The sequence below is a fragment of the Dasypus novemcinctus genome, chromosome 22 (assembly GCF_030445035.2).
Source record: "Dasypus novemcinctus isolate mDasNov1 chromosome 22, mDasNov1.1.hap2, whole genome shotgun sequence".
Lineage (NCBI taxonomy): Eukaryota > Metazoa > Chordata > Mammalia > Cingulata > Dasypodidae > Dasypus > Dasypus novemcinctus.
Window position 1 is genome coordinate 9,852,921 of NC_080694.1, and position 72,089 is coordinate 9,925,009.

General features: G+C 37.5%; 1 pseudogene; it reads right to left on the bottom strand.

Annotated features, from left to right (window-relative positions):
• Nucleotides 1-19,694: 19,694 nt before the first annotated feature.
• Nucleotides 19,695-48,235, bottom strand: LOC131275184 (homer protein homolog 2 pseudogene; annotated as a pseudogene).
• Nucleotides 48,236-72,089: the final 23,854 nt, after the last annotated feature.

Below are 72,089 nucleotides of genomic sequence, written 5' to 3' on the forward strand. Positions count from 1 at the left end.
TAAGTTTGTTAAGTATTGGCATCACTATTTTCAGAGTTATAAGGTGGGTGGCTGTTTTTACTGCATTATTTATTAAAGCACATACCTTAGCTGTTATTAAGAGGAGGAAGTAGGGAAGTATGAGAGTATGGGAAGAGATTTAGCTGCTCATCACTCTGACTGCCCTTTTCATTTTTTCACCAATTTTTTTCAGGAGGATTTAATAATAAAGTCCTTGGGAAATATTCAGGGTCCCTCTTGGCTTCAGGAGGAAGTTCCCTTCCAAGGGGCAGAATCTTGGGGAGGGTCTTCCAGGAGCCTTCCTGGGGGTCATTGATGCCTGTGTGGACCTCTTGCCAGGTTTCACATCCATCTATTGATTTTCTATTTTACTAGCCTGCTTTATTTATTTTTTTCTCAGAAATTTCACATCTTTAATCTTGAAGGGGTGATGAAGGGAGATGATTTTTTTTCTTTTGTAGCTACTTCCTGCTAGTTAGGGGCAGTAGATTCTACTTGATAAGGTGTAAAAATTCTCTTGCTATTTTAGCTTCATAGGGAAAGATGGATCTGGTATCCTGGGCAAAGCTAAATGCAGTTTTTATACAGCTATCAAGACATTGATTCTGGAAGAAATAAAACTTAATTAGAATTTTGAGAATATGTAGTTTCATTAAGAGGACATTGGACTAGAGAAGTAGAAAAGGCTGCTTGCAAAGGCTGCATTTTTTTTTAAAGTTGATGGGAAACAGTATTTTCCCCTGAGTTATTTTATGCTGTTGGTTAACATTGGAAATTTTAAAAGATAATGGAGTTAGGAATAATTTGCCAAGCATTTCTCTTTTCAGTTAAGCTACTGATGAAAACAAATAAGGCTTTTTTTTTTTTTTTTTTTTTTTTTGGAGGGAATGTTGTTTGGTTTTCGCTTTAGCAATAGGCATTTGGGCTAGAGCTAGAGGGAACAACTGACTTTGACACAGACAATATTTAGCCTAATTTTTAAAGAGGTATTTCAGGCCTTCCAGTGATTGGCATTTGTACATTTCATCAGGTGCTTCTGGTGAACTGGCACTTTCTTGGGCAGCTGGTTTTACTCAAGATTTAGTGCATGAAGTTGGACATTCTTTTAACTTCAATAGCTATGGGAGTGATCAGAACTACAGAGTAAAGTTTTTTACATTTTTGGTGTTAATTGAGTAATTCCAGGAAATTTTTTTTACTGTCTTTACTGGGCTCTGTTTTTTTGAAAACCCATTTAGCTAAGTTGGTTAAGAGTTTTAAGGGAGGAGTTGAGGAGGGGCCCTTCAGGATTTGACTTCTGGCCCTTTACTGGTAGTAGGGTAGTTTGGTGGAGAGTCTGACACACCCTTATCTGCACTTCAGGGGTTTTTAGTAGTTGAGCCTGGTATTAATTAACCAGCTACCTGTAAGCTACTGATGGCCCCTGGTTTCAAGCACATCTTTCACCTGGTGTGGGGTGAAGACTGTGAGAGATTGCACATAAGCTAATTTGGTGGCTTTTTAAATTAAAAGGGCTATTGGCTCCACTGATCTCAAGCAAGGTGGCCCTTCCTTTACTTCATAGACATGTCCATTAACTACTTAGAGAATGAAGTTTACCAGGACTGTTAACATGTTCAATGTCTTTCTGCATATGATCTAACAGAAATATCACTGTAATCATCAGACATATATTTAGAATAGGATATAGGTACAATACTTAATACTAATTAATGTACTACTTAGTGCATAAGTTTTTCTTTGATCTATAATTAATAGATTTAAGTTCCAGGTATGTAATATTCTACATGCTATCTCTCCATGGGAGGAGGCTATAATGCCAAATGTGTTTAAGTTTTACTCACAGTACTCTGGTGATCATTGCTCCACTTAGTATGTTCTTCACAGAAGCTGCAGCACTGTTGACCCTAGACAGAAGCTAGGAAAGTAGGTTCCAGTATTCCACTGGCCTAGTGCAAAGCACTCTTTGCACTATGAAATAGTGCCAGTCTGGAGATGATATCCATTGTACATTTGGCTATACTGAGTCCTCATTGGCTGCTGCAGGAGTTTGAAACTGCAAAGTAGTTTCCATCCACTTCAGGAGCACAACCAGATATATAATAGATATTTTTATTTTTTTAGGGGTCAGTGAACAACTTAGCCAATAACTCATGTGGAGAAGTACCCTGCAGTGTATTGAAGGTCTGGTTTGAATACACAAGAGAATTAGGCAATGCTGAAGTTTATCTTTTGATTTTTATACACCTTTTAAACACTTCCAATGCAATGTGCTACATATTAAATGAACTTTTTAGTACTTTGCTTTTCACTTTTACACTTTTACCATGAAGATATTAATTAGCAGGTGTTTTACTTTAGCAGTAGAGGAAAAACTACTTTCACTAGTTTTAAAATGAAAAGTGAAGATTCCCAATGGAATTTATGTAATTTTTTTTATTACTATCACTATAATATGCACATTGACTTCCAGACAGGTTTTATTGCTATGAAGGTACTTTCTGCTATTAATATCAATTTAGGCTTTTAGTTAATAATGGCTTCTTAGAACTAGCCATTTAAATGCTTCAGTTTAGAAGCTGCTTTTACAAACTCTTTATAATTAACCTCAGTCACATAGACTGGTTAATTTACCTTACATTACAATTAGCAACTGATGGATTTTACTTTACGCATTTAAGAGAGGGCAGATCTACATTTCTTTAACTTAATTTCATTAGATATGAACTTAGAATTTTTATCATATTAAGGATTTAATACATATAATGTTAATTTATTTACTTGGTATTTCATAAACCAAAGAGATAATATCCACACTAAATAAATTAAAACTGTTATAGTTTATACGAAGAATTTTTTTGTATTTCTTTACAGGCATCTACACCCCTTTTGGATATAAACTAATTCTTAATTCTTTCTGCTTACAAGAGTTTTAATCTGTTATACCTAACCCCTCCCTCAGAACACTTGAAGGAGAAGGTCCTGGGGCCTGGGCAGGTTAAAGAGCTCATGAGAATCCTTTTTCACTTTTCAATAGTTGCTATATTTAAATTTCTATATGACTCTTTTTTTTAAAGCCTAATTTGGGTTCTAGGAATACTTAACACATATGTAACTGTATATTTAATTTTAAAAATTTGAATAGAGCTCTTTTAAGAATTATTTTTTAATTTGATATTATTATTCCAATGTATGCAGATGTACACTGAGCAAACAGGCAGTCATGAGTAGTTTGACATAGAAACACAACTTTTATTTACTTAAAACTTTCATTTATTCAAAACAAGTTCAAATGTAAAACAACATTTGAAAGATTTCCCAGAAGACTTTTTCTAATTTGCACTATGTCCATGCAGTTTTACACAAGAATTTTGTTTTTTTAATTAAAGTCTCATAACCAGAATATCCCCAATGCTCTAATACAATTTTACTTTGCTTTAGAACCTTGTATTTTACTCTGACTTTAGCAGACTTTAGATGAGCAAGACTAATCATGTGTATATTCACTGAGGCTATCAAAGCCTCAGGGAAACTGGTTTCTCTCATGAATTGCTACTTTTAGGAACCCTGACAGTCAAGGCAGGTTTCTTTTACTTTTCAGTCCTCAAAGATAACAAGACTCTTGCAATTGCTGGAATGGAAGATTGGATGCCCAACCTTGAGGGTCACGAATTTTACCAGGCAGTAATTTAGTTCACACTTGGAGCCATGAGAGAAAGTAGGGTTACTAATACTAATAGAACAGGAGACAGGGATGTTTCAAATTTGTTTTTTTTTCTGAGCCATAGAGGCAGAAGTTGTCAAGAAATATAAGCAGAGGCAAGAGATGGGGCCAGAATTGTAGTAACCATAAACAAAGGCAAACTCAGTTTATAATTGCTGAAGTTTAAGGGATAGGTGGGGCTAGTTATAAAATAACCATAATTAAAGGTAAATTTAAGTTATAATTACCATTATTATAGCAAGCCCAAGATAGACTTGAAGTAGCCATAAACAAAGGTAAATTAGTTTAAGATTACCATTAAAATAGCTGAAGTTTAAGGGCTAGGTGAGGCTAGTAATAAAATGACCGTAATTAAAGGTAAGTTTAAGTTATAGTTGCCATTATTTTGGCAAGCACAAGATAGACTTGAAGTAGCCATAAACAAAGGTAAATTAGTTTAAGATAAGTGGGGTAGAGGGTAGGATTATACAGGAACCTCTTATGTTTTTTAATGTAACATTTTTTGTGAGGTATATATCTTCCAAAAAATACAATATACAAGAATGATGTGGTGGGGGGTGGGGAGTGGGTTATATGGGAACCTCTTATGTTTTTTTTTTTTTTAATGTAACATTCCTTGTGATCTATTAACTTTAACTTAAAAAGATTACTGTTACAATGGCTGAAATTTAGGTTACATTTACCCCATTGTAAAAATTTCAGTTATTATTTTTCTGCTGTTTTATATATAAAGGCATTTATACAATCATCTTAACTCTTAGTTTCTAGAAAGTTTTCACTTAAAATCAACTTGGGCACATTTATTTATTAACCAAGCAATTAAAACAATTTATTAGTAATAACTTTGTGAAGTTTCTGGATTTTATTTTTTCTTTCAGCAAATAAATAAATTTATGCATTAAATTTACTAGCAAGACAATATTGACACTTAAAGATTTATTTTTAGTTTACCTTTCACTGTTATTCAGTTTTTAACAGGTGAACTCCAAATATGATTTCTAGGCATAAGTAAACTGACAAAGTTAAATGCAGATTTTAAAGTTGAACAGAGTTAAGCACAGATAAAAACAGAAAAGAAAATTTTATACCTTTAGTATTTTTATGAACTCTTTGATCTTAATTGATGGCATATGAGCTCTTTTGTATCTTGAGCACTATTTAAACCTTTTATAAGCACAACTGAGTTTACAGTAGTGGAAATTCAAGGTTTATTTTCTCTCTCTTTTTTTTTAAAGGAGACATGATGTGAGATTTCTGGGAATTAGATCTATTTTTTATGCTGGTTTAACTGGAATTTGGGGTTTTATACAGAGGCTGATTTGTGGCCATGTGGATCAGCAGTAGGTTAAGTCCACAGTTCAATTTCCTCAGAAATTGATTCTTAGGAATTAATTTCCTGATTCCTGAGAAAGACTTTTATGGGGAGTTTGCTGGTATGCAAGAAGCCATGCTTATTATTTTAGGAATAATGAAGAAGCACCTTTTTTCTTTTTGCTTTTGACTGACCTGGCATCCCAGAGTTCCAGCCTGACCAAGGTTTACCATTTTACATAATTTAACATTACCATCCAGAGGTATGAAAATATATACTGGCACTGAACAAACAGACAAATGCAAAAAGAGTTAATGCACACAGAGAGAACCATAATGTTCAGTAAATTGACTCACAATTCTTATTCTTTTCATATGGTTGTTTCTAAGCTTTCCATCATTTCACATTTTTCATTTTTATTGCTTTTAAGCTTTTTGACTTGAGCTAAAGGGACTCATACAGTGTTATTTCACAGCCTTTGGGTAAGTGTCATGTTTTCAGCCATGTAAGCTATGGGAGGGACATATTTTTCTTTAATGCATATCAGGGGGAACTGAGATACAGCTTGTTAATTATTGCAGACTTAGTGAGAGAAAACCTCTAACAGGACTCATTGTCTACCTTTGCTGTCTACAAAACAAGCTTAATAGCAATCCAGCATTAAAATTTAAAGGCCAAACTTCTCCAACACTCAATTCATATTCAGACTAAGCTTTATCACAAAAACCAATCTACTTTTCTGTAACTAAGGTTTTTCAAATTTAGACCAATTCTCCAGGATATATCCAAGTGGGAAGCACTGGGATACCAATGAGGAAGTGGGATATTAACCCACGAAACATCTCTCACTACCACCAAACTTTTAACCTGAAATTAGCCAAAACCAAACAGCAGGTTCGTCTAAACCCGACATGGATGAAGAGCCCCAAGAGTGCCTTCACTGCCCTTGACCAGATGAGGTCACCACAGAACCATGGATTAGGATTCCGCTCTTGCCCTGCAGAAGTATGTCTCTGCATTTTACTTGGCATCCACAGCCACCTGCTTTTCTTTTCCTTTCAGACCTGGAGAAGATAGCTTCCCCCCAAAATTCCTGGAAGTACTAGGGTCTTCTTGATAGTTGATCAGGCTCCCCTTCTAACATTTACAGTTAAGTGCTTCCTACACTATGCCCCTGGGGAGTTTACCAATCTGGTGTGGGGAGTTCTTCTGTTTCATTCTCAGGGTCTCTCTTAAACACTTCAGTGCCTTCTGCTTCTTCCAGGAGGGCTCAAGCAGAGTCCACAACCGTTTTTTGGACTAAAGGGGTTCAGGGGTGCCCTGGGCTGGGGTTTGCCTAGGCCCTCCCTGCTTCCTTGGAAGCATTCAAGAGGGGCACCCAAAAGATACCATCTCTGATCTTTGCAGCAATCCTGGATGGGCCCCCAGAAATGTTTTGGTAGCAGAGAGAAGTTGGTGTTTGCAGTATTGAAGGCCAGGACATAAGAATTCTCTAAGAAGGAAGATTTATTATGATTGGCTGGGCCTGGCAGACTTCTGTCCAAAATACTGAGGCCTGAGTAAGATTTCCACATCTTTTTTATGCAGATGATTTAAGAGTGGGGGTTGAGCAGTGCTTTTGGTGCAAAAGAACTTCTTTTGTTAGATCAGGTTTCAGTTTCTTAGGGTCTGGGGATTTGTTTGGACACCAGATAAGCTTGAATTAACATACCACCCACATTCCATCTGGCTTTTCAGAAACTAGGCAAACTTGAACACAGAATTAGATAAGTTTGAATACACACACAGGCCATATTAGTAAGAGCATTAATTTCTTAACTAATGTAGAAACCACTTGCCTGGTCTTGACCTGCCACCCCAAACCTCTCTCATCTTGGTTGTGCTTGATAAGGGGAGCGAATAGGGATTCTAAATCTAGGTCCTTTGTGCTGTTGCCTCAGGGAAGAAACTGTTAAATATCCCCCACATTGGTTTAACCCTTGTGAGAGGTAGCTAATGAAAATGCAACCCCAATCATTTCTTCTCAGGATGAAGTCTTTCCTGGACCCTCCAGCCCTTTCCCTAGTAACTGCCCAGGGATTTTCCTGGAGGAACAGAGCTGAGCTTTCAGGATGAGGTCTCTTCCTGAGGCAAACACTGAGAGCTTTGTATGAAGGTGATCTAAGGTAGGGTCTTTCCCCATGCTAAGTAATTGTGTAAAATGCTTTCTCCTGTTCTAAAGTGTGCTGACATTAACTTAGTCAGTCTGCTTGCCTAAAAGCTCATAATTAGATTTGGGGTTTGCCTGTTAAAAATTAAATAACAGCAAAAGTTAACCTAAAAATGAGTCTATAAATTTCAATTTTATCTTGCCATTAGATTTAACGTATAAAAGAAACCATATGGAATTATTTCAAGTGTTGGAAAAGTAGGAATCTTAGTATCATTACTCTTACCAATAAAATAAATTTGGTTACTTAATTAGTAAACAAAAGTGCCCAGTTTCTTTTCAAGGGAAAATTTACTAAAAACTGTAATTAGGATTTGAAAAAATGATCATTGTGTAGATAACTTTCTATTAGGAAACAGCAAAGGATAATATCTAAAATTGCTGTAACTGGGTGGATTTAACCTAGACTTGCTATTGTGATGTTAATTCTGGACTGAGTTTGCCTTTGCTTGTGGTATATCAGAACTACCTTCATCTTTGTGATGGTAACTACCCCTGTCTCCCATCTTTCCACTGGTGTAAATAGCCCTAATTCCTCTCATGACTATCTAGGGGTAAATTCCTATTTACCTACTCTGGGCAAAGGCACAGAGTGACCTTTGAGGAAAATGCTGCCTAGTGAAATCCTTGGCACTCAGGGTTGGATATCTACTCTTCCAGTCCAGCAGCTGCTGGAATCCTCTTATTTCTGAGGACTGGAAGGTATGGGAACTGCCTCCTTAAGCACAGAGAATCCTAAAAGAAGCAGTTCATGGGAGAAACCATTACTCTCTAAGATTTCAATAACTTCAGTGAATTATAAGCAATTTGTGTTGCTTAGCCAATGTCTGTCAAAGTCAAAGAGGGAGATAAGCAAAGCTCTAAAAGTAAAAGAAAATGTTTTACATTGTATTTTTAAGATTGGGAATAATTTAGTTATAAGGCAAATACTAAAAAAAAAAATTTGTGGAAAGCTGCATGCTAATAGTACAGGTTAAAATAATCAAAAAAAGCCTTCAAAAGATCTTTTAAATATAATGTTAATTTTTAATTAAACTTACTTTGAAAGAGAATAAGAACTAAGGGTAACATAAGTGAGTTTTGTCTTTCTGTGTCTAACTATTTGTGTCTGCTTATTTGCTTAGTGTATATTTTCAACACCTCAGGATGAAATATCAAACTAGTACTTAAAAGTCCTTAAAAGAGCTCTAATCAAATTGCTGAATTAAATAAGTCCTTATATTAAATGAATATTCCTGGAGCCCAAATTAGAAAAGCTAAGCAGGGTAAAAAGGTCATATAGAAATCTGAAGATAAGAATTGAGGAAGGAAAAACTGTTTTTCCTAAGCTCCTTAATTTGCTCAGACTCCCTAGAGCCTGTTTCTCTATGTAGGAAGTAGGGAAGAGCTGGTTGTGACAAGATAAGGAAATATAAGTTTAGCTTAAAACATTTATCAAGCAGGCCAGAAATTTAAGTCATAGTCATTCCCAATTTAAACTTTGAACTGCCCTAAAATGAAAGTAATTAATAACCCAATTATCAAATTTCACTTTAAAAAGTCCTTGAAAGCCATAAAACTATTTAAAAAAATTATTATTGAAACAAATTAAACAATTATAATGTGTTCCAGAACCTGACAATCAGTATGCTTTATAGGTTATTCACAATTTTGGAATTTTCATAATATAGCTCACTAAGGTACTGATAAAATAGTAAACTGAGGAAAGCAGATGTTCCCTATGAACTTAACAGTGTTTCAGTATTTGATGTTACTAAGTTTTCAAAATGGAGTTAGATGAGCTTGCACATAATTAAATTAAGTCCTCACTCTGAAAAGTTTAATTTTAATAGTAATTGAATGTTGTAAGAGGTTTGTTTGGAGGCAGTTTCCAAAACCATTTTGTTAACTTAAGTATGCAAGGTATAAGAGATGAATGTTTTTCTTTTTATTAAAAAAAAAAAAAAAGGAATTTTGTCCAAAAATAAAATGACTATTAGGAAAAAGAAAAATATAATACAAATCCTAAATGAATACAAAAAGTACAGAAAGTTCACAGAAGAGGAATCTTTCTGGTAAAATTTGGGTAAAATTTAATAGGTCTATCTATAAAGTTTTCAAAGCCTTAGTATGAAATAGTATAAATATATACATGCAAATGTAGTTTGGCTTTTTCTCTGTTAAAGTGAGAAAATTTCTTCAAGAATTCATCTGTTTCAATAGAAAGTCATACACAATATTCTCCTGAATAATCAGTATACAAAGCAGAGACCCTGTTTTATCAAAATGGCTTCAAGTACTTTATGATACATGTCATGCCCTTAGTTGAGTAGAAAAACAAGTTTTTCTTCTTTAAAAAAAAAAGTATTTAAACCTTACAACTTTTAACATTTTATTTATCAAAGCCAACCCTAAAATACATCTTGCTTCAAACTTTTGTAAAAGATTTATTTCCCTTGTAAAAAGTAAAGTAAAAAAATAATGAAGTTTATTTCATATGTTATGAGTTAACTGAAAAGAGTTTAGAAAGTGTTACAAAAATTAAAAGGTATTGTCTAAACTTTTGTTAATCAGAGATGTATAAATAAGGTGTTCATATAAATATTTAAAAATTGTATAGAGTTCCTGGAAATTTGGCAATATTTTCTACATGACGTTGGATGGCAATAGAGTGCTTATAATCATGGTTTCAATTATTTTAAAATTGTTATATATCACAGCAACAACCTCTCCACCTGGGAATTAAGAAGCAAAAGCTCTAACACATGTTTAAATAATCCACCCACCCCATAAAAGAAGCAGGCTTGTGGCCACATGGAACAAGTAGCCATCAAGAGGCTGCCATGCTGGGAACACCCTAAGCCCTTGCAAATCAGCCCTTAAAACAAGGGACCTAGGGCAGAACTTTGAATTTCCTGTCTTGAAAATGCCCACCTTCATCTCTCTGAAAATGTATTTCTGTTCTCTTGTCTTATTCCTCAATAAATTACCTGCTTGTTTAATTAATTTATGGCTCATCCTTGAATTCTTTCCCATGATGAAGCCAAGAATCTAGATACCTAGATACCATCTCTAATAACAATAGTATCATTTTAGTCAAATTGCTCAGCAATAAAATTAATGCACACAGCATATAGTTTGCAAAGTCTGTTATTTCACCATTAAGGATAACATCAAAACACTGGGATAATAACAATCATAGAACTAAATGTAATGGTAGTACTGTTTTCACTTTGTGCTATAGTGTTGCCAATGTATAGATCAAGAAACTGCACACTGCATTATGAAATATTGCATAAGTTTTAGATATATTTGTCCAATATGGCTAATTATTTCCCACACACTAGAAACCATTGGCATTTATCAAGCATTACTGGAGGAATTATGGACCATCAAATGTGAAAAACCTATATGAAGTTCTACTTAAATTTGTATTTCCACCATATTATTTCTTAGTATATTAAAATAATTAATTGGAAGCTTTATAATTGAAATAGAGATAAATTTACATAATTTTATATTTTGTAAAGAGTATTTGAATATGTACTAACAAATAATCTGAAATGTTCTGAATTTACCACTGAAAAATAGTTTGTAAATTAAATTTTTTGCTTCAAGTAAAATGTTTTCATTGAAAATCTATCCCTCCATATTATGAAAACCAGGTGAAATATTATTGATCTATCTTAAAAACCACACCTTTGTCAGACATTTCTTTTTTAATTAACATAAAAGTTATAATTATTTACGCATTTGGGATATCATAAATTTATGAATGAATAAATGATTGTTTTATAATGGCATAAATAGTACAGGAAATTTTAATATAAAGCTCTTCTAATCTAACAGCCTCTATATTTAAAGGAAAACAATTGGAAAGAAACCCATTTGGCAGCTTTAGCAAATAGTGTTAAGCAGCCAGATTTCGTCTATCAGCATATGTGTAATTTTATAAGATAAAAATCAAAATGAAATATTTGTGTTGTTTCTATGCTGACACATAATATGACTATCCCTTAGTACTCATGTTAGGACCTCTAAAATTGTAAATAGGCAATAAAATTAATTTTGAATCATTTTACATCTCAACTCATCAACATGGGAAATTAAGTCACATTATGGAAAGGAATGTTCACAAGGAATTTGAGTGTCTCAACATGCATTAATTACTCAGATTTTACCAATATTGCATAGGTTTCCTTATGAACAGAAAACGCTTTCTTTCTGTCTCCATTGATTCAAATTCTGGAATATATTCAGGATTTGTGGGAAGACAGAATATTTTATACAACATGAAGGATACTACATTTCAAATTAAACTACTTCATAATTATTAAAAAATAATTTCCACAAATAATATCTACTTATAAGTTGCAAGGAAATATAGTAGTAGTCATTATTCTTATTTTCTAGAACAGGGAAGATTAATTGTGGAGAAAATAATAATGCCTGAATCAACAAATCAGTCAATCCCTCCTGAACCTAATGAGCTTAACTGTTTACCACCACACCAATCCTAGCCCCTCCTACCAATTGACCATTTATTTTATGATCCCATCACAGCTTGTCAAGTATTGCAGGAGCCATTTTTTGAACTTTAAATCATGGTCATCCAGATATGAAACATCACTCCACCTATTTCCTACATATTGAGTGCAAAATGCTAAGTAAGAATATTCAAACCAATTTCTACATTATGCCAGATTTCCTACCCTTTCCCTACATTATGTGAGGATAATTTATTATAATTTTATTATAATTTTTTTAACCCATAGAGTATAGTAAAATATCTGTTATCCGGACTCTTCCAACTATCAACATAGTTTTACCTATACCCATTTAACATTCCTAAGATATCTTAGCTAAAACTTATTTCAATAAAAATTATTGCTATGTATTTTCACTCACTTTTATCCCTTATTTGCTATTTTAAAATGAAAAGAACTCTCCATGTCTATGGCTAATTAACTCCTCTAGCCTTTATTCTCTCTCATCTAGCATTGATGCCAATGTTTCACATTAAATACCATCTTCTTTCTTATTCTTTACTATATGTTCTTGAACTTGCATAAATGTTTAGGTTTCCTTGTTGAAATATTGATTGTGAAATGCTGATCTATTAATTACACATTTTATTTTTCTCCTACTTTTTTTAGCCTTTTTCATTTTTTCATTTGAAACTTAAAAATCTGATTCCTGCCAGCATCTAAGAATCTTATAAGAATAGGATCTACACCAGAAAAACAATTGGCTGTTCCTTCAGTGTTTGGCTTCCTCCTCAATTATGGAAAAAATTATAAGAATTTCAACCCTGATGTCACATCTCTGCTCTTCTTTAATTCCCCTTTATACTGGTTAAGTCTTTCATTTCCTTAAAGGCACATGGAAAGGGGTACAAATTTTTCTTTCTCAATAGGTCCATATTACATTTTTTATGACATTCCAGAATTCTTCTTTTGTAATTCTCCTTTTCAAGCCCTCCTCTGCCCAATCCCTTTCTATTTATCTTCTTCTTTATCTTGCTTTCATTTAATTTGCCACCATTATTCTTCTGCCTTTCCCCGTCTTTCAAAATCCTTACACTGGTTTTTCCCTTCTCATTACACAGATGCAATCAGTAGCTGTACTATTTATGGTAATTCATTACAGTGTATCTAACATTATACTTCTTAAGTACATTGCCCTTAAACAATGTATACCTTTCTAGTTTCTGATAACCCCTCACTTGCAATGCCATTTTACCAAAAGTTCTCATACTAGTTAAAAGTGATGGTACTTGATTATGTTATAGATCTCCACCAGAGATTTATGTTTTTAAAAATATACTTTCAGTCAGTTAGATATTGAACAAATATCAAGTTAGATATAATATAATGGATCATTTAAATCCATAGAAAATTTGTCTCCAAGATATATTTACAATAATATCCACTCCATTAATTTAATATTAGCAAAATATTTCAAAATGAAGATCTCTGAGAATATTGCAAAAATCCATAAAACAATTCCTTTGAGGTCAGGTATTGAAGGGTGAATATACATCTCCTTGCATTTTGTTTCAAATGTACTATTTGAAAATTTAAATTAATGACATTTTATTTTCATAGATATATATTTCAGTATCTTGGGAGTGATGACCTTACCTGAAAAACCAATGGATTGAGGGATTGATTGATTTGTTGATTCAGGCATTACTATTTTTTCCACGATTAAGCTTCCCTGTTCTAGAAAATAGGAATAATGACTACTACTATATTTCCTTGCAATTTATCATAAGTAGATATTATTTGTGGAAATTACTTTTTAATAATTATGAAGTAGTGTAATTTGAAATGTAGTATTCTTCATATTGTATAAAATATTATGTTTTCCCACAAATCCTGAACATATTCCAGAACTTGAATCAATGGAGACAGAAAGAAAGCATTTTCTGTTCATAAGGAAACCTATGCAATATTGGTGAAATCTGAGTAATTAATGGATGTTGAGACACTCAAATTCCTTGTGAACATTCCTTTCCATAATGTGACTATAATTTCAGGAGATTTAACATGTTTATGCAATGCCTTAAAGAATCCCTACACTAAGCCCTTAATAAGCCTTAAATAAAATACAGCGCATACTCCCCTAACTTCTCTATTTTCCTTGATGACTTCAAATGGTGGATGTAAATTTCCAGATGCACTTACTCTTGCACCTTCAACTTTTTACTTAAAATGGAACATTCTCCATGCCACTAGGCTTCACATTCTTCTTTCCTTGTTCCCTTTTTCACATGTAACATAGAGAACCTCTGCTAAATAGCAGAAGGTAGGATAGGAGTGTCATTCAGGCTGGGCTCCTGCTTGCAATATTAAACATTTTCTTGCTTTTATTTCTCTTTCACAGCTTGAATACAGAATAAAATAATTTTATTATTTAAAAATCACTTATTTTAGGTTTCTAGAATGAAGTTTCATGTGTCAGTAAAACAGAGTTAAAAATTCATGGAAAATAATCTTCTGGGCCTCAAACTCTGTCATTTTCTTGCTTTGCTGCTCTGGGAACATAATGATGGATCCAGGCCATGTTAAATTTCATCAAAATTAATAAAATTTTATGACACAAAATGTAAACCAAAATGTAAATCATTGACCATTGTTGGTAGCATTGTTTCAATACTTATATATCAACTGAAACAAATATATCCTCCACATGTAAAATCTTATTAATAGGAGAAAGGAGGAAAGGGGGAATGGGGGGAGAATCCTCTATATTCTGTACATGACTACTCTGTAACATAAAGCATCTTTGAAGACAAAGAGAAAAAAAGACATGGAGAGTAAACAGAATAAAATGTCACTGTACATACAAGAAAACATCTTACAGTGAAAAATATATCAATATTTAATTTTACATTTTAAAATTATTATTATAATTATTTTTAATTTTTTGTATTTTATTTTTAAAACTCATTTTTACTTAATTTTCTTATTAAATCTGTCTGGCTATTATCTTCATTTTTGAAAAACTTGGATCACATAAGGTTTACAACTATGAGGAGGGTTGATCACTGGTGAAAAGTGTCAGTGATGGGGGATGCATGAAATGAGGTTCACCTGGGGCATACCTATAAGGCATATAAAAGTTTTCAAACATTCATGGGATATTGTCGCAGTGGGCAGAAATTCATACAACAGAAAAAATATCAAAATCCCATCCTTGGGAGCTCTGCCACATTCCCTGCTGGAAAAGCAAGAGTCCCCCAAGAACAGAGCAATGACTAGTGAAGGAAGATGACCATTGATGACCCTGATATTGATGACTGTACTTATGAACCTTGACTTTTAAAATTGAAAGTTATCCTAGTATTATAGGATTCCTAAGAGTTACTTCCTGAGAGCCTCCTTGTTTTGCAAATGTGGCCTCTCTCAAAGCTGAACTCAGCATATAAAAATGCTTCCCCTCAGTGTGGGACATGATTCCCAGGGATGAGTCTCCCTGGCACCAAGGGATTACTACCAAGCACCAACTAGCAATGCAACTGGAAAAAGACATTGACCAAAAGTGGGAAAGGGCAAAGACAAATGCATTTATATGACTAAGAGACTTCAAAGTGAACCAGGAGGTCATTCCAGAGAGTATGCCTATGCATATTTCAGCACTACCTCTTTGACTGCCAAAGTAAATTCTGCCTTAAATAGTGAAGACATCCAGGCACTATAGGCAAACCTGACAGCTCAGGGGTTTGGTGCCTTGCCAGTGGACGCTAGTTGGGAATTTATGCTTCCCAGTGTGACAAAGTTGGACTCACTTGTGGTTTCCTTATACATGGCTCTTCTGCCCCTTCTATTTGAACCTATAGTTAGTGCTAGAGTTAACAGGTGTATGTCAAAGAGACCTATAACCTTGTGCTGTCCATGTGCCAGCTAGGCCCTGCATTTCAATGGAGTTGTAACACAAAGTCTCCAGTTCTTTAGACTCACCCATGACAACTAACAAGGAAATCATGATGGACAACAAATATCCCAAGGAACAGAGGGAATCTGCAACTGCAAGCAAGGCCTTCCCATTCATCTGTTCTATGGGATCAAAGCCTCCTCTCAATTAGAAGTGGATTGGGCATCACCACCTCAGAATCCTCAGCATTTGTGAATGAATGATGGACTAGAGTAGATTATTGATATTCCAGTATAGACGTTTTGTGATGATAACAATGGAAAAATTTTTATCATTGATGTGGAGGCAATTGTCACTGGAGGTTCTGAAGGGAGGAAGAGAGAAAAACAGGTGTAATATGGGGATATTTTTAGGACTTGGAGATTGTCCTGAATTACAATGAAATGAAAGATACAAACCATTATTTATTTATTTATTTATTTATTTATTTATTCATTCATTCATTTATTTTATTTCTCTCCCCTCTTCCCCCAGTTGTCTGCTCTCTGTGTCCATTCACTGTATGTTCTTCTGTGACTGCTTCTATGCTTATCAGTGGCACCAGGAATCTGTGTTTCCTTTTGTTGCATCATCTTGTTGTGTCAGCTCTCCATGTGTGCAATGCCATTCTTGGGCAGGCTACACTTCCTTTCACAATGGGCAGCTCTCCTTACGGGGCGCACTCCTTGCGCATGGGGTTCCCCTACATGGGGGACACCCCTGCATGGCACGGCACTCCTTGCGGGCATTAGCACTGTGCATGGGCCAGCTCCACACAGGTCAAGGAGGCCCAGGGTTTGAACCGCGGACCTCTCATGCGGTAGGTGGACGTCCTATCCATTGGGCCAAGTCCTCTTCCCTTTTTTTTTTTCATTTTTCTATTTTATTATTTTTATTTAACAAGCCATTCTATATTTTGTCAGAACTTACAAAATTACATGACAGAGAGTATAAACTACAATGTAAACTGTAATCCATGCTTAGTAGCAATGATCCAAAATGTGTTCCTCAATTTTAACAAATGTACCACAATAATGTAAGATGTTGTTAATGTGAGAAAATTTGGGTGGGTAGAGGGGGTGGGGTATGTGAGAATTCCTTATATTTTTATGTAGAATCTATGCAATTTAAGTATTTTTTAAATAAAAAAACTATATTAAAAAATGTTTCTTGGAGAACGGGAAATCCATATTTGAAAGAATGAGAGAGGAATACCATTTCAAAACCTACACAATAATTAACTCAAGGGAAGCAGGTGCAGATCAACTGATAGAGCATCCACCTACCATATGGAGGATGCAGGGTTCAATACCCAGGGTGTCCTGACTCATGTGGTAAACTGGCTCATGTGCAGTGCTGCCACACACACAAAGAGTACCATGCCATGCAGGGGCACCCCCAAGTAGGGGAACCTCATGTGCAAGGAGTGTGCCCCACAAGGAGAGATGCCCCACATGAAAAAAGTGCAGCCTATCCAGGAGTGGCACCGCACACATGGAGAGCTGATGCAGCAAGATAACACAACAATAAAAAGACACAATTTCCCAGTGCCATCTGACAATGCAAGCAGATGCAGAAGAACACACAGCAAATGGACACAGAGAGCAGACAATGGGGGGAAGGGAAGAGAAATAAATAAATTAAATCTTTAAGATGGATGAAAGACGTAAATAGAAGAGCCAAGACCATAAAATTCCTAGAAGATAATGTAGGGAAACATCTACAAAGTCTTTTAGTAGGAAATGGTTTCATAAACTTTAAACCCAATGCAGAAGCAATGAAAAATAAAATAGATAAAATGGGAACTCCCCACAATTAGAAATGTTTTTCCTTAAAGGAATTTGAGGAAAGTGAAAAGGCAGCCTACTCAGTTTGAGAAAAATTTGGTAAATTTATCCAATAAAATCCTAATATCCAGCATATATTAAGAAAGCCTATATCCTGGAAATTAAAAGAAAAAAAAAAAGCAACACTGAAAATGGGCAAGAGATCTGAATAGACAATTCTCCAACGAAGAAATGCAGATGACTAAAATACACATGAAAAGATGATCAACATCACTAGCTATTAGGGACATGTAAATCAAAACTTCAATGAGATTTTAAGCCTATTAGACTGGTGGCTATTAATGAAACAGAGGCATAAAAATTTGTGGGAGGATGTGGAGGAATGGGAACCCTCAACCACTGCTGGTGGGAATATAGAATGGAGGTCAGTGTGGCAAGTCCTCAAGAAGCTAACCATAGAACTGCCATAAAACCAGCAATCCCACTTTTGGAAATATACACAGAAAAATCAAAAGCAGGGACATGAAAAGATATATGCACAACAATATCTTAGTGGCATTATTTACTATTATTAAAAGTTAGAAGCAGACAAAGTGTCCATCAACAGATGAATGGATAACCAAATTATGGTATTTATATACAATGGGATATTATTCAGTTCTAATAAGGAATGGACTATTCACACATGAGACAACATGGCTGAACCTTGAAGACCTTATACTGAGTGAAATAAGCCAGTCACAGAAGCACAAATATTGCATGACCTCAATTATATGACTTAAGCAAAGTAAGCAGATGAGCTAGAGTCTGGAAGAGAAGTTTACAGGAGAGAGAAAGGGAGTAGAAGGTGGTGGGCAAATAGTCAACACAGACAAAATCTGTGATTAGGTGGGAAAAGGTGTTTGGGCAGTAGATTGGAGTGATACTGGTGCAGTGATATGATCGAGTTTAAGAATGCAAGAATGTAAGGTGTAAAAGATGGGGCTTGGGTTTGACTCTCCATGGAACTGGGGGTATGGCTGGAGGAAAGGGCAGGCAAGCTCTGGCGTTTTGTATGTCTGTTGTCAAAACTGCAATTGTGCGAATACTCTTTTGGGAAATACGGCAGGGGAAGGTTAGTGGCAGGAAGTTGGGGGGGGGCATATGTGGGATAGGGCACCTGGGGCAATCCTCTGTGGAATATGGAATTGCTCCCCTTGTCATAAGGTGTTATCTCATTGGTTGGAGACCCATACAATAAACAAGAAAATATACTCCTACCCTGGGTAGTCCTTCTATGTTCCAAAGTAGAAGGGCATGAGCCTCTTGAGAAAATTGGCAGTGCTTCATAAAAGAAAACACACCAATATATCAAGACTCAATATTATTGCATGTAATTATAAACCTTATTCTTCAAAAACTGAAACTTTGTGGATATCATAGGTGCCAAGGGGAATGGGAGGGAAGAATAGAATAGATGGAACATAGGGCATTTTTACGGCATTGGAATTGTTCTGAATAATCTTGCAATGATGGATGCAGGTCATTTTAATTTTTTTCAAAACCTATAAAAGTGTACTGGTTAAATGTAAACCATAATATAAACCACTGACCATTGTTAGTAGCAATGCTTCAATATTTGTACATCAATGGCAACAACTGCATCATAAACATGTAAAATTTTATTAATAGGGGTGTGTGGGAAGGATTTGGATATAAGGGAATCCTGTAAATTTTCTTTTTTTTTTTTTTTGTCATGGAACAAATTTAAGCACCTACTCTGGCCAGACACTGTGCTAGGCGCCCTCACTGTGTGCTGTTCCCATAGCACAGTCATCTGTTGGGAAATTAAAACCAAGAAAAGGAACATTGTCGCAACCGTACAAACTGGGGGTGCCGTGGATACAAGCAATCCCCATGCCAGAAAACGCACCCACCAGAAACCGGTCTTCTTTCTCTGCACAAGTCTCTAAAAGCAGTTGTTATTTAGCATCTCAGTATTCACCGAGAGTGCGTTCTGACCTTCCAGCTCCCACGGACGGGTGCCTGGTGGACGCTCAAATACTCTGAACGCTACTAGATAAAAAGAACAAAATGGCGTGGTGTAAAGGGTGTTCGTGTTTGGATTAGAAAATACTCTGTATGGTCGCAACAGCTCTTAAGAAAGATAAAAATGCCCCTGCTCTGACTGCATAAACGTTTAAGGTAGGCCTTGTTCTGGATTCCTTAGGCAGAATCTTCCAGTTGCCCACACCCTCACAAGGCCAGAGGAGTCAGAGGAGATTTCTATTCTGAGGAGGACTGCGTGGACGGCACAGCTGGTTTGGAAACACGACGGACTGCGCCTGCATTTACAGAAGCAACGCCAACAGCGGCCGCCCGGGGCTGGCCGCCCTCGCTGTCGGCGCCGAAGTCGCGGAGGTCGTCGGTCTTGCCCTGGAGCGCTCCAGGAAGTTCTTGAGCTCCACCTGCAGGTGGCGCTGGCGGTACTTCCTCTCCTCAAAGTCCGTCTTCAGGGACCGCACTTTGTCTTCCACGTTTTGATTCTCTCTCTCCGCTGCCTCTAACTTCTCAGACACGTATTCACGCTCCGGCCTGGCTGAGGTAGGAGTTGTTTTCTGAGATCTTTCAACTCCGTCTCCTTTGCCCTTAGCTCCGACTCCAATTCCCCAATCCTCTTCCGCAGCTGGGTGTTCTTCTCGCGGCCTGTCTCGCTGCACGGCTCTTCCAGCTCGTCAGTCTTGTTCCGGAGCCGGTCGTTCTCGTCTCTGCAGATGGAGCACTGCCCCTTGCACTGCTCCACGCTGGCCGCCGACTCCGGCAGCGCCGCGGTCAGGCGGGCGCGGCTCTCCCGGAGGGTCTGCAGCTCCGTCTCCCCTTTCTTCACGCTGGCGGCGCTCTGGGTCCAGGCGATCTTGAGCTTCTCCTTCTCAGAGTTCGGGTGGGCGTCGGCAGGGCCGGCGTGGGAGGCCTTCTCGTCCTCGGTCCCATAGACGCTGGACGTTGGGAATGGTTACTTAAAGTCTCAGTTTTCTCCTGCGACTTGTCTCTCGCTATTCTGGCAGCTTCTTTCACTTTCCGGAATTTCTCTGCAAACTTCGTCAGCTCGGAGGAGAAGCCCAAGCCGTGTTGGCCCTGCTGTCGGCGCACTTCCCGAACTTCGGCGACCCTGGTGAAGGTCATGTTTGGCGAGATTGTGCTGTTGATGCTCACCTTGGCTCCGTCCACACTGATGATCCGGCCGCTGTTCCTCGTGGCGTCGTAGCAGTAGGAAACAGTGACCGCCTGCTTGCTGGCGGGCACCCAGTTCTTCTTGGTGCTCGGGTCGATCTGGAAGACGTGGGCTCGGGTGGTGAAGATGGGCTGTTCTCCCGTCTCCGGCGCTGCTCGGGCGGCCACTCCGACGGGGCCTGTGCTCTCGCTGCCCCCCGGCTCGGCAGCCGCTGCCCGCTTGGCACATGCCGCGGCCCACGCGCGCCAGGCTCGGCCCCGGCGCCGCTCTACAGCCGGCTGTGCGACCGCGGTGCGGCTGGGGCAGCTGCTAGCGCGGGGCTCCGGGGCCGCCGTCCCTGTATATTTTCTATTTGACTTTTCTGTAACCTAAGCTTCTTTGAATATGAAGCTCAAAAAAAAAAAAAAAAAAAAAAAAAAGACGCTTGGGGGATATAGAGAAGAAATTGTCAATATACCTAAAAGATACCAGACCTTACAGCAATGAATGATGCAATATTTCTAAATTTATTATTCTTTTTCTTTTTAATTTTACATGATATTTTAATTATTTTATTTCTTTTTTACTCATTGTTTATAGTTTGGCTTTGTTTAGGGGGATGTTTCTTATTACAGAAGTGTCACAACTGTGGCAGTGGGGCAACATTGGTGGGAAGTTTCAATGTAGGGCATGCCTCTAGGGTCTATGAATAGGTTCAAGTGGTCATGGGGCATCCTCTTGGTGGGTGGAGGACCCACACAATAACAAAAAGCACGTTGAATTCCCATACTGGGAATTCCTGCTACACTGTCTAATAGAAGATCAAGAATCTTCCAAATGCATAGACAGTGTCTAGTGAAGGAGGACAGACCATTACACCCAACCCTTGATATTGATGGTTGTACTTAAGAACCTTTTCATGTGAAATTGAAACATAGTCTAGTATTATATATTGCCTAAATGTTACCTCCTGAAAGCCTCCTTGTTGCTCAAATGAGACCTCTCTCTAAACCAAACTCAGCAAATAAACTCACTACATTCTCCCTATCATGGTTCATGTCACCTGCAGGTAAGCCTCCCTGCCACAAAGGGATTATTACCAAGTATCAACAAGTGATGCATTTGGAAAAAAGACTTGAATCGAAAAAGGAAATGTTAAATACAAATTATTTTTATGGTTGAGATTTTTAACTGATTTAGGAGGTCATTCCAGAGGTTAGCCTTATGCATATCTCAAGAGCATCTCATTGACTGCCACCGTAAACAGTGTCCAAAGCAAGGGAGCTCCTGAGAGCTTTAGAGACATCTAGATTCGATAGGCAGAGCAGACAATTTCAGGAATTTGACACTCTCTCAATGAGGCTTACTTTAGAATATATGCTCCTCAGTGTATCAGAATTAGACTCATTATAATTTCTCTACACAGGGCTCTCCTGTCCCTTTTATTTGAGCCTATAGTAGCACTTTACTTGCTAAATATATGTCCCAGAGGCCTAAATTTTTAGTTTGTTCTTATGCCAATTGAGCAGAGTTGCAATACCTACTCTCCAATTCACTGTACTAACCCAGGACAAGTAAAAAAAAGGATGATGATGGGCAATACCCACCCTGGAAGTGGAGAATGTCTTCAACTGCAAGCAATACAGTTCTATCTATCTGCCCCATGGGATCTAAGCTCACTCTCACCCTTGGAGGAAGGGTGGACATCACCATTCCAAAATCCTCAAGTTTGAGGAATGAACAAACATAAGTGGGGAAAGTAACTATGGACTAAAATAGACTTACTATTATTCTAGCAATGGAAGAACATTTATCATTGATACAAAGGCAGTGGTCACCAGAATTTCTGAGTTGGAGGGAGAGGGAAGAGTAAGAGCAAAATGAGTGCATTTTGGAGACATTGGAATTGTCATGCGTATAATTGCAATGGCAGATACAGGGCAGTATACATTTTGTCAAAACCTATAAAATTGAGCTGGGAAAATATAAACTATAGTGTAAACTCTAGTCCTTCATCAGTACAATGCTTCAATATGTGTTCATCAATTATAACAAATTTACCACGTTAATAAAAGATGTTATTAATCTCAAAAAGTTTGGGATTTAGAGTGTTGAGGTGTATGGGAATTCCCTATATTTTTATGTAATTTTTATGTAATCTAAAGCATTTTATTCTTTTTAAATGTTTAAGTTATCAAAAATACAAGAAAATTGGAAAAATTATTCAGATTAGAAAAACTTTAGCTTCTTGCCTGATATACCTTCCCTCATGAAGGGAATATTAATTAAAAACGTATGCTTAGAAATTTAGATCTTCAGTAATCCAAAAAAATATATTATTGACAAAAAACTGAAAGGAGAATTAACAAAGCTAGGATGATTTTATCATTACTCTGGGAATTAAATATAGTGGATCTACATAATCAAATATATACACCTTGGACAGTATGTCTACATATAAATTTAAGTAAAACCCAAGATATGTGCAAAATAAAGGCTTAGTGTCTCAGGTAAACATTCAGAATTGTTTCCTTGACTTAGAAAGACTCTTTCTTGAATATTGAATTGGACTGTTGCATCTTCCAAGAAAACAGCTGTGCAAATGACTGAGGGAGTAACAAATTAATATTTTTTAAAGACTTATTATATTTCTCCCTCCCTTTCATTGTTTGTGCTTGCTGTCAGATCTCTGTGTCTATTCGTAGTATGCTTGTCTTCTTACTATTTTCATAGGTACTGGGAACCAAAACACTGACATCCCATGTGGGAGGGAGGTGCCCCATGGCTTGAGCCTCCTCCGCTTCCCACTTGTAAAGTCTCTCATTGTGTTTGCTCATTGCATCTCTCCAATCTGTCGTCTTATTGTATCAACATGCTGTGCCAGCCCATTATATCATCATTCTGTCTTGTTTATCTCCTTTAGGAGACACTAAGAACCAAACCTGGGGCCTCCCATGTTGTAGGCAGGTGCAGTTTTTTTAAAGGTTCATAACAATTTTATTGATAATCTTACTTTAATGAAGATAAAGTCAATACACGAATAAATTTATTTGTCCTTATTTATTTACTATTAGCAAAACAATTACCAGGTAACTTTCTTTTTTAAAAAATAAAATGCTTTGACTTTAATTGATATGTTTTTTTAAACAAATCAATGTTATTAACATGTATTAATAAAGTACAAATCTATCCAAAGTTCACAATCAAATATATTTGTTATAATCACATAGTTGTGCATCTATCACTTTAATCATTATTAGAGTATTTTCATTACAACAATGACAATATTAATAGGAAAAAAAGACAAAGAAAAAATTCATCACTTTTCAAACTCTATTCTTCTTCCCCTGCCATACATAGCCATTATTCTGGTTGTGCCTCTATTTTATTTAAATTAGCATTTTATAAAATGTCTTATATGCAATATTACCCCTAATCATATTTCAAATGAGATTTTAATATGTTATGCAGCCCCATGCTACATTTTTTATTTTACCACCTAATAATATGCCTTAGGCTTTCCTTTTCAGCCAGTCATACCCATATAATAGCTCTGCTGGTTACAAACATTATGATGATATTTCACCATTTCTATTCATTTCCAAAGATTTATAACCATTTTACCAATTCTGCACAGATTAAACCTCAGCTTTCCATTTTCTATCCTCCTATTTCCTGGTGACCTGTATCTAATTATTATCTCCACAATATATTCAGTCTATAATAATGCAGTCATACAGTATTTGTCTTTTGTGTCTGGCTTACTTCACTCAACATAATGTCCTCTATGTTCACCCATGATATCATATGCTTCAGAATTTAATATCTTCTTATAGCTGCATAATATTCCATTGTGTGTATACACTACAATTTTTTAAATCTATTCATTATTTGATGGACATCAAAGTTAATTCCATCTCTTGGAATTATAAACAATGCCAATATTCTGTTCATGTCACTGTTCTCAATTCTTCTGGGAGTATACCTAGTAGTGATATTGCTGTGTAAATTGGAAAATCTATATTCAACTTACTTAGGAATTGCTAAACAATCAACCACTATGGTTGTAATATTTTACATTCCCACCAACAGCAAATCCTCTCTAACATTTGTAGTTTTCTGATTTTTTAATAATCAGTCCTTTCCAACACTTGTAGTTTCTAATTGTGACCAATCTAATTGGTGTGAAATAATATCTCATTGTAGTTTTGATTTGCATTTTCCTAATCGCTAGTGAAGTTGAACATTTTTACATATGTTTGCTTGCCATTTGTATTTCTTCTTTGGACAATTACCTATTCATGTTTTTCGATATTTGAATCGCGTAGGTTGTCCTTTAATTGTTGAATTGTATGGTCTCTTTAAATATCATGGATGTTAAATCCTTACTGGATATGTAATTTCCAAATATTTTCTCCCATTGATTCAGCTACCTTTTCTCCCTTTGATAATGCTCTTTGAGATGCAAAAGTTTCCAATTTTGAGATCCCATTTATCATTTTCTTTTCTTTTTTTTCGCTCATGCTTTGGGTGTAAGGTTTAATAAACTACCACTTACCAAAAGAACTTAAAGATATTTTCCTACATTTTCTTCTAGGAGACTTATGGTTCTTACTTTTTATATTTAGGTCCTTGAACTATTTTAAGTTAATTTTTGTATAAGATGTGAGATAAGGATGTTCTTTCCTTCTTTTAGGTATGTATACCCAGTTCTCTCAGCACCATTTGTTGAACAGACTGTTCTGGTCCATCTGGAAAGGCTTTACCACCTTGTCAAAAATAACTTGACTACAGAAGGGAGAATCTATTTCTGAGTTCTTCTTTGGTCAACATAACAACCACATATAAAAACATCATTGCTGGGATAGGGAGAAAAGGGTTTAATGTTGAGTATATGGGGGTTCCCTATATTCTATATGTGACTTTACTGTGACCTAAAACTTTGTGAAGACATAATAATAAAAAACAACAACATTGTAGCCAGTGAGGAAGAAATGGGAGAGATTGCCTTGCTACTGTACACACAGGGTAACACCTATTACAGTGATGAAAGGCAAAATATTAAAAAAACTTTTTCTTACGGTATTTTTCATTTTTAAAACTCCAATTTATTTTTTCACTTTATTTTAGTTTTTCTAAATTAATGTATATTTCTAATCTTCAAATCTATCATTACCGTTTTATTTTCCTATTAATTTAATTTGGCAATATATTAGACTTCAATTTTTAAGAAATTTCGGGTCACAGAGGGGTTCAACTGAGGCAAGAGAGGAGCACTGACATGTGGTATCATTGAAGAGGGATGCATGGGTGAGAAAGAGTTCTCCAGGGCATACATATAGGGTATATAGATATGTTCAGATGTTCATTGGGTATTGACATAGGTGGTAGAGTTCACATGACTACTGAGGAACTGAGTCCCCATTCCAGAAAACTCTGTTGTACTCCCCGATGGAGTAGCAACAATCCCCCAAGTACAATGGCAAAAACCAGTGAAGAAGGAAGATCCAATGATGGACCCTGTATACTGATGAATATGCTTATGAGCCTGTGTTGCTTGAAATTTCAACTAAGCCTAGAGCTGCACAATGGCTAGGAGATACCTCCTGAGACCATCTACATTGCTCAAATGTGGGCACTCTCTAAGAAAAAATTCAGCAGGTAAAAACATTACCTTCCCCCAGTATGGGACATGTCTCCTAGGGATGAACCTCCCTGGCACCAAGGGATTATTACCAAGCATCAGTTAGTGATGCATCTAAAAAAAAGACCTTGACTAAAAGGGAGAAATGGTAGAGACAAATGAGTTTATATGACTAAGACACTTCAAATGAGACAGGAACTCATCAGAGGGATCACACTTATGCACACATCAGCAGGGACTCAGAGACAGTCAAAAGTAGATACAACTCCAGGTTGTGGTGCTCCTGAGGGCTAAGGAGACACCCAGGTCCTTCACTCAGGACAAGTTGCTCTGGCATTCAGTGCCTTGCCAGTGGCCCTACTTTCGAATTAGTGCTCTTGAGTGTGATGGAGTGGGACTAAGATGTGACCTCTTTATGCATGCCTGTTCTGGCACTTTCACTGAACCTGTGGTTGTCACTGTGGTTGGTGTATACTTGGGAGAATTTGGACTGTCTATGTGCCAACAGGGCTCTGAGCCTCAGCAGAGTTGCAGCACCTACTCTCCAGATCATTGGACTTACCCAGGTCAGCTAATAGGGAGGTGAGAATGGTCAACCACCTCACCAGGGAACTGAGAGAGTCTACATTTGCAAGCAGGAGAATTCCATCTATCAGCCATTTGGCACCAAAACCCCTTCTTGATTTAGAGGTGGAGTGGACATCACCATCCCAGTTTCCTCAAGATGGAGCGATAAAATATTGATTAGAGTGGACTTGCTATTATTCTACAATAGAAATATTGTGACTCTTGCAATGGAAGAAATTATATCATTGATGTGGAGACAGTGGCCATTGGAGTTGCTGAAGGCAGCGAGAGGGAAAAAGAGGTGTGATATTAGGATATTTTCTGGATTTTGAGTTGTCCTCAATGGTATTGCAGGGACAGATGCAGGACATTATATATCTTGCCATAACAACTTAATGGAATAGGAGAGAGGGTAAACTACAGTATAATCTATAATTCATGTTGTGTAGGAATGATCCAAAACTTACTCATCAAATGCCATGAGTGTATCACACTAATGAAAGAAGTTGTCAATGCGGGAGGAGTAGGGATAGTGGGGAGTTGGGTATATGGGAACCTCATATTTTTAATGTATCATTTTGTGTGGTCCATGTATCTTAAAAAAAGATAATAAAAAATTTCAATTTTTTAAAAAGTAAGTTATATTTATTCAAATGCCATTCTGCATCAATTTAGAGGATCATATGATTTTTTCTTCAGTTTATTAATGTGGTTTAGTACACTGATTTTCTTGTGTTGCATACATGGTATAAAACCCACCTGATTGTGGTGTATAATTTTCAACGTGCTTTTGGATTCTGTTTTCAAATATTTTACTGAGGATTTTTGCATCTATGTTCATTAGAGTTATTGGTTTGGAAATTTCTTCTTTTGTAGTATCTTTATCTGGTTTTGGTATTAGGGTTATTTTGGCTTCATAAAATGAGGGATTATTTTTGTTCTTTCCTCTTGAATTTTTTAAAATAGCTTGAACAAAATTTGTATTAGGTCTTCTTTGAATGACTGGTAGAATTTACCTGTGAAACCATCTGGTTCTGTGCCTTTAATCTTTGCAAGGTTTCTGATGACTGTTTCAATCTCTTCACTTGTGGTTTGTTTGTTGTGATCTCCTATTTCTCCTAGGGTCTGATTAAGTTGTTTGTATTTTTAAGGAATTTGTGCATCTTGTCAACCATATCTATTTGTGTGTGTGTGTATATTTGTTCAGAGTATCATCATACAATTGCTTTTATTTCTTTGCAGTCAGTGGTGATACTCCCCTATCATTTTTTATTTTATTTGTATTTTCTCTCTTTTTTCTTTGTCATTCTATTTTGTTAATATCTGTGTTCCAAATTTTGTTTTCATTGATTCTTTCTATTGATTTTTGGTTGCAATTTCATTTACTTCTGCTCCAGTCTTCAATATTTCTGTCCTTCAGCTTTGTGTGGGATTAGTTTGTTATTCTTTTTCTAGTTCCTCCAGCAGTGCAGTTAGATCTTCAATTTTAGCTTTTCTTATTTTTTATGTAAGAAGAGACAGCTATAAACTTCCCTCTCAGCACTGCCCTTGCAGTTTCCCATAGGGTTTTATATGTTGTATTCTCATTTTCGTTCATCTTTAGGTACTCATGGAATTTTCTTGTAATTTCTTCTTTGACCCAGATTATTTAAAAATATTCTGTTTAATCTCATATATTTTTGAATTTTCCATTTTTCCTTCCTTAAATGATTTCCAGCTTCATTCTGTTATGATCAGAGAAAGTGTTTTGTATAATTTCAGTTTTTAAAATTGTCTATCCTGGAGTAAGATCCATGGGCCCTTGAAAAGAATGCATACCCTGCTATTTTGTGGTGTAATGAGCTGCAATTATCTGTTAGGGCTAGTTCATTTACATATTATTGAAGCTCTCTGTTTATCATCTGTCCATATGTTCCATGCAATATTGACAGTGTTTTATTTAAATCTCCAACTATTATTTCAGACATATCTATTTCTCCTTTCAATTTTGTGAATGTGTGCCTCATGTATCATGTGGCACCCAGGTTAAGTGCATAAGGATTTGTTATTGATATTTTTTCTTGAGGAACTGCCCTGCTTATTAATATATAATAACCATCTTCATCCATTATAATAGTTTTGCTTTTAAAAATCGATTTTGTCTGATATTAGCATTGCTACTCCAACACTTTTTAAGTTACTATTTGCATGGAATTTTTTTTTCTGACCTTTTTTTATGTCTGAGGTGAGTCTCTTGTAGACAACATATGGATGGTTCATATTTAGTTTATTCATTCTATTAGTCTATGACTTTTGATTGGGGAGTTTAAGCCATTAATATTCAATGTTATTTCCTTAAAGGCTTTACTTCCTCCATTTTTTTTCTTTTGGATTTCCATTGTCATTTCTTACACTCTTTTCACCCTTTAATTTACCCTTTCTAATAAACTTCAAATATACTTTCTTCTCCAAATTTCTCACTCTTGTTTTTTCCTTTCATTTAAGGCTGAAGCAATTCTTTCAGAATCTCTTGTAATTACCATCTTTGGTATCATACTCGTTCAGTTTTTGTTTCTCTGTAAAGACTTTAAACTCAACCTCATTTTTGAAAGACAGTTTTTCCAGATACAGAATTCTTGGCTAGCAGTTTTTCTCTTTCAGTACCTTAAATACATCATATCACTTTCTTCTTGCCTACATGGTTTCTGATGAGGTCCTTGCTTAAAAGTACTGATTTTCCCTTTATATGATGCTTTACTTTTCTCTTGCTTCTTTCAGAATCTTCTCTTTATCCCTGATATTTGTTGTACTGTATAGTAGGAATCCTGCAGTAGGTTTAGTTGGAATTACTGTGTTTGTGGAACATTGTCCTTCTTGGATATTGATATTTATGTCTTCCTTAAAGTTTGACAAGTTTTCAGTCATTATTTCCTCAAATATTCTTTCTGCCTCTTATCCATTCTATTCTCCTTCTGGGACACTTATAACAAATATGTTTGTGCATTTCACATTGTCACTCATTCCCCAGAGACCCTTTTCCATTTTTTCCATTCTTTTCTCTTTCTGTTCTTCTGTCTTATCCAGTTCAGATGCTCTTTCTTCAAAATCACTAATTCTGTCCTCCATAGGTTCAATTATGCTGTGTGCCCCTACATTATTTTTAATCTCTTCTATCCTGTCTTTCATTCCCATGTCTGTTACTTTTCTTTGCAGTCATTCAAATTGTTCTTTATACTCACCCAGTGTCTTCTCAATATCCTTTAACTCTTTTGTCATATTTCCCTTCAATTCTTTGAATTGATTTTGGAGATTTGTATTATTGTCATTGATTAGAGGTCTGTCAAATGCTTTATCTCTTCAGGATTTGGTTTGCTTCTTTGGATGGGCCATCTCTTCCTGTTTCCTCCTGTGGATTGAAATCTTTTGCCGATGTCTAGGCACCTATATGTTGATGAATTTACTCTCTTTCAGTTTCCTGGTGGGCTAGCAGATGTTTGTCATCACCAAGTATTTCCACAAAGGTGTTTCTTTCTACTTCTTTCAGACCAAGATTCATAGCCATCTCTGCTAAGTGAATTCACTGAAGAGAAGCCTTCTGACTCTTCCTTTCTCTTCTCTTCTAACAGCTGATAGGAAGGAAAAAGTCTCTTCCCCTCTCAGCTAAAGTGAGCCAGGTTTTTTCCCAGGATTTATGTCTTGAGGTTGGACAATGGGAACATGTCCCTGTGTTATGCGGATTTAGTTACTAATGTTTTTTTAGTTTCAGGTTCCTCACCTCTCTGACTCTCTTCCTCCTGTGTATTGCACAGAACTCTCATTGTCTGTTGTTTCCAAAAGCAGGTCCCTTGGACAGATTTTGGCACTTTCTCTATTGTTTTTGTGTGAGAGTTGAGCCTGGCCTGCCTACTCCAATGTCATCTTCCCAGAACTTCTCGCAATGTAATTTTTAATATAAATTTAATGGTGTCATCAATTACTAAAAATTGAAAATGAAAGGATATATTTCAGGGATTAGAGGAATGTGGACACATTTCACACTTCTATTAGAATTACTTATTTTTTAACTTTTTTATTTTGAAATATTTTCAGAAGTACAGGGCAGTTAACAAAAATAATATCAAACCCATGCAAAGAACTCCAACTCCTCATCTGTGTAGATACACACATCTACTAATATTAACATTTAACTATTTTTATCATGCAAAATTTGCCATATCATTTTATGTATCCATCAGTCTATGAATTTCTCTATCTCTAATATCTGTCTATCCATCTACAAATCCATTTTATTCACATATAAGGTAGTATACCTCATACTCATTAAAATTTATACAGTCATGGACATTTCCTAAGAACCAGGATACTCACTTATGTAACCACAATATGAATAGTTAGATATTTCAATACATTTATCATTGATATAAAGCTTATAATCTATATCCAAAATTTTTCATGTTTTCCTAAATGTCCTTTTTTGGCCCTGTCTTCTCCTTTATTATAGCCTATTCATAATCATAAATTGCAGTTAATTTTCATTGTCTCTTTATGTGCTCAGGCTTTGTAAAAAATTCTGTAAATATATATATATACACACACACACACACATACACACACATACACAAAACACACACATACACAAAACACACACACAGACACACAAAATAAATTTTCCCATATCAACCATTCCCAAGCACAATGAGATGTCCAATATTTACTGTTTTTTTTTTTACCTTTATCACCTTCCATTACCAAAATTTTACATTTTGCATAATGGAATTTTCAGAGCCACTATTTATTAATTATCCACATGCTTATCCTCCTCCAGTTTGCTATCTGTATTCTAACATCTTTTCCTGTAAACTTGCATGTTCTCTCTTATGTACTATGTAGTTAAGATGGAACTTAAATTTAGCATCTTATGTCTGTAACAATCTTGTTTGCTTAGATATCAAATTAACTTCAATGGCACACAAACTATTCTCCTATATTCCTATGCCTGCATCTATACGTAGTTATTTTCAACAATTACTTATTATATATTATGAGTCAAAAACACTGCTTTAATCATTGTATCTTGTGAATTTTCCTTTTCAATCATTCAGGAAGTAAAAAGTGGAGTTACACACCAAAACACAACAGTACTAGCTTTTATAGTGACCCATGTTATTATCCTTACTGGAGATCTTTTCTTTTCTTTTTTTATGTTACATCACTGTATTTCTAGCATCATTTTTCTCATTCTGAGAAACTTTCTTTACCATTGCTTTCAGAGCAGGTCTAATAGTTACAAGGTCCCTCAGATATTGTATATTTGGGAATGAATTATCAACCTCTCTTTAGTTATGAATGATGGTCTCACCAGATATAATATTCTTAGTAGGTAATTATTTTCTTACAACATTTTAAGTATTTCCTCCCAGTGCCTTATAAACCTTCGTTTTTGTTGAAAAATTGGCAATTAATAATATTGAAGCTCACTTTTATATGATGTGTTGATTCTCTGCTCTGGCTTTAAAATTATCTCTATCTTTAGCATTCAAAAGTTTGATTATAAAATTCTGTAGTATGGGTCTATTTGGGATTTTCCTATTTGGTGTTGTTAGATCTCTTCCATATGTACAACATTTCTTTCATTAAGATTCAGAAGTTTTCACCCATTATTTCTTTGACAATTATCTTTTACCTTTCTCAGTTTCTTCTCCTTCTGTAACTGCAATAACTCATTTATTGTTGTGCTTCACCTTGCCTTACAGGTTCCTCAAGTTTTCTTAGTGTTAGTTTTTTATTTCCCTATATTTTATTTCTGACTTTAGACAGAATGATGTCAATTTTATCATCTTCAAATTGTGTGATTCTTTCTTCTTCCATCTCCAATCTGCTGCTTGACATCTCTAAGGAATTTTTAATTTGCGTTATGGTGTTCTTTGTCTCTTTTTTAAAATTTTCATCTCTCCATTGATATTATTTTGTATTCATCTATATTTTTCTGTATCCTTTGCTTTTTTTTCATTTTCCTTTAATTCAGCATATCTAGGACCAGTTTTTCAAGAATTTCCATTTCGTAGTACTTGCTCTTCACCATGCAGAAAGATTAAGTGAGTCAGCAACTCCACTAGATTGGAGGATGGAAGAAAAATCTTCCCAAAGATAAGCTCTGTTGTAGACGGGTTCTTATAGTCTACATTTTAATGAGGGAAGCAACTATGATATCCTTGTGTTATACCCTTACTTTATCTTTAATTCTGAAGTTATCTCTCACTCCTAATGACTGTAATAATTCATTCAGACAGTTGTAGAAAGGTAAATAGAAAGAAAGCAATTTAAATTGAATTCTCTAATGTAACAATCTCAATATTGTCTTCTAGGTTAACAGTATCCTGTACCTTGAATTTCTGTCACATGCATAGGCACCTGTTTTGGTACTCATACAGTGGCTTCAACAAATGGTATCATTTTCTGTTTTTAGTATAAGTCATCCTAGCATCATTAAGTAAATTTTAAAATGTGGAAAATATTTTCCTGGTAAATAGTTGAATTAAAAAAGAATGGAGTTGAAAAATTAGGATGCTAATGTATAGCTCACTGTCACATATGTGAACAACAAAATAACATATAGAGAACAAAACTCTGGATATTTAATAGGGAGAGATTCAAATTTAAGAACATATATGAAATAAAACATTGTTAGGCATTTCAAAACATCTTCGGAATATTCTGCATAGAGCAATCTTAATTTCTCTGTTCTGTAGGCTATAGAGGATGGGATTTATGAATGGGGGCACCATGGTGTAGAACATAGCCATGAGGAGATTACTAAGAGATGTGTCATTTGCAGTGGAACTAAAGACAGCAGTCAACCCAGAAACTGCAAACAAAATCAAAATTGCCAACTGTGGGGTACAGGTGGATAGGGCTTTGTTGCAGGCTTCCACAGAATGCATCCTAAGGACCATTGAAAATATGTAAATATAAGACTTAAACATAAAAGCAGAACATACTAATAAAATACAAGAACTTAGAACTAAGGCCATAGACTCATGAAACTGAACACTTGAAGAGGAGATCCTCAAAATTTGTGGCACATCACAGAAATATTGATGGATCACATTGGACTTTGTGAAGGGAAGCCTGAACATGATACCTGTGTGGATAGAAGAATAGACCAAGCCACATGCCCATGAAGCACCAGCTGCCTGTGTGCACAGGCTTGGGGTGACAGTCAGTCCATAGTGCAGAGGGTGACAAATGGCTACATAGCGATCATAGGACATCACAACCAGGAAGAAAAACTCTGTGGATCCAAACAAGATATACAGGAAAATTTGAGTAGCACATGCTGGGAGGGAAATTAGTTTATGGTTTGACAGTGAATTCACAATCACTTTTGGAACAGTAACTGAAATGCAGCAAAGGTCTATGAGGGATAGATTGCCTAGAAAGAAGTACATTGGAGTGTGCAGGTGTGGGTCATTTATAATTATAATAACAGTTAGAAAATTCCCAATCACAGCTCCCAAATACATAATTAAGAACATCAGACCTTGGAGGACTTGCAGGTCTTGGGTGGTTGTGATATCCTTCAGGAGGAATTCTGTGAAAATAGTAAGATTATCCATTTTTCCTAATATACTGCTGTTTCCCTGTAATCAAAATAGAAAATAAGAATATACTAAAAGCAAAATGGAAATAACCCAATGAATTTACAAATATAATGCCATGACAGTTAAGCTTCTCACACAGAATTAAGCTTAGAGGAAATGGACAGAATGCAGTACTCTGAAGCCAATGTTTTTATGTATTTCCCTTGTACCCTCTTTTCCAACTCTGTTCTAATTTTTTAATTTTGATATTAATAAGATCCAAAATTCTAAAATATCAAATGATATAAAATTAAATCAAGGTCATTAACTCTTCATTTTTCAGTCATATTTACACTATGTCAGTAAAATATCATTTCAAACTCTTCTAGGAAACACGAAACAGCTATTTTCTCACGTACCAGCTGATTCAGATGTTACTAAAATAGTCTAATGTTTGGTCACCTGAATAAATATTGGTTTCTGTATCACAATTAATGAACAATTCTGAGATTTTTCTTAGAAAGTTTTTAATCCAAGGGATACTAGATGGATTATGCCTTATCCCACATTCTTTTCACTTGTTCTAAAAATTAAGCATAGGAGCCTCTTCTCTCCTCCGCTGCAGCAATTTCCAAACAAAACAAAATAATTATCATAAGATTCTGATGGGCTCCAAATTTTCAGTTGCAGACTATACAAAATTCCCTTTTTGTTTGTTTAGCTTACTCTCTCACTTTTCAAACAGTATCTAAGAAAATTGTCCCACCTGACATTTCTTCTCCTCAAAGCATCCTTCTGTCCATCATGCATGAAATCCAATATTTGGGGAAGGACTAATTTTCTGTCCAGATATATTGCTTATGTGCTTTTCTAGATTTTGCTAGATCCTCTCATTCAAAATTGCTATTGTAACCAAAACTCTCTTACTTCTGTTTGTCTTGATCATGCCAAACCTTAAAGAAATCATGTTTTAGTCTTAAATATATTCAAGTTCAAAAACTACAAATCATGAGGGATATAATTTCAGAACTATATATTTCTATCTGTGGAGAAATTATAATGGAGGAGTAATTACTGAAAATGTTAGAATTTGCAATTTCATTATTAATAATTATATATATAATCCATTTATAATTATAAAATATACAATTTGACTAGTATTTTACATGACAATGATCTAATAAAGCTGATTTATTTCATTGATTATATTCATATGATTTTTTTTGCATTTCTGAACTATAATTTTGCAAATTATTTTTCTATAATTTCTATTATGCATATTTTTTCTATCACCCTCAATTTTATGAGGAAGAAAAGTCCCTTTGCATTTTATTAAATATAAAAAAATACTCATTTGATATTACTTATCTACCCATGTGTTATTGGGCAGAACCAAAGCTCCAAGTGATTTTTAAATTTCCTTTATCAAATCACACAATTTTGTTTATACTAATAACTCTTATTCCTATCCTTCATCACTTCAGATTGCATTTTTGCAATCAGCATGCTAAATTCTCAAGTTTCTCTGGGCTGAATATACCATATATCTTCTAATTCAGAGTGCGGCATGATATTTAAATGCAAGCCTTCAGTAATACAGGGAGAGAGAGAGAGTTCATTATTTGTCCCTGCTCCTTATTAATTCAGGGATATTTAGCAATTACTTAACAATTTCATATACAGTAAAAAGCCAGAATGACTGAGCTACCAATTCCTCATCAATTGTTAAATATATGAACTGCAAGTGCATATTATCAATCTTCATGGAGAGTAGGTATTTCCTAGTACCTTGCAAACAAATATAAGAGATTGTTCATAGTAAAAAATTCATTGGACATCTTGATTTACGTGTTCATTTTTTAAGGGCTATTTTTGCTTATAAGGATTGATTTCCATGAAATTCTTTGGTCACTCACTGTTGCCTTTGAATTTCTTATTTGTCCTTTACAATATTCAAGTAATATTTAATTCATACTGCTTATGCTACTTCAATTTTTTGGTAATGTCTGTATCATTATATTTTCAGTATTGGAATATAGTCAATGGGTTGCATTTGTAGCATCAGGTACCATTTTTAAACCTAATCACCTATAATAAAACAGAAACTTTCAGACTCTCTGTAATTATCAATTTATTATATGGCACAGACAGAGTTAAGTGTACTAAAAGTCTTAAGAACTATAAGCTATGTCAGTGATTTTTCATTAGTCCTTTTAAAGAAACACAAATCAAAACATAAAAAAATTCCTGAAATATTAGTAAACATGTTTATCTTCTGAAAGTGAATATGTTCTTTGCATAATTACAGACATTTTATAAAATCTCCACTTCTGCTTCACACTTTGAGGAGTCACTTTTCTAGGAAATGCATATTTACCCATAATCATAGTTACAATTGTGATTCTATATTCTTTATAAATATTGTTATTCTTTAGGGGGAACATGTATGGTCACACTTCTCAGGAGCCCCAGGGATAACCTGATTACACCATCTTGAGAAGCCAGTTTTCTTCTAGCTTCTAAATGACAAGGATTCTTTAAATATACTCTTGAGATTAGTTAAATTTGTAATAGTGTTATTAACAATAAGATTTCCAAATGAGTTTTTTTAACCTGAAACATGAGACGTATTCAAAATATTACATATTCACTGTTTATTCAATATATTTTCAATTTTATGTCAGATTATAAAAATAATTTATTCACATTAGGGTAAATCCATAAGGTCATTCAACCCCTATAAAATTTTATTTTTAAGGTATGACATGAAGGAAAATCATATTATGTAAAAAGTTAGCAAGAAAAATGAATAAATTGGCCAGTAGTTACTAAATTCAATAAAAAATAGGATTCATTCTAGAATTTATTATAGAACAAAAGCAAGGAAAAGTGGATGTGGCATATAGTAGGATTCTTACCAAAAGAATTTTGAAGTTATCTTGAATGTGGAAGAGAACAATGATTTAAATAAATTCTAGATTGTGAATTACTACCCCTACAAGCAGGTCAGAGCAAAGTTGCCCATTTATCATTATTCATAAAATATTTATTAACTATTGCCAGTCAAGAGAGTATCAGAACATGGCAGAGGTTAAGAAGAACTAAATAACATCGATTCTATACTTTGGATAGATAATATCAAATGTGACTATATCTCGATAAAATGCTTATGAATAAACAATTGTGCAAAAATAAGCAGAAATAGCAACTATCTACAGAAGAGGAAGCATAGAGAGCTTGACAGGTGAAGAATTTTCTTGTTTATCTGTTTTATTGCTAACTATTATTATTGAAACAATGAAAATTCTCTAATGATGTTTGAAGCGATGAATGCACAACTAGGTGATTATTCCAAATACTATTGATTGCACATTTTGGATGAACTGTTTGTTTCATTAAAATCTATCAATAAAATTGATTTGCTTAAAAAATAATGTCTTAGAAATGAATGCTCTAAAATACAAGTCTGACGCGTGCATGGCGGAAAGTGCAAACTATAATGTAAACCATCATCTATGTGGTGCAGTGGTGCTCCAAAATGTATTCACCAAATGCAGTGAATGTCCCATGATGATAAAAGATGTTGTTGATATGGGAGGAGAGGGGTGAGGGGGCTGGGGGGTGCATGGGGACCTCATATTTTTTAAATGTAACATTTAAAAAAATAAAGAGAAAAAAATTTAAAAAAAAGAAAAAGCATGCATAAGAAAAAAAATTAATAAATAAAATAAAATACAAGTCCAGGGAGTGGTTGTGACTCAAGCAGTTGTGCACCTGCTTCCTACATTGGAGGTCCCCAGTTTGGTTCCAGTGCCTCCTAATAACAAAGACAACTAGCAAACAAATGAAAAAATCAGAGAAGGGAAGTTGATGTGGCTCAGTGTTTGAGCACTGGCTTCCCACTTACAAGGTCCTTGTTTCATTACCCAACCCTGTTACCTCACACACACATAAAAGGAGTCTCCACAAAGAGCTACAATTTGTTATTACAGTTACAAAAGTTTTTGGGGTAAGTTTAGTGAGTAGAGGTAAAAACGTCAATTCTATGAAAGCAGAAATCTCCCTTGACTTAGTGTAGGACATTTTTCTCTTCATCAAAAACACTCAGAAAGGGTTTCAAAAACCACAAGCTCATCCTGACAAACTTTCATAATTACTCCATGTTTTCAGTCTTTATATGTGAATTTTTGGCAAAAAAGCAAATTTATGAACGATTGCTCAGCTTAACAGAGGCTACAGAAAATGTCCTGATATGGCAAGGATATTCAATGTGAAACAAAACAGAGCTGGGATGTTTTGTCTTCTGAACATCACTGAGGAAAAGTGATAACTAGCCTTTAATTAAGCCATAGTACTCTTTTCATGAAATATAGCACTCAGAAAAGAGTAATTATAGGAAAAAAACACACAAAAGTATATTATTTGAGCTTACTTGAAATTTAGCAGAACCTAATTTAATTGAATTTACATAATCATCTGGTCTTAAGTTTTTGTTTTGTTTTGTTTTGTTTGTTTCAGGGTTGCTTTGTACTATAAAGATTATTGAAAACCTAAATAATTTTAAAGTAAATAGTGTATATCCAAGGAGAATTACCATCTTATTAATTAAAGCATACATACATAAATATATTGAAATTATTTTAAAAATGAATAATAGATCTTTTTAATGCTACACTACAATTAAAATATGCTAATTCACAAATAAAAATGATTTTCTGAGATAGAAGAGATTATTTTATCCTTTTGAAAATCTATTTTATTTGAGCTTACTGGGAAATAGCTGAATTCTCGTACCTGCTTTTTCATTCATTTCAATCAAACACTGGTTTGATTGCAGAATATAAAGAAAATATGGCCTCACACAGATATATGGTTTGAAAAGAGAAAGTATTTAATAAGAGCTTTAAGACAATCAATATTCTTCTTTAATAATAATATTCTGCAGTAAAAATCCACAAGTTGTGGTTTCTTAAAAAATAGGTTCAATTTGGAACCTGAAAACTTATTAATAAACATTTTCTCATCTGCTAGATTTAGGTATGTTATCTATTTTGCAATGGCAATGTGTTTTGCCCTTGCATAATGTTGTAACATCAAAAAGTGTTTATCTGGAAAATATAGGTTCATGGAATTATGCAGATATGACATAATTTATGTTACATTTCCAAAATAAATTAAGTATATTAAATCACCAACAATCCTGCCAAATATATATTGAGAATCGCAAGTTCATTTTTTTAAATTAAAAATTTTAAAGTACTTTTTAAATCTATTTGTTACTTGGAATGCAAATTTTAATATTAACAACTAATTTTACTAGTTGTTTACATTATATTCATGTTATTTATTACGACAGTTGTTGGTTTACATATAGTAAATAGTTCTCATATACCCCTATATGCAGTTCTCCCTACTTTTAGCATTTTATATTAGTTTATTATTTGTCCTCTATTTCTCTATAGACCATTAGCCTAGATGTTTTATTCATTACTGAAAGTGTCTTATTGATGTCTCCTACTATTATTGCATAACCATCTATTTGTCCCTTCAATTCTGCCAATATCTGCTTCTCATATTTTGTGGCTCTGCTGTTAGATACACATATAATTATAATTGCTGTATTCTTATTTAATTGAATATTTAGCAGTGTATAGTGTTGTTATTTGTCACAGTGAGCAGTTTTTTTTTTAATTAGAGCAGTTACAGATTACAGAAAAATCATGCAGGAATAAAAGTTCCCATATAATTCCTTCACCCATAAACTATCTCAGTATTAATATTATGAAAAAGCAGCATCAATTTGAATTTTTGCAAAATTATAATTATAGTTTTAAATGTTTTTATTTTTAAAAGGCTTTAGATTATATAAATGCTACATAAAAAATATAGCAGATTTCCATATCCTTCACCCATTCTATTCCCACATTAAAATCATTCATTAGTATGGTGCATTTGTTACAATTGGTGAACATATATTGAAGCATTGCAACTAACCATGGACTATAGTTCATAGTTTACATTCTGCCCTGCACAGTTTTATAGGTTATGACAAAACATATAATGGCCTGTATCTGTCATTGCTATGTCATGCAGGATAATTCCAATGTCCCAGAAATGATGCCAAGTTACACATATTACTCCCTCTCCCTCTCCTCAGAACCTCTGGTGGCCACTGCTTTTATATCACTGATAAAAGTTCTTCCATTGCTAGAATAATAAGTCTATAATAGAATAACAGTAAGCCTACTTAAGTCCATTGTTCATTCCCCAATCTTGAGGATTTGGGGACGGTGATGCTCACTGTGTTTCTAATTGAGAAGGGCTTAGATCCCGTGGAGCAGGTGGAGGGAACTATCTTGCTCACAGTTGAAGGTACCTTCAGATCCTTGGGATGGGCATTGTCCAACATCATCTTCTTGTTTGTTGTTCTGAGTGGGTCCAATAAACAGGAGAGTAGGTGTTGCAACTCTGCTGAGATTCAGGGCTTAACCAGCAGATGAATAGACCAAAGATTTGAGTCTTTGGAACATATATTTAATAAGTATATTGCAAGCTATAGGTTCAAATAGAAGGGTCAAAAGAGCCATATGTAGGGAAATTATAAATGAGCCTAACTCTGTTACACTTGGAAGCATAAATTCCAAAGTATGGCCCTCTGATAGGGTGCTGAATTCCTTAACTCATCTGCCCTCTATACTGTCTGGATGCCTCTAATTCCCTCAGAAGCCTGGCTGTTTGAGGCACTGTTTACTGTGGCAGGCAATGACATCCTGCTGAGAGGTGCATAAGCCTAACCTCTGGAATGACTTCCACTCACTTGGCAATCTCTTAGCCATAAAAACTGAAGTGTATTTAATATTTCTCAATTATACAAGCACTGTCCTTATACATTTCACCTGCATTTTTGTCATACTTGCTACATATTGTGTCTTCATACATTGAATATCCAAAACAATAGATTTGTCATTATTTTTCATTTACTCAAATTTTAGACTTGTAAGTAGTAAAAAGTGGAGTTAAAACCAAAATACCATATAATATTACTGGTATTTACAATTACACAAAGGGTTACCCTTACTGGAAATCTTGATTTTTTTGTATGCCAATTTGAACCACTGTGCTTTCCTCTCAGTCAAAAGAACTCACTTGACAATTGTATGGCAGATTTTGTGCTGACCAACTCCTCCCTTAGTATTTAAAAAAAAATTGGGAATGCCTTATTAATCTTTCCCTTATTTTTGAAAGACTGTTTCACCAGGCATAATATTATTAGTATTTTTAAAAATATTATTAGTATTGTGGTTCTTAATATCAAGTATTTTCTTTCAACACTGTAAGAATTTCATGCCTGTGTTTTTTTACTTCCATGATTTCTTATGAGTGTCACTTTTTTCTTATTTGAATTTGCTTGTATGAAATGCATTGCTTTGATCTTGCAGCTTTCAGAACTCTCTCCTTATCTTTGCCATTCAATGGGATGATTACCATGTGTCTGTACACATTCCTCTATGATTTTATCTTGTATGAGGTTCTTTGAGCTCCTCTAAGGTGTATATACATATTGTTGATTAATTTTGGGAGTTTCTATGTCATTATTTCTTTGAATATTCCTCCTGCCCCTTTCTCTTACTTTTCCTTCTGTAAACACAGTGTGTTTTTTGGTATGCTTGCTATCAGCTTGTTTGTAACATGGGCTCTGTTCAGCCATTTTCATTACTTTTTTCCTGCTCTTTAGTCTAAATTGTTTCATTTGTCTTATGTTCCAGCTCATTGGCTTTTTATTCTGCCAGCTCTAATCTGCTGTTGATACAGTCTGGAGATGTTTTATTTCTGTTATTTTGGTATTCAACTACAGTTTTCTATTTGGATCCTTCTCATTTGGTTCATTCTTCATATTGTGAGAACTTGCAGGGTTTTTTTCCTGAATATTTATAATATTTTGAAGCCTACTTGTTATTTTTTGCTTGTTGCTTTGTTGATTATTTCTTAAGTTTTATCTTTTCCTTTGGATGGAATATTTCCTTGTAAGCATAATGTGAGCTTTTATTGTACACTGTACATTTTCATATTTCATCTTGTTACTTCTTGGATGCATTCTTTCAGAGCCTCCTTACCAAGAAGGTCAGCCTTAGATAAAACACTGGCACCTCTAAGTCTTTCTGAGTCTGTTTCTCATCCTTGGCATATGCTCATGGCCTTAGCAATATCCTAAACACTGAAAACTCTCATTAACTTCATTTTTGACAGAATGTCTGTCAAGCATGTAGATTTCAGTAGCAGTAGTCTTTTTCTCAGTAAAAATTATTTAATTTTGAAACTGGAAAAAATGTTTCAATCATTTTTTTTGAAGATTTATTTATTTACCTTGCCTTTGCTGCTTGTTGTCTGCTCCCTGTGTCCATTCACTGTGTGTTCTTCTGTGTCTGCTTGTCTCCCTTTGTTGCATCATCTTGCTACATTCTGCAGGTGTGGGCTGTTAGCTCTACAGGGGCACAAGCTATCAGGGAAGCAGACCCAGGACCTCCCATGTGGTAGATGGGAGCTCAATTGGTTGAGCCACATCTGCTTCCCTGATATTGGAAATTTTAAATTATCCTTACTATTGATAAAAATAAGTTGAAGTTATCATTTTGATATTCTAAGAAAACTTTTGCTTAATCACTTTATACCTTTTCCTTTTCTATTTTCTGTCTCTCCCTTCCATGCTCTTTTCTTTATTATTGACTTATTTTATATAGCTGGGCTCACTTTGCTCTTATTTTCCTGGCTTCTTCTGTTTGAAGTCCAAGAATGTAGGTCATTTTTCTTTAGGTTTTTCTCATTTTTAATATAATCACCTAAAGTCTTAAACTCCTCTTAATGCTGTACTTTATTCTATTCCATCACAGTCATTCACTGTCATGCAAATCAAAATATTTTTAAATTGTCTTCTAATTTCTTTTTTATTCAGATTGTTTAAAAATGCATTGCTTAATTTTAAAAAAATGTTGTTGCTGGTATCTAATTTATTTACATTGTAGTTAGAAAATATGCATTAAATATTTTCTAAATTATGGAGCCTAGATTCACATTTTAGTATACCATTCCTTTTGGAATATTCTCAAGGAAAATGACAATTAAAACTACAATGCTTACGACTACATGCCTCCAGAATTTAAAAATTAACAATTATGAGAATTTTGCTCAACCTAAACTCTCATGCATTTTGTTGCTAGTGTGATATTTTTAGTGTTTTGCAAATGATAAACCTTTTCTCATTAAAAAAAATGATCATCTATCCTGTGTTCAAACCAGCAATTTCAGCCTCCATTATTTATCCAAATATTAAAGCTTATTTCCAAAGGAACATGTTCCAGATTGTTCATAGCACTTTTTAAAAAAAGATTTATTTATTTATTTATTTCTCTCCTTTTCCTCCCTGCCCTGGTGGTTTGTTCTCTGTGTCTATTTGCTGTGTCGTCTTCTCTTGTCAGCTTCTGTTGTTGTCAGCAACATGGGAATCTGTGTCTCTTCTTGTTGCATCATCTTGTTGTGTCAGCTCTCCGTGTGTGTGGCACCATTCCTGGGTAGGCTGTACTTTCTGTCATGCTGGGCAGCTCTCCTTACGTAGTACACTCCTTGTGCGTGGGGCTCCCTACGCGGGGACACCTCTTTATGGCACAGCACTCCTTGCATGCATCAGCACTGCACATGGGCCAGCTCCACACGGGTCAAGGATGCCCAAGGTTTGAACCGTGGACCTCCCATGTGGTAGACAGACACCCTAACCACTGGGCCAAGTCTGCTTCCCCTGTTCATAACAGTTTTATTCTTAAAAACTAAAATATGGATAAATCACAGGTATCCACCCAAGGAAAATTTATAAGCAAGCAGTGAAATATTTAAAATATATAACATTACTCACAATTTAAAACCAAAAAAAAAAAATACTTGTAGATTCAGTAACATGGATATCAAGAAACATTTAATGTTTGAAAGAAGAGCCTTGATCAGAAGATTGACCATTTCATTACATAAATCCTATAAAGGCTTAGAGCAGGAAAATTAAACCTATGGCAAACAAATGAATAAATGGATAGACTAGCAGTAGTTTCTTAGAAAGGAGTGCAGTGACAATTTATTAAGAACAATGGAGATATGGTACACATTGTAAAATTTGCATTATAGGAGTTTTATACTTGAAAAATTTATTAAATAAAATGAATTTAATTTTGTTTCTTATATTAAATGTTGTAAAAAATAAAAGAACCACACTGAAATAATTAATTCAGCAGCCTGAAGTGTTTAGAGGAATATTGTTGTTCTACCCAAATTACATAAAAATGTGAAGTTTAGAGAGGAAAAGAAAATATTTTTGGATTGATATAAAGAAGGGTGGAGGTTGAATATATATACAATAGAATGAGTATAGTAAAGTGTTCATAGTACATGAGCTAATTTCATTTGTATATGTGTGTTCATTATAATTCTTTCTTCTTTAATATTTATAAGTATTTCTTCCTAAAATTATCTCTCAAATAGGAAAAAATTAACATTCTAAACAAATATGAGAAGTACACAACATATTTTGAGAAGTTTTTATTAATTTTCAAAGTTATGAATGGCACATTGTTTATGCCATATTAAGGTATCAGTAATACTAATTCTACCTAACACACAATTGAGAAATATATTGAATTTCTCTTTGGAAGATTGTAACATTTAAAAATTACAGACATACACAAAAATATGTAGAGAAAAAAAACATGCAATGGGAAGAAATTAAAGAGAAAAATACTCAGATTTACAAATATGATATTTGAAATAAATCAAATGCAGGAGAGGAAATTATTGTGGAAAATATTTACAGAACTAAAGATAATAAAAGGCAGGAAAATAGAAGATAACAGAGATTTACTATAACATTGAAATAGAATTGGCCATATCTGAAAACAATAAGAAAATGGAGAGAATATTGCAAATAAATATCAATAGTATATTTGTAAGAAAGACATATTCTTCCGTTTGAATTCATATACAGAAACAAAACAATGAAGTATAATTACCTACACAAGTAATTGTTATAATACAGGCAGGAAATGATTAAAATATGTTAAAGGGTAGATCTCAAATAGGAAGTAGATAAGAGGACCTAAAATGTCAGAAATGTCAAGTATCCCGCTCCCTAATGCCCACTTACAAGTACTTTCTCTACTATGCGAGTGAAACGACTAGGACGGTCTCTTTTAAGTGAATATTTATGAAAAGAATTAGCGTGATAGATATACATAAATGATATAATGTAACAATTTAAACCTAGAAGAGGAGGATAGAAAGATTTGGGAGGCAGTTTGGTAGATAAACAGAACTTAATACAAAACAAGAGGATAAGTGAAAGAAATTAGATATTTCAACAATATACAGACATGTTTGTAAGCATTCTATAAAAATACCTGAGTGATGAAAAATACAATATATCATGATCAAGGTATATTTATCTCATTAATATAAGTACTTTAACGTTAGAAAATTAAACATAATTTCTCAAGGTTGAGGTATGAACAAACATAGATGGGGAATGTAACCACAGACTAAAGTAGTTTATTGTTATTGTAGTTATTATCTTGTGGTAACAGAGTTACATATATTGTTGACAGAAAGACAGTGGTTTCCAGAGGTTCAGAGGGGAGAAGGAAGAGTAAAAATGTGGAACACAGAGTATTTAGGGCAGTGGAAATATTCTGTATAACACTGTAATGAAGGATCCATGACATTATACATTTGTCAAAGCCTATACAACTGTAGAGTTAAAGTCTAAAACATAATTAAAAATTATAGACTTTGGTTAGTTAAAAAAAAGAAAGAAAATTTAACATACTAATTCAACACTAGAGAAATTAAAATTTAATTACTGCATGACAATTCCTTTTTTTGCAAATTGATTTGTTTCAATAAAATACTTATTCATTATGAAGTCTATTATCAAAGATTTAGAACAAAAATTCTTACTTTGAAAAAGGTAATTATTGAAAACTTCTCATTCAGACATCATAGAACTTAAAAAATATGCATAAGGGATGCATCCTTTCATACACAACAAAAGAAATAAACACAATTTCAGAAAGGAAATTAAGTATATAAGAATCAGGAATGATGTATCATTTGCATTAGCACTGGATTACCTGTGAATGTGAAAGTGAAAGAGAACCAAGGATGACATTTGAATATGATGTCAGAAGAAAAATTGGATGAAAAAACTCAATGAAGATATATCAATCACCTATAAAATAGTAACAAAATGTAAAATGGATTCTAAATGAAATATAGGAAATATGTAACATGGATATACAAGATCTTACAGAGAAAATTTTAATTTAGAGAAATTAAATAAAAGCAAACTAATGGAGAGACTGACCACATTTATTGATTGGAGGGCATGATATAATAACTTTGTTATCAATAGCAATTAATAAGATAATACCAGAATTTTTCAAAAGACACATTAAATTTTCCTAATAAGTTAGCAAATTGGCCTGAAAATCCCTATTATGAAAAACTCCAATAATATATTTATTCATAAAGGAAAAAAAGTTATGAAGATTAACAACAAATATAAAGTCTTGCTGTACTATAGTGATTAAACATTGTAGCTTAGGAACAGAGCAGACAACAAATCACTGCAACAGTATAAAAGATACATAAAGGAGACTCAACAAATTACAGATGCAACATTTTACTGTGGGGGAATTTTATGTACATTTCAGTAAATGGTGCCAAGAATTGGGCAAAAGTATTTGAGAAATGAAATTGCATTTATATTTTTTGAACATATACAAAACAAATAGAAGTGGAATAAGAAAAAAATATATGAAGAACAATATCATAAATTTATGAAGATATCTTCACAACCATGAATAGGGAAATGATTTTTATGAGAAGAGGGAAGATAAAAACATAAAAAAATAAACAAAATGAAAATATTGTTTTTGAAATTCATTACAATTAAATGAAGAATTCTTATCTCTAGCCCCAGCACAAGAGCACAAATATGCAGACCATGACGTGAGCAAAATATATATAACTCATAATACTTAAAAAAGAGTTTCTGAAAAGGAGAAGCATAAACATTTCACTCATATATGACGCTTATACTGCACCATTAGAACTAAAAGAAAATAAACTGTATATCCAAAATGAGATATTGGCACAAATTCAGTAGATTATAGAAAACAAATCAGGAAGTACCAATTGTTGGTGTGAATGTGAGGAAAAGAATATGTTTTTATATTACTGCTGTGTGTGCTTAAGTCATATAGTTGCTTTGAAAAGTTATTTGATTTCCTAGCTCACTTGCTCATAAATGAATGTAATTTTGTTTAAAGTTAGTAAGGGAGAATGTAGTCTTAAGGAGATAAAGTTTTATCCTCTACCACATCAGAGTTCCCTTACAGGAGTTACCAACAAGACAGCAATGGCAGAGAATGAAGGGCAATGGCTACAGCAGAGGTGACCCCATCAGAGTTTAGCAAGGGGCTGCAGTTCATACAAGTGTGCACTCTAAGCATTGTACTATATGATGTAGGAATGTTGAATTTCCTTGGGTTTAGACACCCAAAATTACCAGAAACCCCTGCCTCCAAGATTAAAGAGCACAGAGAGAGATGAGCTGCCTAAAACTGACTCCATCCAATCAAGAAACTCTCCAGGAAGGAGAGGTGTCCATGCCACCTGGTTGCAACTGTGTAGAAGCCTATGTCTCCATCTAGAGAAGACTGAAAGCTACACAAAACCAGTAAAACCCACCTTGGGAGCCTGGGTTGGAAAACAGCTGTTCTGCCTTCACACAAACTGGTGTGATCCCCACCATGTTCGCTCCTGTGACTGACATGAGGGTGGTGTTTCCTTGTGTCCCTTCATATAAACCTTGGGATGGGTCAGAAGGCATAACAGTACTTTTACCTGGACTTCCACTCCAAAGGTCTCTCTGTCTCCAGAGGTGCAAAGGCACTATGTTAAGGTTACAGGTCAATGGGAGAGTGGGGGGCAATTTTTCATTCTTAGACCTTTTAGATACCTGTGTACTGTGGATCTAACTCTTGAGAGCAAGATGAGGGTAAAGCAGATAGTGCTCTTTGATTTTAGTATGAAGGCACCACCACTGAGACACTTGCCAAGCCCAATTATGTAGGGTCCATGATGGACAGTGCAAACCTCCACTGTATAATGCCAATTACTAAATTCATTCTTGGTATTTTTTTTCCCAAATTCTACTCAATTTATTCATTTTTTAAAAAATATTACATTCAAAAAATATGAGGTCCCCATTCATCCCCACTGCCCCCATCCCACCACTCCCCCCACAGTAACACTCTCCCCCATCATCATGACACATCCATTGCATCTGGTGAGTACATCTCTGGGCATCGCTGCACCCCATGGCCTGTGGTCCACACCATAGCCCACACTCTCCCATGTTCCATCCAGTGGGCCATGGGAGGACATAAAACATCCGGCAATTGTCCCTGGAGCACCACCCAGGACAACTCTAAGTCCCGAAAATGCCTCAACATCTCATCTCTTCCTCCCATTCCCTGCACCCAGCAGCCACCATGGCCACTTTTCCCACACCAATGCCACATTTTCTTGATTATTAACCACAATAGTTCATGTGTTCTTGGTATTGATCTATTCCATGTGCACCCTAGCTAAACTTCACACCCAAACTCAGATGGGAATTGAAGTAGTTAAGGACATTCTGGTGGGGACATAGAGAGACTATTAAACTCACTGACTCATTGGCTTGGCCATTATGTCTGGTCACTGGAAAGCCTTGGACAAGCATATAATATAGGGTTCCTTATGGGGATGCTGCATTTGGATGAGTCAGCTCTTCTTCTAATACTTTTGTTTCTACTAGAATTTTTTTCTTCCTTTTTAAAAAATGTTATATTCAAAAAATATAAGAGGTCCCCATATACCCTCCCCACCCTCACCCCACTCCTCCCATATCAACAACCTCTTTCATGATCATGGCACATTCATTGCATTTGGTGAATACATTTTGGAGCACTGCTGCACCACATGGATAGTGGCTTACATTGTAGTTTACACTCTCCTTCAGTCCACCCAGTGGGCCATGGCAGGACATACAATGTCCAGCATCTGTCCCTGAAGTACCACCCAGGACAACACCAAATCCTGAAAATGCCCCCACTTCATGTCTCTTATTCCCTCAGAAGCTACCATGGCCACTTTCTCCACATCAATGCTACATTTTCTTCCATTATTAATCACAATAGTTCCATAGTAGAATATCAGTATGGGATATTATGGGATTGTTTTGTCTGTTCCACCTCTATATCAAGAGGAGGCTTAGATTCCACATGGATGATGGATGCAATTCTCCTGCTTGCAGTTGTAGGCACTCTTGACTCCCTGGTGTGGTGGTTGACCTTCTTCACCTCCCTGTTAGTTGACCAGAGTAAGTCCAATAAAACAGAGGGTAGGATTCACAAGTCTGCTGAGGGTCAGGTCCTGGCTGTCACATGGACAGTCCAGAGATTCAGGTCTCCTGAGTATACACAAACCCCAGTGTCAACCACAGGTCCAGTAAAAGTGACAGAAGAGGCATGTGTATAAAGGTCACATCTGAGTCCAACTCCATCACACTCAGGAACACAAACTCCAAAGTAGGGACACCTGACATGGCACTGAACTCCAGAGCCATCTGCCATGACCATAGAACCTGTGGGTCTCTGTAGTCCTCAGGAGAACCAGTACCAGGCGTTGTATCTAGTTTGGCTATCTCTGGGACCCTGCTGAGGTGTGTGTAAGCATGACCCCTCTGATGACCTCCTGACACTTTTATGGAGACTCATAGCCATATAAACTCATTTGTCCTTTCAATTTCCCCTTTTTATTCAAGGTCAAATGGCAGTTTTTAACACCTGATACTACATGTAGGTTGAGACATTCTGCTGGTCTGAGTTGACCCTTTTATTCAATGTCTTTTTCTAGTTACATCGTCAACTGGTGCTTGGTGGTAATCCATTGGCACCAGGGAGGCTCATCCCCAGGAGTTATGCCCCATGCTGCAGGGAAGGTAATGCATTTACATGCTGAGTTTGGCTTAGAGAGTGGCCACATTTGAGCAACGTGGAGGCTCTCAGGAGGTAAATCTTAGGCACCCTGCAGTAACATTTTTGTTACTCATGTGAGTGTTCCCCAGGAAGGTTCCTTACTGATTAGGGTTACCGTAATCCAAGCAAATCTTGAATCTCAGTTGTGGAAACTAAATAGTTCAGATTAAGCAGAGTTTTGGCCAAATACCTCATGGATATAAAATAAGACAGTCTGTGGAAATTCAGACACCATCCTAGACTGGATTGTAATGGTCATCAGAAAACAACTGAACAAAATGAAAATGCTGTCCCACCTGCTTAACATTAGCTAAGGATATAAAAATTTCCTGGAAACTTCCTGAGCCAAATAGTCAGGAGGTTCTGAGCAGGTAGATCTTTGGGTCTGTCATCCTATTTAAAGTGTAGTGTGGGATCCTGGCCATAGAGGATGCTTTCTCCAGGTTGGGGTAGCCATTTCCATTTGTTTCACTGATTCAGGCCACACTGTTCATGCCCATCAATACCACTTTTGTTTCCTGTTTGATTTTCCTGGCCATATGGCATCTGATAATGGCCCAGATTTGACACAAGCTGCTCATTGGTGGGCCCAAACACAGGACATCCAATGGACATTCCATTCTTTATATCACCTTTGAGCCACAGGGTGATTGAATGATTTATTGAACACTTAAATGATGGATTTAAGTAATTGACAGATGGGGACAATTTAACACAAGTCTGAATTACACATTACAGGTGATCAGTCTGGGATTTTAATGCAGGAATTCCCCAAATGTTGCATTTCTCATTTGCATTATATGTTTGCTCAGACTTCTGATCCTTCCTTCAAGTCACACTTTTCTTTCCAGTTTTTGAAAATTAGTCCTTGTGAGGTGCCCTGAAAAGGACTTCCATCCCATCTAAACCATACAAAAGAATTAGACTGGAGAACCAAATGCGTGGCTCCTGTATGCCACATCAAAGATCACCCAGAACTCCTCAGTTCTGTGTTATGCAGAGTTGTCCAAGGAGACATATTTTGCCTGAGACCCCATCAGTCCTCCCTGGGGGAGGCTATTGCCATAAGGACCCTCAGCCATGCCTCCCCTAAACCAGTGGCTGTTTTCCCACATCGGGGGTAGGGACTGGGGGGCTCCCTATGGGGTTGTAGTGATTTAGGGCAGCCTTTCTTCCAGGCGCCAAGCTGTCTATGATTGAAGCAGGATCTCAAAGCTTTGGAACCTGGGCCAGGGTGACCCCAAGATGGCAGACCAATGCCCATGGTGACTGCCACAAGGAGGTACAGGAGATTGAATCCAGGACCTCATACATGGGAAGCAGGTGCTCAACCACTTGAAGTACATCAGCACCCCTTAATCTTCTTTTCTTGAGTAAGAACTAATTACTCAGTAAGCTGCCACTTACTGGCAGAGACCTTTTAGAAAGTGTTTTAAAATTTACTGGGCCTGTTTTTTGATAGTACATAGGGAACAGTCAGCCTAGCTCAAAATGTCAACTAAGACACTGTTTGTAAACAGAGTCATATTACCTGGGACTTATTGAGTTCACAGCAACAAATAAAGTAACTGCTTTTCAAACAATGAAAAATTAAAATCATAGAATTTTTGGAAACTATTTAAAATCTAATTTAACAGTTCATGGTACTTTGACATTTTGGCAGGTTACATTGCTGGTTAAAATTTATTAGCGCTTTATGGGTGAGGAGGAGTATATTCACTGAACATTTAGCATGTCCTAGAGAAAGACCCTGTGACCACATTCCCAGAAAGTTTCACTGTAAGTGGTTAATTTGTTGCAGCAAAAGAGATGCTCAAATCCAGAATGAAATCCTCTTAATTTTAGCCTTGCTCCAATGCTTGAGCCTCAGTACAGTTGGTCACGATGGCTCTGAACCAACCCTGTTAATACTCCTGTTTTGCCTTTCCTCTGCTTAAAAATAATCCTTAAAATAGCAATCCATGGCATTACCATTTTATAAAAATTAGAAAAGTTTGATAAACAAAAGTAGAAAATGAATATGCCTTATTATTTCATCCCAACAGGAGCAAACAGGGTTTAGTAACATGGCATATATTTTACCTCTAGCTGATTAGGAAGTCTTCTGTCTTGAAAGTTGTCTGTAGCACATCATTTTTTATTGTACAGTGTATCATGATCACCTTTCAACTCAGGAAATGGTCTTCCTCTGACTCTAAATGCACTCCCTGCACACCCATAGTTTAGAAAATTTGCCACCAGACCTATGGAGTGTTCCCAGATTTTCACTTGAACTAATCCTTAAAAGTTTATCCTCCTAGCAAATTCTTTTGCACACACTAAGCCATGAAGTCAGAAATGTTTCTTTCCAGGTAGCCGTGGCCATGCTTTAAAAGCTAGTACAAAGCCTCCATTTTCTCACCTTGAGGTCTTTCCTGCCTTTGATTTTCTCCCTAAAACTGCAAACCCCACACGGGTGAGCCTGGTATGCACCAGGTTTACCATTCCCATATTATCTAGTAGATGTTTCAAGCCAGGATTTTAGCAGTTTAGTAATTATCCAACAATTACTTGACCAGACTTCATAGAACCATTAATGTCCCCAGGACATCCTCAAGCCCCACTCCCTTCTCTCCATTGTGCAGCGGAGCCTCCATGTCCAGGGTCAAGGAGAGGTAGGTCTTCAGGGAGTCAGGGCAAAGCTCAAAGGTTCCAAGGTAGCTGGGGTTTGGGAAAAGGCCATCCCTTCCCGGCACCCCCAATTTGTCCATCAGGCCACCCCCACACTATCCCTGGGGTGGAAGGACCAGCATCCTCCACAGGATCCTCTGCTCAGATGTCCCACTGCTTCCTTAGGGTCCTGGGCTTACAGAAGTGCTCTCCTCCCCCTGTCCAGCTCCTGGGAGTCAGAGGGGGTGATGTGGGCTACAGAGAGCAGGGGATGCCCCCACCATGTCACTGTGGACCAAGGAATTTCCTTTTCCAGCCCTTGTACAAACTAGCATCTCCAGAACCAACCTTGCCTCTGGAGAGTACCTTGGGGTCAAGGGAGTGGTAGTTGTTCAAAGTTCATACTTCTTGCTCCCATCACCCCATGCAGGGGCGGGAGTTCAGGGGCACTGTCCTATTAGCAGCCTACTGAGTTGTGTGCACTTCTGCTTCCACCTCCCAACAGCATCCACTCCCCAAGGCTGGAGTACAAATGGTGTGCTCTCCTTCAGGGCCCTGAGGATGTACCTCCCACCAGCAGGACCCTGGCCTGGCAGATTGCAGGGAGTGCTTAGGGTAGGGATATAAAGAGGGTGTTGGAGGGTGCACGAGCACAAGTGCATGTGGGCCAGGCCCAGTGCCCTTCATCACAGGGTCCAGAAGCTCTTGTAGGAAATTTCCAGTCCCTTCCTGGGTTTAAAGCAATGTCACAGAGCTTTGCAAACTGCCAAGGGGGCCCCCATATCACAAGCAGAGGAAGCACTGTAAATCTCCATTGGGGGGTGGGTTTGCCATACTGGGCAGAATTGGAGCAGGGGCTTAGCCTACATTTCTAGAGCTAAAGTGCCGGCCCTTCTCGCCTGGGCAGGCAGAGAAATCTGGATCACCTACTCAGGCCTGAGGGTATAGAAATGGCTATGCGGGGAGCAGTTGAGCATGGGACCCCTGATTGAGTCTTGGCGGGGGGGGGGGGTGCTGGGGAAATTACTAGAGGCAGAGGACAAGAAGAAAGCCCCGCAGCGCTGAGAAGTACGACCCCCACAGCAGGACATGTAGGGGTGCCTGGACCTTTCCATGCAGCGCAGTGTGCCTGCCTCAGTAGAATTCAAGGTACTGGGCAGGAGGCAGTCCCCTACAGCACAGATGCCCCGCAAGTTTCCTCTACCCATTTCCTTCCTTAAATATGCAGGCCTGGAAAGGCCACCACAAATCAATCCATTTCAGGTCTTCAATTCCTGTCTCTGGGTCAGACTGCTCACCTGCAGTGGAAGTCTTGCTTCCAGCTTCCCCTCCCTATTCTCCCACCTCGTCCAAGAGTCCAGTGGTCAATGGTCTGTGCTGAAGCAAAAGGGGGTGCTAAGAGGACATCTCCCCAGTGGAAGTCCCAGAAACAGTTCTTTTGAGGAGCGTATGGGGTCTTCCTCCTGATACCTGAAGCTCAGGACCTCCTATGGTGGATGAGGTGTGCAAAACAGCATGGTCACCCTGGGCTGCCAGTGAAAGTCCAGAGTCAGGGTCTGGGGACAAGTGTGACACTAAGACTGGGAGGTGAAGGCCCTGCAACTAGGAGGAGTCTCCCTGTGGGGAAATGTGCTGGTCGGGGCTAGCAGGAACCAGCCTGAGAATTCCAAGGGCACCTGCCAACGGTCAGCCAGAATGGAGAGAATAAGAAAAACAGAGCAGACAACTGGGCCAGGGAGAGAGACTGGCCAAGCCATGTGCCCTTTATGGACTTGTAGGTTGTTGCTGTCCTTTGGAATGAACTTTGGCCATACGCATGAATAATTTTGACGTCCATATCCCCCTCCACTTTAACTTCACTCCTAGAAGTCCATCTTATAGAAAAAAAAGTGTTCAGATGTCAACATATGCATTCTGTTTGGAAAGGCAGGCACTAAGATGTGCTTAAGTGCCCATGGGGGGACACGCTTCAGCAAACTCTAGCCCTCCTTTGATGGAACATGTGGCAGTTCTGAGTATATGGGCAAGGCCATGGGTGTGTTAACAGGCAGGCTCAGGGAACAGAGGGAGTCAGTTCCTCTCTGATTCTGATGTGAAGATAGGTGTATTGCACATTGTGAGATTTGTATAAACTGAGGAAATGCAGAAAACCCAGCAGTCCCATCAGCCTGTGCTTAGCTCTGGGGAGAGGAGTAGAGGGTCTGGGTGGGGAGAACCCATGGTTCCCAAGTGGTGGTGTGTCCTCTGGATGTAGATGAGGTTGTTCCCTGGGCATGGAGGCCAGCCTGCTGGTGTTGACTGCCTGGAAACTGTGGAAATTGCCTGGACTCTGAGCAGGAAGAGGCTGGGTGTGCCCATGCTGACCCCCATGCAGAGGTTCTGCTGCAGGAAAAAGTGCATGGGTTGTGGCTGTAGGCTTACCACATGGGTCTTCCCCATTACCCAGCGGTTGAGTTTGCAGAACTGGGGATATGGGGCAGGAGAAACTGATGGGCAGGAACAGTCAGAACATATCACAAGTGTTCCCTTAGCCAGTGTTTCTCCAGCACCCATCATTTGCCATCACTGAGCCAGGGCTGTCACCTGCTCTGCCAGCCAAGGTTGTGGCTGCAAAGGCAAGCCTCTCAGAACAGGGCACCAATGCAGTTCCAGGAGACTCCAGGCCCCCCACGCCCAGGGTCCTGCCCCACTCAGGTCCTGCCTGGGAGCAGCATCCAGGTGCCTCTGTCATGTGGGCTGGAATTGTTCAGTTGTCCATTGACTGCTCAGCAGACACTACCCAGGTCCCAGAGCCACTGTGGTCACTAGGAGGGGTGGTTCTGCCTCAGAGACTCTCGCCCTGGGGTCAAGAGGGAAACTCCTGGGGGAGCAGTGAATGAATAATTGATGGCTGGTCTTTGGCCACATAGCCAACCAGGTTGTCGCTCTTCCACAGGACAGAGCTGAATGCCAAGCTTGTGTATGGGGAGTGGGTAGGGTCTTGGGACCCCATGAAAGGGCTGGGCCCTGAAGTGCACCCTGTGAACATCAGGAGCCCTATTATGGCTCTAGACCTGTGGCCTTCACCTGGGGTCTGCAGGTGGGCCAGCACCTCTGCCTCTGCACCTCTGAGTCTATGGGGGGCAGTTGGTCACACCTTCTCCACAGACTGAGGACAGAGGTAAGGGGTAGAGAGAATAGCTTGAGAGTTGCTCCCTGGGGGTCCTTGAGGAGGGAGCAGATTTGGGGGTCCCTGTTCTCATTACCTTCCTCTTTGCTATCATTTTCCAGGCATCCACTGCCATTCTCCCTCTGCCTAGGGGGTCTAACGAGCCAGAATTTCTGAGAGGTTCACCAGAAGTGGCAGGATTTTGCCTTGGGTATGGGCATCAGCCCCAACAAGGCCCAAAAGGTGAGAGCTGAGGGTGGGTGGGGCTGTTTCCCCCAAGCTGTCCCCTCCCTGGGCTGCTCCTTCCCAGGAAGCTCTGTAGAAAACTCCCACCTAGACTGCTCCCCCTCCATGATGCTCCTTCTCCTGAAGGATGTTCCCCTTAGCATGCTCCCCAGGATGCACCCCATGTTGCTGCTCCCCAGAATAGAATTTTGCTTAGAGGAAGCTCCCCATTAGATACACCCCAAACCACTCCCACCCAAGAAGCTTCCCCCATTTCACTCCTGCCCCTGAAATTCATCACCCCCAGGATGTCCCCATAAGTCTTCCTTTCCCCCAGGATGTTCATCCTTCAGGTTATTTCCCCCACTAGGCTGTCCCTTTCCTGGGGATTTCCCTTCCAAAAGTCTGAAGTCCAGGATGTTCCCCCAAACTGCCTCTACCCCAGGATACTCCCTTTAGCGTTGTCCTCAACAGGCTGCTCACTCACCCAGGCTGTGCTTCCAGAAATCTCCCCTGTAGGGGCTGACACAGGTACCCTGAGAGTTCCCCAACTACTGTGTGCTGGGGGTCCCAGGACAGGGGCTCATTAGCTGATATGCATCATTGGCATGAAGGGACAATCTGTATACACAGAGGCTTTGTTTTGCCACATGGAGTCAAAACGTTGTCAGTCATGTGGCTTCAACCCATGCACCTTAAGCATCTCCTGTGTGCAGGCCCTGAGCGCTTAAAAAGGGAGGGATGGATACCAAACAAGGCATCACCAGGAGAGAAGCCCACACAGGGAACGGTGAGCCCAGCAGATAGGGGTCCCACCCGCCAAGGGCCAGGAAGTGGCTACTGTACAGGGGCAGGAGTCAGCATGGTGTGGGTAGCCAACACTGGAGGAGAAGGAGGACCCCTGCTGGGACAACCAGGCCTCAGTGCCTGTTTGTTCTGCCCCATCCCAGTTCTCTGAGCTCTGGTCCTTCTAAAGCAGAGAAAACTCACGAGAGCAGCTGTGGAGCCCCTGGGAACTAGCCTCACTGGGGGAGAGCCACACACAGACAGAAATGCACCTCACTGGGCAAAGTTTGTGGTGTCCAGAGGAGAGTAGGTCTTCCAGCCCCAGGACACTGGGATTTTTAAATGGCATCTGCAGCACTATAAGGAAACCACCCACCTGAATCCTGGCCATACTCAGGGTCTTTTGCTGGACTTGTGAACCTGGAGTTGTTCTTAGCAGGCCTGGTAGGACTTTAGTACATAAAGCAGGATGGAAAGAGTGAGGGCTGGGGTCTCACTGGTGGAGACCAACTGTCTCCCTGACCTTCCATCCACATGAGGTTCAGAGGGCTACAAGGATGATCCCCACCCCCAGAGACCCTCTGGGTGCCATGTGGGAGGTGGGTACCTGGGCAGCATGGGCTGCTCCTTAGATTGCTGGTTGTCTGTTCTACACAGCAGGGACTGTGCCTCTTGTTCACTACTAACCCCACCTGTGCCTTGTCTAGAAGAATGCTTGGTAGCAAACAGATGATCAAGCAGGTGGCAACTCTCAGGTACAGCTGGGCCCTGCCTCAGCTGTCCTTTTAGAGACAGGGGTGGACTTGGGCTGACTGGGTATCTTGGTATCCTAGACAGGAATGCCTGGCATTGGAGATGAGCTTGATGTTCAAGTAGGTCTGCAACTGGACTGACAACTTCCAGTGATGCCAAAGAACCCTCATCCTGAGCCTGGTGCAAGGCCCGCCAGGGCCATCAACTCAACCACATGTTGACATTCAGTTTAGGAATGGCCTGCATGTTTGGGTGAGTGGCTTGAGAACTCAGGCTTCTCATGGTTTGGGATTGGGCTGCTCGCTTCTGACACACTTCACTTTCTCCCTGGGTCTGGTTATGTAGGGGAACTGTGCCATTTTCAAGTTCCAAGAGTCTTCCCAGTGGTTAGAATTCACCATCAAGTATTGTGGGGTCAATATGACATCAGGGAATGACAGTGCTGTAGCTGAGGCTGTTGTGAGATTGGGCTCAGAGGCTCCTCAGTGGACAAGTATTGGCCAGGTGGCTCTGTGGCAGCCACTCTGTGTTTAGAAGTAAATATGCAGCCAGGGCCAGGAGTTGGACAGGAGAAAGGGCCATCATGTGGCCAGAGGGAGGGAGCTGGTGAACTAAGTATCATGGTTTGTGGATGTCTTGCATTCATAATTTTGGAGAGACCAACCAATAAAGAATAGTAGAATAGTGGATTGAAGCAGCGGTGATGCCATCTCCCAACAAGCAGGCGCTGTTACATTCTGGGAAGCTCTTGCTTTTCTGGCGTAAGGATGCTGGGCACTAGATCTCCTAGCCTCGCCTCCTTCTGACTCTGCCATGCTTTCAGTAGAAGTCAAGGAATTGATGCCCTGCAGTCACAGAGACCACCTAATGTCTGCAGGAGCCACTACTGGTCCTGACCCCAGAATTCACTGGAAATGAAACCCTCTCAAAGCCACTGGCTCTCAGGTACTGTCATCTCTCTAGCCAGCAGGACCACTTCACCTGCCCAGCCCCTGCCCTCCTCTGAGGTCAGGTGAGCTGAGTTGGCAAAGGATGCTCCATGGCAAACCACATCAGAGACAGCTGTGCCCTGGGATAGAAGGAACCCCCCCTTTTTTTTTTTCAAGTGCCAATGAGTTAGTTACAAGCAATGGTTTCCCAGTTCCTCCTCTGCCCTAGGTGCTCTTTCTGAGAACCATACCTGCACTCTCTGCTCCCCTTTTGAGGAGTGTGAAGATGATAGAACAATAAGGAGGGTGCTGGCACTGCTCATGGCTGGCCAAGGCAGGGTTGGAACACCAGCCTGGGCAGAGGACACTGTCTTGGTTTCCCCATGCCGTTATTGTGCATCTGTTCCTCCATTTCCTTTAAATATTCTCACATTGGAATCTCTCATGGCTTCCAGGCTGGTTCACTTCCAGTCCAGGGCCCACCTTGCTATGTGACCTATGGTAATTTCAGGTGACCTCTCTGTGCCTCTGTTTTCCCATATGTGAAAGGGGCTAGTGATGTGCACTGCTAAAAGGATTTGCTGCAGAGATCTGGAATTAACTAAAGGCTTGGAGCTCAGTCTGACAGACAGTGAACACAGGATGAATATAATTATGCTAATAATTACTTGCTGCCTGGTGTTGCTTGAATGAATCATCTTTGTTGACTCTTCTTTGAGGCTGTTGCTAATCCTTCTCAGATTTCAATCTTGTACCAGTGCTCCATTTGCAGCCATTGTAAATACAATTGCTAATGAGTTTCAGGTTTCCAGCAACAATATTAATTAAGTGTCCTTGGGACTAGCCCCTCAGGCTCAGCCTCCAGTCCTCTCATTTTGCATACCACAGGAGAAGAGGGGAGCACAGTGTGATCCGTGATGTGTGGGCCCTACAGCTGGTCAGGGATGAGCCCAGATGGGAATCCCCATTCCAAACATGACTGGAGTCCTTTCCCAGGTGCCAGCCTGCAGGAGTCTCTGTCTACCAAGTAATGGTGTATGCTTGTCCCACAGGCTTCTGTAGGCACTGAGCTTTTGGTTAAGGATTTGGGCCTCTGCATTGCCTCCTAGCCCCTGATCTGCCCTGGACCTGACCCTTGCCCTCTGATTGCCAGTGGCAACTTGACGGATCCCACACTGGCCACCTCAGGATTGTGACTGATGTCCCTCACACTGGTGTCCTCCATGGAAGTTTATTTCCAGAGTGGGCAGATAGTCCATGGTCAGGAGATGGACTTCATGATGCCCTATCCTGAAACAAATGCAGCTGTGCCTCACCACCCTGGAGGATCCCAGCCCCACAGGTGGGTCTGCTCTAGACATGACAATTACTTTTGCAACAGATGCTGTGATCTTCTTGCCTCTTGTTTCAGGGTGCAGAATGGTAGAACAGTCAGGATGTTCCCTTTCGTCCATTGTTGTCTGATTAGACCCAGAACCTGTATCACTGGAGCAGAGGCTCTTCCCAAAGTTATTTCTGATTAAATTTAATTTATTTTGCACAATGAAATATGCATATGGATAAAGAGTAAGGAAGTGTAGAAGTTATTAAAATGAAGGAAACAGCTGCTGCCCCTCTGGTCTCTGCCCCAGTGCCCCCTGACCTCACTCGTTACCACCTGTTGGGCAGAGAGAGTGAACATCTTAGACTCGCCAGCTCTCTTGCACCCTCATCCCATGGGAGAAATAGAGTTGCTATAGTTTATTTCTTATTTATCATTGTAGTGTTGATGTCCTTAAAATATAGAAAATTCTTGCATCTTTCCCCCTTGTCAGGAAGATACTGGCACTATCAATTCATCGTGTCACCTAAATTCCCTATTATTCTAAGGTTTTATATATGTGTTTATTTTTTTCTCTTCAACCTTTTTGTTTTCCTGAAGTTTTTCATTGCCTTTCTTTTATATTATCTACTATGGTTACATCCTTAATTTCTTTCAGCATTTTGAGCTTTCAATCTGGGCACATGGTTACTAGAGATGCTTCCATATGTATTCATCAATTGTAACAAATGTATACTGTAATGAAGGATGTTGTTAATGTGGGAAAGCATGGGAATGGGAAGGAGTGGGGCATATGGAAATTTCCTATGGGATATGAATATGCCCTATGGGATATCCCTATGAGATAGTTTGGCACTGACATATGTTCACCCCAGTATGCTTATAGAAGCCACATTGCTCCCTCTGGAACAAAGGTATCCATGTGAGAAAGCCAGTGCATTATATCCTGTGTGGTAAAGGGATGTGGGATGAGCCAGCAAGGGATCCAGGGAGAATTCATAGGCTTTTGTTTTGTTTTATAATTATTTTTTTTTATTTTTAAAGGAGCTTTAGATTACATAAATGTTACATAAAAATATAAGGGATTTTTAAGCTTTGGTTTATCAATTCAGAATTTGCCCATTTAATGGAGCACTTTAACTATTTTTCATAGTTTGTGAAAGGTTACTGACTTAAAGATTTCTCTCCCACCTTTGTCCAATGCAGTGTGGAGAACTTAAAAAACATTGGAGAGGATGTGGAGAAGTAGGAACATTCATTCCTTATTGGTGGGAATGTAAAAGAATGCAACCACTGTGAAAGGCAGTTTGGCAGTTGCTCAAAAAGCTAAGTATAGAATTAGTATATATTCAAATATTTGAAAGCAGGAATTTAAACAGATATTGGCCCACCAATGTTCATAGCAGCATTATTTGCAATTACCAAAAGATGAAGCAACTCTAGTGTCTATCATTTGCAATTACCAAAAGATGAAGCAACTCTAATGTCTATCAATCAATGAGTGGACAAATAAATTGTGGTGTATGCAGAGAATGGATAATTATTCAGCAATAAAAAAGAACGAAGTTCTGATATATGTAACGACATGGATGAACTTTGAATATTTCATGTTGAGTGAAATAATCCAGGTACAAAAGGAAAAATACTATATGACATCATTGATATGAAATAATTAGAACAAGTAAACTCATGGAATCAGAAACTAGAATATAGATTTCCAGAGGACAGGGTGGAGAAAAGGAATAAGGTGTAATTCTTAAGGTGTAGAGTGTTTCTGTTTGGTTTATTGTAGTTTGGTAAAAAAATGGTGGTGATAATAGCACATTGTTAACATAGTTAACAACACTGAATTATATAGGTGAATGTGCTAAAAGAGAAATTTTAGGTTGTTTATAGGGTAATAGAATTTTAAAAATTGAAAAATATCTATGAAATTGCACTATTCAATGAACCATAAATTAAACTATTGAATATTGTTAATTGATCAATCATAAAAATATGGTTCTATTAGTTGTAACAAATGTACTACACTAGGGCAAAGAGCTAATAATAGGGTGGTATGTGGGAACTCTATATTTTATGCATGATTTTCTCTAACCCTACCTTGTCTGTCATAAAAATAGCAGACAGGATAAAAATCAAACTTTGGATAAAATAAAGATTATAATAATAATACTAAAAGAGCAACATTTAAGACAAGCATTAATTAAAGCAAAGATGCTTATTTTTATTAACAAGAAGTTATCATTAAGATATAGTGTTCTGGGACGTTTAGGGGTTGAATAATATGTCAATACATATGAAGAACACGTTTAAATGTTATGGAAAAAGTTATGGAAACACAAGTGTAGGGGGAGTTTTAACTCATTTTTTTGAAATGTCACAGCAAAGGAAGCTGGAATATAGAGGATCTGACTAATATAAAAAAATTTTTAAAGTTTATTCAATAGAAATAAATGGCTGCAAAATTTGTCAGAAAGTCAGTTTTTGACTGAGAAATAATTTGTTTTAAATGATAACAAATAAAAGGAGAAAATTGGGTATTGTAATAAATTTAATTAGTATATTCAAAGAGGTAAAGAATTATTCTGCATATGTATTATGCTATGAGAAAAATGTATTGTGTGGTAAAGTGAGATAGAATTATGTGTGTGTCTATGCATAATTCCAAGCATTCATCTTTTTAAAAAATTGTTTTCCAGAGGTTTTTAATATTTTTTTAGGAGATACTGGAGATTGAAACCAGGACCTAATACATGGGAAGCAGATATCCAACCACTGAGCTACATCCACTACCCTAAAATCAAGGTGCCTGATAGATTGAGCCTGGAACCTCATTTCTGGGAGGCAGGAGCTCCACTACTGTACTACATCTGCTCTCGCAAATAGCAAGCCTCCCATTGATCCCCTGAGAGCTAACAAGAGACAATTGTAAGACATTGCTCTGCAACACTTGTAGGTTTATATTATTTTTTTTTAATATTGGCAATACTAGTAAGTGTGAAATGATATTTCATTGTAGTTTTGATTTGCATTTTGCTAATGGCCAAAGATGTTGAATATCTTCTCATGTGTGTTTTCACCACTTGCATTCCTCTTCAGAAAATGTGTATTAAATTATTTTGTCCATGTTTTAATTGGTTAGTATTTCCTTTTATAGTTGAACTGTAAGGTCTCTTGCTGTATCATGGATTTTAATCCCTTGTCAGATGTGTGATTTCCAAATGTTTTCTCCCATTGTGTAGGCTGCTTTATAAAAATATAGACTGACACTTTAATATACTCTGTCAATAATGGATAAAATGACTAGGAAGAAGATGAGCAGGAAAATACAAGACCAGAACAACACTATAAATCAATTTATCATAACAGACATCCAAAGATAAACCCACCCAATAAGAGTAGAATATACATTCTTCTCAGGTTCACAAGGAACACCCTCCAGAATAAAACACATACTAAGCCACAAAATAAATGGCAATGCATTTAAAAAGTTCAAAAATCATAACATGTTCTCAAACCTCAATGGGATGAAATTAGAAATAAACACCAAAAGAAATTAAGGATTTTTTTTTGGGTCATTGTTTTATTTCTTGCCTTTTCTATTAAGCTGCCTTTTTACCTTCTTCAAAAAATCCTTTGAGGTGCAAAAATGTTTAAGTTTGAAGAAGTCCCATATATACTTCATTGTTCATGCTTTCATATAAGGTTTAAGAGATACCTATCTACCACAAGATCAGCAAGTTGCTTCCCTTCATTATCTTCTAAGCGTTTGATGGTTTCTGGCTTTTATGTTTAGATCTTTGATCCAATTTTACTTGATTCTTGCATAAGATGTATAATTGGGATCTTCTTTCATTCTTCTGGTTATAGATACCTAATTCACCCACATCAGACAATGTTTCTATCTCTATGCCCAATTCCATGGTGTTTTGAAAAGATAACACTGTAATAAACTTTAAAGTAAGGAAGCATGATTCTTCCAACTTCACCCTTCTTTTAGTAAGATTTTGGGTATTTGTGACTCCTTTGCCTTTCAAATAAATTTTGTAATTAACTTTACTATTTCTGTAAAGCAGGCTTTGAGAATTTTGTCTAGGATTGCATTGAATCTATAAATAACTTTAGGGAGAATTAACATCTTCATGATATTTATTCTTTCATTACATAAACATGGAATGTCCTTACATTTGTTTAGTTTCCTTTGATTACTTTAGCAGTATTTTGTTTTGTTTTGTTTTGTTTTTCCCTGAAAACAGATCCTTTACATCTTTGGGGAAATTAATTCCTAAATATTTGAGTCTTGTTGATATTGTAAATGGAAATTTTTTATTTTCACCTTTTTATTCATTGTTTGTATAAAAAACAGTATTGCAGTTTGCATGTGGAGCTTTTACCCTGCCAATCTGATGAACTCATATATTCATTCTAGTAGCTTGGTCATAGCTATTTCAGAATTTTCTAAATATAAGATTATGTCACTTGTGAATAGTGAGAATTTTACATCCTCTTTTCTGATTCAGGTTGCTTTTCTGCATCAACTGAGATGATCATGTGTTGTTTTTTACTCTTCAGATTGTTTATGTGATATATTAATTATCCTTTGTTGAACCACTGTTGTATACAAGGAATAAAAACCACTCGATAGTTTTATATAATTCTTTTAATATGCTGATGATTTCATTTGCATGTATTTTGCTTTGAATTTTTATTTCATTATTATTATTTTTAAAAGATTTATTTATTTATTTATTTCTCTCGCCTTCCACCCCACCCCACCCTGGTTGTCTGTTCTCTGTGTCTATTTGCTGTGTCTTCTTTTCTGCTTCTGTTGTCAGTGGCACGGGAATCTGTGTTTCTTTTTGTCGCATCATCTTGTGTCAGCTCTCCATGTGTGCGGCACCATTCCTGGGCAGGCTCTCCTTACGGGGCACACTCCTTGCGCGTGGGGCTCCCCTACATGGGGGACACCCCTCTGTGGCAGGGCATTCCTTGCGCGCTTCAGCACTGCACATGGGCCAGCTCCACACGGGTCAAGGAGGCCCGGGGTTTGAACCGCGGATGTCCCATGTGATAGACAGACGCCCTAACCACTGGGTCAAGTCCACCGCCTTGCTTTGAATTTTTAAAATCTGTGTTCATTAGAGAACTTGATCTATAATTTCCTTCAGTTGTAGAATCTTTAACTATCTTTGGTATTAGGGTGATGTTGGCATCATAAAATGTTTTGGGTAATTTTCCCATCTCTTCAATTTTGGAAGAGGTTAAACAGTATCGATATTATTTCTTCTTGAAATGTTTTATAGATTTAACCTTTGAAGTCATCTGGTCCTGGACATTTCTTTGTTGGAAGATTTATGATGACTGATTCAATGTTTTTACTTCTGATTAATCTGTTGAGGTCTTCTATTTCTTGTAGTGTCAATACAGGCTTTTTGTGCATTTCTAGGAAATTGTTCACTTTGTCTTGGTTGCCCAATTTGTTGGCATATAGCTTCTCAAAATATCCTCTTATGATCCTTTTTATTTCTGTAGTTTGAGTCTTAATGTACCTTCTTTTATTCCTGATTATATTTACTTACATCTTCTCTCTTTTTTTCTTTGTTAGTCTTCCTAGGGTTTGTTCATTTTATTGATCTCAAAAAACAACAATGAAACAGGCAGCTGATGGCTGTGTAGATTTTGTTGATTATGGCTCAGGCAAAGGAAAAAATCGAAGCCCCAGTTGAGACACAGTACTCGAAACAACTAATCATTGATACCTATATATTAGCACCTAGCTCAAACAAATCTAAATCAAATCGAGAGTTGAAGGACAATAGGACTACACACATAAAGGACATTAAGAAGACACTGGGTTACCATAAAGCAGAATTTGAACACTTGAATAGATAAATAATAAAGCTTATGGGAATGAAAGACCTAAAAGGAGAGATTATGAATACACTAGATGCACACAACAGTATATCTGAATTCACAGAAAAAAGAATCAGTGATGTAGAAGATAGACCAACAGAAGTTGAAAAGGGAAGATAGAGATAAAATAATGGATAAAGAAAAACAGAGACTATTAGGGTAGAATGATAACATGAGGCATACTAATGTATTTGCCATGTAGTTCTGAAAGAGAAGGGAAAAGGGACAGAAAGAACATTACAAGAAATAATGGCTGCACATTTCCCAACTGTCATGAAAGATATGAATATAAATGTTCAAGAAGGCATGTACTCCAAAAATAATAAATCTAAAAAGACCTCTTCAAAGACACATCCTATTCAAAACATCAAATACCTAGAATAAAGAGAAAATTCTGAAAGCAGCAGTGAATAAATGAAACATCACATACAAGGGATGTCCAGTAAGACAATGTGGATTTCTCCCAGAACATATGGATGCAAAAACATACTGGTATAATATAATTAAGATACTGAAAGAGAAAAACTGCCAGCGTAAAATACTTTGCCTGTCAAAATCATCCTTAAAATATAAAGATGAGTTTAAAATATTCATATAAACAGAAACAGAGAGTTCTTAAAACATGCAGTTCTGCATGAAACAGAGTTCTGCAGCCTGAAAGGAAAGGTAAGAAGAGACTTTGAGGACAGTGCAGAAGTGAAGAAGATCAGAAAGAGTTGTCAAAAGGATAACTAGAGAGACATAAATAAGATGACATATGAAAAATAAAAGCTAAAATGATCAAAGTAAATCATACCTCTTCAGTAACAACATTGAATATTAGTGGATTAAGCTCCTCAATTTAACACCAGGTTTTCTGGTGGATGTGTGGGAGTGCTGTATATTATATATATACATTGCTGTGGTCTAGGACTCCTGTGAAGAAAAGCTGAAAAATTAGGGGGGGGGGGGGGAAAAAAAAAAAGAAAAAAATAGGATGTGGAATTTTTTCAAGTCAACATTCTTTATCTAAGTTCTTTATCTAACTTTATCCAAGTTCTTTATCTATCCTTTAAACTCATCGCTATATGCCATTCCCTAGTAAGGGACCATGACATTATATTGGGCTTCAAATTTCGGGGAGTTCTGGATCACAGAGTGTTTCAACAATGGCAATGGAGGGATACTGGTATGGGATACCAATGACAGGTGATATATGACTGACAGGGAGCGGTACAGAACATATGTCCAGGGTGCATGGTAATGTTTGGATATACTCATAGTGGCAACAATTAAAAACCACAGTAGGGGGGGTACTGGGTTCCTGGCCAGTGGTGCTCTGTCGTGGTCCCTAGGGGAGCAGCGACAGTCTCCCAGGTACAGTGGTGGGGACTGGGAGGGAGTGAGGGTTCAACAGTGAGCCCCTGATACTAATGACTATGCTTGTGAGCTGATAAACCCAAAATAATAACAAGGCCTAGAGCAACTTTGTGCCTGGGAATTTCCTTCTGTCAGCCTTCATGTTACTCAAATGTGGCCAGTCTCGAAGCCAAACTCAGCATGTAAATGCAATGCCTTCCCCCCAGCGTGGGACATGACACCCGGGGATGAGCCTCCCTGGCAACGAGGGACCACTATCAACTACCAACTGATGATGCAACTGGAAAATGACCTTATACGGAAGGTTCAATGCGGATCAGCAGAATATCCATGTCTACATAAAATACCATGACTTTAAAATGCTGTTTGACCTAAAGTAAGGGGGAAATGGAAAGGAGAAATGAGTTTATATGGCTACGAGTTTCTAAAAAAGAGTCTGGAGGCTGGCAGAAGGTTTGCCCTCATGCACAACTGAGCAGAGTCAGAGAGACAGATAAAGCAGATACAACCCCCAGATATTGGTTCCTTTGAGGGCTAAAGAGACCCATGGGAGTTATGGTCATGGCCGATGGGGTTAACTGCCAGGGCAGATGGCCCCTCTTTGGAAATGGTGTTTATGTGTGATGAATCTGGACTCAGATGGGATCTCCCTTCATAAGACTTTCATGCTAATGTGCTGGAGGTGCAGTTAATGTTGGGGTTTAAGATATATTTAGGGGATTTGAATCTCTGGACTGACAATGTGATAGCCAGATCCTGAGCCTCAACAGACTCCAGCACCTACAATCTGATTTATTGGACTTACCACACTCAGCTAAGATGGAGGTGAAGAAGGACAACCACCACACCATGGAGCCTAGAGTGATTACAACTGAAAATGGGAGGATTGCATCCAGCATCCAGGTGGAATCTGAGCCTCCTCTTGACATAAAGGTGCAATGGACACAACCAATCCAGTGTCCACATAGAAGAGGTGGCATTGGATTGGGAAAAGTGGACATAATGGACAAAGGGTATGGGGAAAGGCAGGAAGAGATGAGAGGTGGAGGCGTCTTTGGGACATGGAGCTGCCCTGGATGGTGCTTCAGAGGTAATCACCGGACATTGTAAATCCTCACAGGGCCTACATGATGGAATAGAGGAGAGTATGGGCCATGATGTGAACCAATGTATATGAGGTGCAGAGGTGCCCAAAGATGTACTTACCAAATCCAATGGATGTGTCATGATGATGGGAACGAGTGTTGTTGGGGGGGGGGGAGAGGGGGGGTGGGGGGGTGGGGTTGAATTGGACCTCACATATATATTTTTAATGTAATATTATTACAAAGTCAATAAAAAATAAAAAAATAAAAAAAGAAAAAAAAAAAAGAAAAAAAAAAATTTAACACCAGGGAATTATTATCAAGGACCAACTATTGATGCAGCTGGAAAACGACTTTGACAGAAAAGGAGAAATATTAAATACAAATGAGTTTTTATTGCTAAGAAATTTCAAAGTAAGATAGGAGGTCATTCATGTCTCCTCATGATTTCACTGATTACCCCCTTAAACAACCCCTCAAACAGAGGGGATCCTGAGGGATCTAGAGATATCCGGACACTACAAGCAAATGGACAACCTCAGAAATTTTGCACCTTGTTGGTTAGCATTGCTTTGAAATTTATCTTCCTCAATGTTACAGGGTTAGACTCATTTATAGTTTCACTACACATGGCTCTAGTGTCCTTTTTATCTGAAGCTCTAATTAGCACTGTATTTGATTAATATATGACCCAGAGACTAAAATCTTCAGTCACTTCATGTGCTGAATCTCAGCAAAGTTGCAACACCTACCCTCCAGTTCATTGCACTCACCCAGGGTAAATAGCAACAGGAAAGATGATGGACAACATCCATCCAAAAGGAACAGAGAGTGTCTCCAACTGCAAGCAAGACAGTTCCATCCATATATCCCATGGGATTTAAACTCCCTTTTAATTAGAATTTATGTGGGCATCACCATCCCAAAATCCTCATGATAGGGGCATGAACAATCCTAGAAATGAAATAACTTGTATCATTGCTATGAAATCAGTGGCCACAAGAGGATCTGAGGGGAGGGACAGGGAAGAATATGTTTTAAATGGCCATTTTTGGGACATTGGAATTGTTCTGCGTGACATCACACTGATAGATACAGATCATTATACAATTTGTCAAAACATATAAAATTGTTCAGGGCAAAGTGTAAACTGTAATCCATGGAAAGCAGTGCTTCAATAAGTGTTCATCATTTGTAATAAATGTAGCACACTAATGAATGATTTCAATGTAGGAAAGTGTGGGACAGGGAGGGAGTGAGGTATATGGGCATCCCCTCTAATTTTATGTAACATTTATGCAATCTAAAAATGTCTCTTTAAAACATTTAGAAAAGAAACATGAAGGGGCCAAACAACAACCAAAAAGACAAAGATTGGCAGAATGGATCAAAAGGTATCACCTATCTGCATGCTATCTACAAGAGACTCATGTTAGACTCAAGGATAAAAATAGGTTGAGAGTGAACAGTTGGAAGAAAATATTCCATGCAAAAAGTAACCAAAAAAGAGCAGGAATAGGTATACTAATAATATTAAAAAACTGACTTTAAAAGCAAATATATTAAAATAGACAAAAGCCATTAAATATTAATAAAAGTGACAATACACCAAAAGAAATATCAATTACAAAAATCTATATACTGAATAAGGTGTCCAAAAATATACAAGACAAATAATAACAAAATTGAAGGGTGAAAAAGATAACTCTACCATAATAGAGGCTTCAATATACCAGTCTCATCAACAGTTTGAACTTCTGGTCAAAGGATCAATAAGGAAATAGAAAACCCAAATAATAGAATAAATGAACTAGACGTAACAGACATACAGAGTATTGCGCCCCCCCACCCCCCCACACACACAAACACAAAGACTGAAATTTTGTCTTAAGTGCTCACAAATCATTCTCAAGGATAAACCACATGTTGGGTTATAAAACATATTCAATAAATTTTTAAAAACTGAAATTACGTTCAAGACTTTCTCTGGTTATAGTGCAATGAAACTGGAAATCAAGAGGTGGAGAAGTGGATAATTCACAAATATATGGAAGTTAAACAAAACACTCTTGAGCAATCAGTAGGCCAGGGGAGCTCTATCACATTCCCAAATGGAACAGCAACAATCACCCAAGTGCAATGGCAAAGACCAATAAAGAAGGATGGTCCAACAATGAGCCCTTGGTACTGATGACTATGCTTCTGAGCCTATGCACCTGAAATATGAACTAGGACTAGGCCTACAGGGTGCCTAAGAGTTACCTCTTGACATCATCCATGATGGTCAAATGTGGCCAGTCTCAAAGCCAAACTCAGCATGTAAATGCATTATCTTCCCCCTAGCATTGGATATGACTCCCAGGGATGAGCCTTCCTGGTGTTGAGGGATTACTACCAAGCACCAGCTAATGATGTAACTAGAAAAAGACCTTGAACAATCACCGGACATTGTAAATCCTCACAGGGCCCACTGGATGGAATGGGGGAGAGTATGGGCCATGATGTGGACCATTGACCATGAGGTACAGAGGTGCCCAAAGATGTACTCACCAAATGCAATGGATGTGTCATGATGATGGGAACGAGTGTTGCTGGGGGGGGGGGAGAGGTGGGGTGGGGGGGACGGGTTGAATGGGACCTCATATATATATTTTTAATGTAATATTATTACAAAGTCAATTAAAAAAAAAAAGAGTTAACTCAGACCAGCAGAACATTTCAGCCTATATGTAATATCAAGTGTTAAAAACTGCTTTTGGGCCTTGAATAAAAGGGGGAAATGGAAAGGACAAATGGGTTTATATGGCTATGAGTCTCCAAAAAAGAGTCAGGAGGTCATCAGAGGGGTCATCCTTATGCATGTCTCAGCAGGGTCCCAGAGACAGCCAAAGTAGATACAACCCCAGGTACTGGTTCTCCTCAGGGCTCCAGAGACCCACAGATTCTATGGTCATGGCAGATGGTTCTGGAGTTCAGTGCCATGTCAGTTGGCCCTACTTTGGAGTTTGTGTTCCTGAGTGTGATGAAGTTGAACACAGATGTGATCTTTCTACACATGCCTCTTTTGTCACTTACACTGAACCTGTGGTTGGTGATGGGGTAGATACATACTCAGGAGACCTGAATCTCTGGACCATCCATGTGACAGCTAGGCCCTGAGCCTCGGCAGACTTGCAACTCCTACACTCTGCTTTATTGTACTTACCCTGGCCAGTGAACAGTGAGGTGAAGGTCAACCACTACACCAGGGAGCCAAGGGCGCCTACCACTGCAAGCAGGAGAATCACCTCCATCATCCATGGGAATCTAAAACCCCTCTCAATACAGAGGTGGAGTGGACATAACCATCCCAGGGTCCACATGTTGGAGGAATAGACCATGGATTTGAGTGGACTTACTGTTATTCTACTA